Source organism: Saccopteryx bilineata, chromosome 6, assembly GCF_036850765.1.
Source record: "Saccopteryx bilineata isolate mSacBil1 chromosome 6, mSacBil1_pri_phased_curated, whole genome shotgun sequence".
Lineage (NCBI taxonomy): Eukaryota > Metazoa > Chordata > Mammalia > Chiroptera > Emballonuridae > Saccopteryx > Saccopteryx bilineata.
This window is the reverse complement of record NC_089495.1, coordinates 145,378,292-145,450,380: the sequence shown is the minus strand read 5'-3', so window position 1 is coordinate 145,450,380 and position 72,089 is coordinate 145,378,292. Positions and strand designations below refer to the sequence as shown.

The 72,089-nt window shown below is 41.0% G+C and overlaps 2 protein-coding genes across 2 annotated transcripts; both read left to right on the top strand.

Moving 5' to 3' along the window:
• The first annotated feature begins 25,085 nt into the window (after positions 1-25,085).
• Positions 25,086-44,786, top strand: NT5C1B (5'-nucleotidase, cytosolic IB). Its single transcript, XM_066237553.1, has 10 exons — positions 25,086-25,118; positions 27,316-27,405; positions 27,725-27,958; positions 28,494-28,631; positions 29,918-30,424; positions 30,707-30,874; positions 32,483-32,612; positions 35,565-35,687; positions 36,100-36,284; positions 44,454-44,786. Exons 1-10 carry the CDS (start codon positions 25,086-25,088, stop codon positions 44,784-44,786), a joined length of 1,941 nt encoding a protein of 646 aa, XP_066093650.1.
• A 2,989-nt stretch (positions 44,787-47,775) lies between these two features.
• On the top strand, positions 47,776-52,984 carry RDH14 (retinol dehydrogenase 14). The gene is made up of 2 exons (XM_066236437.1): positions 47,776-48,261; positions 51,947-52,984. The coding sequence occupies exons 1-2, from the start codon at positions 47,869-47,871 to the stop codon at positions 52,562-52,564; spliced, it is 1,011 nt and encodes a 336-aa protein (XP_066092534.1). The 5' UTR covers positions 47,776-47,868; the 3' UTR covers positions 52,565-52,984.
• The last annotated feature ends 19,105 nt before the right edge of the window (positions 52,985-72,089 follow it).

Sequence of the window (72,089 nt, the reverse complement as noted above, 5' to 3'; positions counted from 1 at the left end):
CCTCCTTAATGTCATATCCGTTTGGAACGCACCCTTTATTCTTATTTCACAGGAAAGGAAACCAGGTCTCTGAGAGGCAAGGGGTCTTTTCTGAAGTTAAGGTTATGTAGTTAGAAAGTGGTCCAGCAGGGACCCAGACCCAGACTCAGACCCCCTCTCAAATCACAGCCTGTCAGAGGTGGAGTGGTTTTGGAGGTAACATAGCCTAACGTTCTGTCTGAAATTAAGTTAATATTGGGCTGTTCCACACTGTCCAGTAATTTAGGATCCTTTTTACTAGATATAGTTTTGACATGCACAATAAGTGTCCCATGATTTGTATAAAAAGAGAGGAGAAGGGCATAAAATTCATTAAAAGAATAAAAGAATATCCAATAAAATAGAGGAAAATCCAAGTTGAATGCAGGAGTGAGGAGCTCAAGCCTTAGAAACAGAATGAATTGAGTTTAATCCTGACTCTGACACTTAATAGATATGTGACAAGACATTTATTCTAAAGTCAATAAACCTCAGCCTCCAAATCTGCAAAATGGAAATACAGACTCTATTTCATAGTGTTACTACGAAGATTAATTGGAATAATCCATGGTAAACTGTTTAGCAGATTACTGGGCACACACATAAAATAGAATATTATTCTTATTTCTCTATGAACTAAAGGGAAGAACAGGAAACCTCAGCCACAGCTCAGCCCTGAAATCAAGGCTCACAGCCTTCCTCCTTCATCCCCCACTGCCTTTGTAAAGAAATTATTTTTCACTGAAGACAAATTGTGTTCGTGGTTCAACAGTTGACCTAGATGCTTTAACCAGTCATTCCAGGTCTGAGTAGCAGCTACATTAACAGCAAAACTTTTAAGAAAAGACCAGCAAGTATACTAGTACAATCCCCCAGCACAGAATTCCAGTCTTTAACATAGATCTCAGCCCAACTGAGGATGGGATCACAGACCAGGTAGCAACCTTGGCAATCTCTACCCAAAAAGTATTTGGCAAGAACTGGAACTGTCAGAAAATGAGGAGGGAAGGGAGAGTGTGAGGTAAGAAGAGTGCTTGTGCCTCAAATATGAACAAGATGGATGGGGAGCGATAGGGCTAGGCCAGAAACTGGTAGCATGGAGGACTCCTCTGGGATGAGCTCGTCCAAAGCAATCATTCTTGTTTACGTGCAATTTTTGCAGCACTTTCCTTGGAAACACCAATGTTCTCAGTTCTTCCTCAAGTTCTTCCAAGGAGCAATTATAATATTTTTAGGGCAACAACAAGGTTGTCAAGGATGGAAATAATCAAGGAACAACAGAGACGGTGTGTAACCAAGGAAGAACTAGGGCAAGAAACAAGAACCTCGGGTGGGTGGGGGGCACAAAGGGGGAGGGGAATCATTCTAGTGCTGCTGGATCTTCCTCTCATCCCAAAAGGGCCCCAATATTCCACTCTCCCCTCCAGCCTTCTCTCTGTCACCTGTCCTTTCATACCTCAAAGAATGAGCATCTGAGGGATCACCTCTTTCATCCCTGTCTGTCAGAAAGCAGACTTCAGTAAACACTTCTTGAATGAATGATTGCAATCTGCAAACCTCTACAGCATAGAAGAAGTACCTAGATTTACAAATGTGCACTTGCTTGCTCCTCAAACTCCGTAATTATTATGTTCTACAAGTTACATGGCTAAGGAGTGTAAATAACCAAACAATGTGGTTATTAATCTTCTACTTGTGTAGGGTAGGAGGCTGTAGAACCAAGTTCTGTGCTCTAATGCAGTGGTCCCCAACCTGTTTTTGGGTCACGGACAGGTTTAATATTGGAAAATATTTTCACGGACCGGCCTTTAGGGTGGGACGGATAAATGAATCACGTGACCGAGACAAGCGTCAAGAGTGAGACTTAGACGGATGTAACAGAGAAAATCTGGTCGTTTTTTAAAAATAAAACATCATTCAGACTTAAATATAAATAAAACAGAAATAATGTAAGTTATTTATTCTTTCTCTGCGGACTTGTACCAAATGGCCTATGGACCGGTAGCGTTCCGCGGCCCAAGGTTTGGGGACCACTGCTAATGGTCCAAGTGTCCTTGGCCTCAATAATTAGTCCCTCTTAACATCACTACAAATTAACCTTATTAAAGTTTGAGAGGGAGTTCATAGTTTCATGCCTCTCTCTATTGAAAGATTCTGCTAAGCCCTTTGAAGTATTTGGTTGACTATTTTTTTTAATTATGAAGTTTTCATAAAACTATACATAAGTACTTTTTGGGATATAGGACAGCAGTCTAGCCTAGAATTTAAAACAAAAAGAACTGCTACAGGCAAGGTAGCATGGCATACCAAAAAGTCACTGAACAGGGTGTTAAGGCACCAGAATTCTGGTTATATCCCAGCTTTATCTTGTCATGTGATGTGGGACACACTATTCCCCTATTCCGGACCTTTCTCCCCATCTGTAGACTAAAAGGGATAGCATAGGATAACCTCAAAGGGTCTTCATAGCCCTAAAACTGAGAGTCTGGTAATAATTTAATATGGAACCAAATTTACACCATACACATATAAAATCCTCCTGAATATGAAAGCATTGAACATGTGCTACTTAAAATAAGCAACTAAAAAAAAATAAATAAATAAGGTGTAACTTCTATAGCTGGGCAAAGAGATGCCCGATGAAGTAATTTTACTAAAGAAGAAAATGAAAATGAATTTGGGTCAAAAGAAATAGATGAGTAAGGAAAAGATTTTGATGACTTTCCAAAGCTAAATTTAAGCCAGTTGCTCAGTAAAAATTTAGCAATATTTATTCAAGATAAAAACGACAGGATTGAACAAGTTGTTCTAATTTTAATATCAAATAAGTGCTTAGAATGGAATTAATGCACTTACTCCCACAAGATAAAGACATCAAAAATATAATTTTAAGCAAAATAGTGGTATAACAGAAGTATTTTAGTAATTTATGACTGAGAAACTGGTAAGCATAATATCTATATTAGAACTTTTTTCTGTAAAGTACTCTGTAAAGATAAAGTATGCTTGATTTACCAAAAACAAACCATATAAACATTTCTATGGTAATCTTAGTATAACAGACATTTTTAAATGTTCTTAAATTGTTTTGAAAATCTAATCAGCCTTCACATAACACTGAATCCATGGGAAAGTATTTTAGTTCGTAAAATTGTAAATAAAACAGAATTTAAAGTTAATTATCTGATTAGGGCACATTTTTTTTCTAGCTAGAAACATTTTATTTAAATGTGCCAAATAAAAACCCACATTTTCAAACCATAAGATTTTTTTTTAATTAATTTTAATGGGATGACATTGATAAATCAGGGTACATATGTTCAGAGAAAACATCTCTAGGTTATTTTGACATTTGATTATGCTGCGTTCCCATCACCCAAAGTCCAGTTGTCTTCTGTCACCTTCTAACTGGTTTTCTTTGTGCCTCTCCCCTCCCCTAACCCCCTCCATCTCCCCTCACCCCACCCCATAACCCCCATACTCTTGTCCATGTCTCTGAGTCTCATTAGGGCACATTTTTAAGTTGAGTGCTGTAAATATCAGAGAATATTATCCTATAAAGCCACAGAAGGGGTACACTTTGGACATAAAATCTTCCCAATCTTGTGTGATTCCTTAGGTTCACCTCCCACCCCTTCCCCCTGCCTATGGGCATACCAGGTACTGTAACACCAGAGAGCCCGTGCATTCCTTGAGCTGTTTATATCTGGACAACTCTGAGAATTCCTTCTTGAAGCTGCTTCCATACTGCCTTCTAACATCTGTCTACTAAACTTGCTGCCCACTTTTTAATTTTTTTTTTTATTTTTAGAGAGATAGAGACAGACAGGTACAGACAGACAGGAAGGGAGAGAGATGAGAATCATCAACTCATAGTTGTGGCTCCTTCATTGTTCATTAACTGCTTTCTCATACGTGCCTTGACCATAGGGCTCTAGCCAAGCCAGTGACTTCTTGCTCAAGCCAGCGACCTTGGCCTCAAGCCAGCAACCTTGGGCTTTAAGTCAGCAATCTTTGGGCTCAAGCCAGTGACCATGGGGTCATATCTATGATCCCATGCTCAAGCCAGCAACCCCACACTCAAGCCAGTGAGCCCACGCTCAAGCCAGCAACCTTGGGGCTTCAAAGCTGGGTCCCTTGGGTCCCAGGCCAAGGCTCTATCCACTGCATCACTGCCTGGTCAGGCACTTGCTGCCCATTTTCATCCTTACCTTACCTGCTGTACTAGTCACTTGCTACCACTTTCCTATCTTCAGACTTGGTTTCTCTCGATGACACTATCCTTTTTATGATTCCAATAGGCACTTTGCATGAACACCCTTGAGGAGGTCACTTGGCCCCGAGACCTCCTGCTCCACAAATGGGGCCACCATTAGCTCACCTAGACCATGAGAGAAAATAAGACCTACTTTTTAGTAATATACTAATAGGTAGGACTTATTAATTAGTCAAAAGCATGTAATGTTGAAAATGCCTCAGCACTACTTGGTTATTGTAAATATTGACTGAGCATATATTATAGAAATATGAGCAGGTTCATTTGGCAAGATTGTAAGGAATTGTTCACTTGTTTATAAATAATTATCAAGCACTCAAGCACTGGGCCAGGCACTGGGATCTGGTGATACATGAGACATGTTCCATGACCACAGATACCTTAAAATCCAGTGGGAATAAACAATTGACAAGTAATTATAAGTAAGAGAAAGGCTATAAAGCAGAGATGCCAATGCTATAGAAATTAATGAAAAAGAAGGGCTAGCTTGTTCCGGGATGTCAAAGAAATCTGGGCAAGGGAGGAAGTCAGAAAAAGGACACTATAAAGTATTCTGTGTAAACCCTCAACTTATGGATGAAGGTATTTGGAGCTGAGAAGAGGAAGTGACCAGCTTGCCCCATGAATTAAAGGCTAAATGGGTAGTGGATCAATATATCCACTACCTGTTCTCTAAATGATTTTCCAGGCTGCATCCTTTTTCTTCTTCTCACCAACCCATTTGCACGACTTATTTGTTATGGACTGAATTTTGTCCCCTCAAAATTCATTATGTTGAAGCCCTAATGCCCCTGTGACTATATTTGGAAGTGGAGGTCTTTAAAGAGGTAATTAAGATTAGAAGATGTCATAAGGATGAGGCCCTAATCTGATAAAATTGGTGTCCTTATAAGAAAAGGAAAATATACCAAAGCAAGTCTCTCTCTCTCTCCCCTCCCCCATGTGTACAGAATAAAGGCCATGTGAGGACAGAGAGAGAGGGTGACCATGTACCAGCTGAGAAAAGAAGCCTCACCAGAAATCAAGTCTACTGGAACCTTGACCTTGGACTATTTCTGTTGTTTAAGTCACTCATCTGGGATATTTTGTAACATGGCACAAGCTGACTAATAAACTATTTATCACTGTGTGCTTGGAGGAACCAGCTTCCCTCTTTCCAGACCATCTTGCACAAGTATGTACAATCAGCACAAATATTACATTCATTTTCTATTGCTGCATAATAATTGACCACAAACTTTGTGGCTTACAGCACCCATTTCTTATCTCACAGTTTTCATGGGTCAACAATCTAGGCAGAATTTGTTTCCTTGGAGCTGTAGAACTTACGGTGGCTCCTTCAAACCCAGCAGCGACTCTCTGAAGTTGCCAGTCTCTTTTAAAGTGTTAATCTGATTGGGTCAGGCCCACCTAGTATATTTCATTTGATTAATTCAAAGTGAACTAGTTAAGGTACTTAATTATATCAGTAAAGATCTTTATCATCTTTGTAATCCATTATACACAAAGGTCCTGCCCAAACTCAAGGGGAGGTGATTACATGCGGTGTGTATACCAGGGAATGAGAAACTTGGTGGGACATCTTAGATTTCTGCACAAAGCGTCAATTTGAAGTTTCTGCTGTAGTCAAACTTAAGCCTTTGAGTAGTGAGTTTTTGTTAACCCTTTGAGTTAGGACATACATAACATTTGTATACACAAAGGGTTAAAATGGAGTACATATGAAAAGATGGTAATGCAAAGCAGCAAGCACAAATACCACAGGAGTGGTGCAGATGGTCAATGTTACAGGAGTCCTGAAGAGCTCCCTGCAGCCAGACGATGGCTTCTCAGGACTCTAGAGCAGTGGTCCCAACCCCGGGCCACAGACGGGTACCGATCCGTGGGCCATTTGGTACTGGTCCGCAGAGAAAGAATAAATAACTTACATTATTTCCGTTTTATTTATATTTAAGTCTGAACGATGTTTTATTTTTTAAAAATGACGAGATTCCCTCTGTTACATCCATCTAAGACTCACTCTTGACATTTGTCTCAGTCACGTGATTCATTTATCCGTCCCACCCTAAAGGCCGGTCCATGAAAATATTTTCTGACATTAAACCAGTCCGTGGCCCAAAAAAGGTTGGGGTCTACTGCTCTAGAGCACAGAGCCCAAGGCAGAACCCCAGGTTGTCCAGAAGGTAGTACCTCTTTAAGTCACAACCATACAGAATTCAACAGACTGTGCTGTGATAGGGAAGAGTTGCAGGGAGAATGGAGGGCATTATTGGTAGATGGAAGTAAAGAACCAAAATGTTAAAAGGATAGCAAAGAAAATGGACAGGAAGTGAGTAATTCAAAAGTTTATTAGATGCAGAAGGTATACATTGTTCTTACTTCCAGAAGGGTCTTCCTTCTTATTTTCCTCCTATACTCTCTGCTTCCTAAAACCGATCTGTTATGGGTTGAACTGTGTCCCCCCCTTAAATTCAGAGGTTGAAGTTCTTTTTTTTTTATAATAAATTTTTATTAATGGTAATGGGATTACATTAATAAATCAGGGTACATATATTCAAAGAAAACATGTCTAGGTTATTTTGTCATCAAATTATGTTGCAAACCCCTCGCCCAAAGTCAGATTGTCCTCCGTCACCCTCCATCTAGTTCTCTGTGCCCCTCCCCCTCCCCCTAACTCTCTCCCTCCCTCCCTCCCATGTCCTCCCTCCCCCCCCCACCCTTGGTAACCACCACACTCTTGTCCATGTCTCTTAGTCTCGTTTTTATGTTCCCCAATGTATGGAATCATGTAGTTCTTGTTTTTTTCTGATTTACTTATTTCACTCTGTATAATGTTATCAAGATCCCACCATTTTGCTGTAAATGATCTGATGTCATCATTTCTTATGGCTGAGTAGTATTCCATAGTGTATATGTGCCACATCTTCTTTATCCAGTCTTCTATTGAAGGGCTTTTTGGTTGTTTCCATGTCTTGGCCACTGTGAACAGTGCTGCAATGAACATGGGGCTACATGTGTCTTCACGTATCAATGTTTCTGAGGTTTTGGGGTATATACCCAGTAGAGGGATTGCTGGGTCATAAGGTAGTTCTATTTGCAGTTTTTTGAGGAACCACCATACTTTCCTCCATAATGGTTGTACTACTTTACAGTCCCACCAACAGTGAATGAGGGTTCCTTTTTCTCCACAGCCTCTCCAACATTTGCTATTACCCGTCTTGTTGATAATAGCTAATCTAACAGGAGTGAGGTGGTATCTCATTGTAGTTTTGATTTGCATTTCTCTAATAACTAATGAAGCTGAGCATCTTTTCATATATCTGTTGGCCATTTGTATCTCTTCCTGGGAGAAGTGTCTGTTCACGTCCAGAGGTTGAAGTTCTAACCCTTTGTACCTCAGGCTGTGACTATATTTGGAATTAGGGTCATTGTAGATGTAATTTGTTAAGATGATGTCACAAGGGCATTAAGGTGAGCCCCTTACTCCTTTATAAAAAGGGTAATTTGGACACAAACATGCACAGAGAGAATACCACACAGAGATAAAAGGAGGGATCAGAAAGGTAAGTCCACAAGCCAAAAAAATGCCATGGACGCCAGCGAACCACAAGGAGCTGGACAAGAGATGCAGAACAGAGTCTACCTCATGGCCTTCAGAGGGAACCGACCCTGCTGAGACCCCAGGCGCTGGGCATATGAGATAATTTTCTGTTGCCTAAGCCACTAAGTGTGCAGTACTTTGTTATGGCGGCCCTGCCCACTCAGCCATCTCAATGTCACCTTCACCCAGAAGCCTTTCTCTTGTGGACCCTTCCAAACCTATTACCTTCTCACCCTTCGACCCTCCGATGCTATGTTGCCACTCCTCTTAGAATAGCAAGTATCTCTGAGTGAGACCTGCTCCTCTTAGAATAGCAAGTATCTCTGAGTGAGACCTGCTGGCGCTTATCCTCTCTCTGATAGATGACAAGCTCCTGAAAGCTCTACCTCAGCTGAATGAATTGGACTTATCATTTTCTTCTTGGAGCTTAACACAGCACCTGGTGCATGGTAAGTACTCAGCACGTGTTTGTTGATTAGAAGTGACCTAAAGTGAAAGCCTACAGGGAGCAAAGCCTACAAGAATATGTTCTCGGTCAAGCTAGGTAAAAATCCCTCTTCCTTTCAGATGAGCTTTCTGGAGGCTGGATTTTTCAGCACCTCCTCTCTAACAGGTGTGTGGTAGCCCCTAGTGATGCGAAGATGAATTAGACACAGTCCATGAGCTGAAGGAACTGACTAGTAACAAACATTTACAATGTAGTGTGTTAAGTGACAGGTTAGAGTGAAGCCCAGGGTTAACTCTGTGGACTTCCAAAGAGGCTGTACCTAACCGCCCAGGGATTGGGAGGAGGTGGGGTGGGGAGGGGGGCATGTTGTGGATGGACAGGCATAGTATCAGTGCAGCTGTGACCAAAAGACTGGGCCTCCCCACTCTCCTTTGAGGGTGACTGCTCACACACAGGCCTAAACTGTTGATCTTAGCTCTCCCAGCAAAGTTTATTTAAACAATTCGGCATTTCGCTGAGTAGCAGGTGATTAAGCATGAATTTACAGAGAAGAGATCAGTAGGTGGCACAGTCAGAGACGAGCCACCGCCTGTAGTCAGTGGTTACCCCTGCCAGGAATGAGTTCGGAAAAGGCGGCAGGGGGGACGGCTGTGATGAGTTTGTAACACATTGGAATGCAAGTCAAGAAAGTGCACATAGGAGGACAAGGGGCTGCCAGTGGGGACCTCTCAGTGGGACCTGACCCAGTTCTCCGGAAAGGGCTCCTCGGGCCACAGCATGCTGCAGGCTCCTGCCATGCAGGATGACCAATTTCCCCTCGTGCTTGCAAGCTTGGAAGCTGTCGGCGGTAGTGAGCAATCATTCTGTACAGCCAGGGCCCTCCTTCTGCCGCCCTCCCACTAGGTTAGTTCTCCATGGCGGCTGTAAGGAACACCCCCAGCAAGGCGGCTCAAATACCAGAAATGCATGGTTGCACCGTTCTGAGGGCTGGTGCTTGGAGATCAGTCTTGGTGGTGGCGGTTCCTTCAAAGCCTGCCTCCTTGGCTTGTACATGGTCCCCTTCTCCCCGTACCTCACACCATCTTCCCTGTGTATGTGTCCTAATTTCCTCTTCTCGTAAGGACACTAGCTATACTGGGTCAGGGCCCACCCATGTGACCTCATCTTACATTAGCTACCTCTCCAAAGGACCTATTTGGAAATACAGGCCCTGTCTCACAGGCTGAGGGGCTGAGGGGGTCAGAATTTCAACATATGAATGGAACGCGGCCCATTCAGCCTGTAGCACCCAGGCTCTGGTTAGACTGTTGTTCTGTTCATGAGGAATCTCAGAATTCTGAATGTGGGGAGTCATGCCCCTGAGGTGCGTCACCGCCCTTTGGAAGAGGTGAACAGTGGGTCTGGAAGGGCAGGCCTGAGGTGGCAGAGAGAGACAGATCGGAGTTTAACAAAGCTTATGCATCCCAGCCTGCCGTTAGGCTTTGAGAGCCACAGAATGTTCAGGCAGGAGTAGAAAGACAAGACCACAAGCAGGGAGAACTTCTACAAAAGTATTTCCAAGAAATTGACAAAGAGACTTTAAAAAAAAGGAAAAGAAAAAGACATTGTCATCTCTAAGCCTCCAGTAATTGTGATTTTTGTTTCATGTTCTTAATATTTACTTTCCTACCTAATATTCTATTCATAATTTTGTATTCTTTCTCTTAAGCTTCAGACTCCCCCCCTCCAAAAAAAACCCAAACAGATCAGCCCCATGAAAAAAGAGAAAACAGATGAAATTCTCCCTCACAACTTTGACACTGAAACGTCTAGAAATTGAGGATGGAACTCCAGAGCTCGGGGTTAAATAAGGAGAGGTAAAAGAGGGTTGGGAAGTCAAAAATTCAGACAAAACATGTTTTGCCTCTGGAATTCCACAAGATAGAGACAGAGCTGACGGACCTGCCTCTACGGCTGCCTTCTCCCCGTGCAACTTATCTATCTTTGAAGGATTCCATCACAGCCTGCTATCCACGCTAAGAAATTCCACTGTAGAGAGAGACAAAAAAAGCTTTCATTGGCAAATAGTGAAAAGCCTATTTGCTGATTCCAAAATTATTTTTAATGGGACCTAAGAGACTCCTTTTCCCAGGAACCTAATTCCCATCTCACCCAAACCATACCTTCGCAAATCAGATCAAGGTGCCACACTGAGGACCACACAAGTCATGTTTACCGGAGCCTTCATGGCCCAAACCAGTGAATAATCCCAGCCGCACAGCTGCAGTGTGCACCATGCCAGCTGACAAGCTTAAAGGCCAAAACTACAAGGTTTATGCACAGAAAGCTATGTTGCCTTAGGCCACTGCTGGTGGTACTCAAAATCTTATGCTGCTCATGTTATTTTGAGCTCTAAATGTCAGGCCTTCTAACTATGGCTCGATTATTCCTGGCCAATGATCTTACATTTGGGGTTATAATTTGTGACAATCTAACCTCTCTCTCCAATTTGAGTTTGGAACTTGTTGAGAATTAGACATGGCCACCAGGGAGATAAAGACTAAATATCAGATATAGTTCTTAAAATCAGTAGGAAGGAAGATATGAATTAGATGAATAGCCACAGTGGACTTTCTAATATTCCCTCTATTTCTAATATTTATGGCAACTTCAATTTGCCATAAATAGAGTAGACAACTATAGGCTTGCTGGGCCGGCCAGTCTGCCCTGGTAATCTGACCAAATGGCAAAGGAAAAACCCAGAGCTGCCCTCCATGTGGGCAGCCACCTTTGCAAGAAACAGGACCTAGAAAGAACTGAACCAAACTGCCTGCTTCTTGACTCATCATCAGCTAAATCACATGTATCCCCATGGGAGACGATGAGTGTAGGTAGACAGAGAAGTGTCCAGGAGGTTCCCCTGGCTAGAATGCTGATACGTACATAGGCAGTGTAGGCGTCCTTCTAACAGCACTAGCAACAACTACTCGTGTCCCTTTAGATCAAGTCACTGCATTTGCTGAAGTATTTCCAAAGACAATCATCGATGATGCAAACCAACAGTTATGTATCAATAACTTCGTTTTAACATGAGAGCAGGAAAAAATTAAAAAGAAAAAGCAGTATGTTTCAATTAAAGTATTTTATAAATGCTTTTAATGATGTGATGCGACATTCTTAATGTAATGGTAAATTTTAGAAAGACAACAAAATTGTATTACAGCATAAAAAGTGTAGCCACAAATATATAAAATAGATAAGTAACATTACAGGAATGTTTGTTCCTATATTATTAAATATTTTTCAAATGTTTCACAAGAAGCCTATATTATTAATATAATCAGGTAATATTTTTTTTCAGTTTTTCCAGTGTATCCAATCCATGCTGTTTACTAGATGTACTAATCCCATAAAATAAAAACAACTTCATATTAGGTATTACTCTTCAATCATGAGTTAAACAGTACAAACTCTAAATTACCACATAGATAAAAAATGAATATTCACATCTTATGGATGTCCCCATTATTTCCATAATAGAAAATAGAAAATAGATATTTTATCTTATTAATGTAATTTACCTAAATAAATGGGGACATGTATCTAATATATCTATTAATTCTAGTGAACTTAATCAATGATCAAATAAATTATTTTCTATGGAAAACAGCAATATCACCTATAGCATGGCTAGAGTTGCCAAATAAAATACAATGTGTTCAATTAATTTTTTTTATTATAGGTATGTCCCTTGCAGTACTTGAAAGGGTTCATGCATTATTTGGAACATACACTGAGAAATTATTCATTGTTTATCTGATATACCAATCTAATTAGCCATCCTGAGTTTTTATTTGCTCAATCTGGCAACCTTATTCATGTCATTTCAGAAAACCATAGTCTCTACTGTGAATCTCTGTTATTCTAGTTCCAGCAGGGGATAGAACAATTGAATTAACCAGGAACCAGCTCATCAAGCTACAACTAGAGCTTTCTAATTCATAGGAAAAAACTCCCAGAGAGGATACGTCCAGAAATGCCAAGCTTGTAAAACTTGCTGCTTGTAAAACTTGCACTATAATCTGCCTTTGCAGACCTCTCTCTGTCCCAATAAAACAAGAGCAATAGGGACTCCAATTACCCTCACTTCCAAACTAATCCTGAGAGAAATACGTGGGCAGCAATCCTTCCCCACACCGAGAGTTGCCCTCGCTGCGCCTCTGCCCCATGCAGCAGCTCCGGGGCGGGGGGGGGGGGGGGGGGGGGGAGGACTGCCCTTGCACTGGTTCCAGTTCTGCCCTAGAGCACAGGAAGCAGGAGAGCACGGACCACCATGGTCATTCCTGCTGCCCGTGGCAGGCAAGGAAGAGTAGCCTGGCTTCCTTCTTCTCATCCTAAGCATGGTTATCACATACAGAGATCACAGTTAAATAGAGGCTGGGCAAAGTCAAAGAGGGCACTTGGACAACGATGTATAATTATTAACCTACGGCTGTTACTCTGTTGATGTATGAACAATAAATAAAGATACGGAGCAAGAGATGCAGTTGTTCAAACCCTCTGCCTCACATATATGTAGATGAGGACTCAATGTCCAAAAAGACTTTTATAGCCACGTGGTTCTTGGAACCTTTATAAAGTCCTGATCCCAAACTTCAAAAGCTGTCTACTCATTGTTTTGTACCTTACATTCAGGAGATGTGTTTTAAAGGAAGATCAGCAACAATATTGGACTCAGAGAGCCAATCAGCAGCAGCCAGAAAGAATCTAGCAAAGTGCTTCAAGAGAGGACATGTCCACCCTCTGACCTTTTAACCATTACCCACCACGCCAACAGGGACTCACAAGGGCAAGTCCGGGTTCTTCCCTGGATAGCCTCTCCTCCTCTCAATTATCCAAGGCATGCTTCCCATTAGGAAGGTTTTACAGCCCAGTGGAGACAGGGACAAGCAGACAGCAGCATCATTAACTTCTGATGTCCAATCACAAAAAGGACCTAAGGCTCAAACTGATAAATTATTTATTTATTACCCTTTGATGGTACACTTATTCACTATGGAACTGCCCTGTCCACCTGCAATTGTACTAACACACACCAAATAAAAATAAGCACTACCGTCCAACAGTTTGAAATCTACAGTGTTAGCCTCATGCTAATTAGATGCTAACTGAAAAATAGAAATCACACTTTCTGTATTCTAATTTTTGCAACTTAAGTAACATTTGCTTTCAAAACTATTTGCATACATTTTCTGCATTTTGTCCAAAAGCCAATGTTATCTTGGTGTGTGTTTAACTTTTTCTTCTTTATCCCCATCCTCTGCCATACTATATATTCTAGTCATACATCACTTGCTTTAAGAGCCTGTGGACACCTTGTTTCCAGTTCTCTCCACCTCTTCTGGCTGCTCAGTTGAAATCTTTTAGGTATCTAGGCTGATGGTCTCCAGACACCCTGTGGCTGGACGCTACCACTCAGCCAGCCCTGCCGTGTACCCAAAGCAGCAGAGACACATGGAAGAAGTGATTCCTACCCATTAGGAATAAGTTCATTTCCCACCTTTGTAATCTTTTTTTTTTTTTTTTTACTAATACTGGCAAAGAAAGACATTTTCCCCTCATAGAAGATAAGCACCAGTTGGCTTTGAAAGTCTTCAAGAAATGAAAATGTACAGTACTGTTTTCATCAACAGAATACTTCTGATTACAGTTTACAAATCGAGCTTGCTGTCAGAGACCCTGAGATTCTGGGCTCTCCACGGACACAGTTGTCCACTGGTGTGCTCTTCCTCAGTGAATGCATGGAGGGGTGTGAGGGAAGACACATTTCTCAGATCATCAGGGCTACCACTCCGCCTGGTGAGAGTGCCACCCAAGCTGAGGTGACTCTATCCGGCTCCTTTCTCTCCACAGAAATGGGAACTGGGCTGACCTACTGAGTACCTTCACCAGGACAGTAGGCTATTGCTGTGCATCACAGAAGACCCGGCACCTCCCTCCTTTTGCTCAAGGTGGGGGCGGGGAGTGGGCAAGGGCAGAAACTCTGGGTGAGGCCCAGGGCTTCTACCCACTAGAAGTACTGTCAGGAACACTGCACTGGGCTTCGCAAGAGTGCTGGCCCCCTCATATAGACTGCCGTGGGCTTAATGTAGGAAATGGATAAGATAATATGAGTGAAAATATTCTACAAACTGTAATGACCTCAATAAAAGTAAGTTCATGGCAAGTGAGCCCTCACTGCAGAGGAAAGTTGGTCTCTAGGGATTCCTTTAACTAAGTGTTTTAAACAATGTCTCTCTGCACCAAACAGATAAGTTACTCTACAGAAAAAAAATAAAAAAAATTACAGGCTGCTATTTTCAGTCTGTTTATTTTATATACAGTTCCTCTCTCCATAAAAGCCTTTTCTGATCAATAATGTGTTTAACCTCAATGCTGGGGAGGTATTTAAATTAGCACACAATTCTCAAATTCCTTTTTCCCAGAGAAGTTCCACAGAGTAACTTTCTAAATATTGCTTTTGCCTGGGCCAGACCAGCGCAGGGTGCCAGGAACACATCACTGTGAGGCGGCACTAGAAGACAGTGCCATCACAACCGAGCGTGAGGACCAGGGCGGCTTTTATTAATAACAGCAGAACCTCATTTCAGGGGTTTTAATTTACCACTTTTACATTTTACTATGATATTATCCAGATATAAACTGTTATGATGAGAAGCTATTCACTAGGGATGAAAAAAGTTATAACTATGCCTTAAAAAAAACTGCATATATCAGTGAAGGACACACTAATAAAGATTGGTCTGGAACATTTCTCTTTATGACGATTGACTTATCAGCAATAGTTACTGCAGCAGGGTTGGAAATTACATAATTGCCAGAAACTGTAGATATTTGACTTGGCAAGAACCCTAGGTTTATCTGATTTATTTTTGTAAGAATTGGGCCCTGTGAATATTTAGAAATGTTTAATGAAAGAACAGTAGAATATAAATGAAACAACCAAAAATCCTCTCTTCAAAGGCTGCATTTAACTCCATCGTCACTGTTGTGATAACACAAATAAACCAAAGACAAACCTTTGGTGATGGCGTTGGGCAAAAGCACCACTCTAAATTAAAACATTGTGAGCTACTAACATCTGGACATTTTCTCCCCCTTCATAATCATTCTTGTCCATTCTCTGCCTACTATGTATCAGTGGGCACTGCGTAATGTGACATTGAACCTTGGGACATGTGCACCATAATAAGGAGAGCAAAACGCGCAGGGCCACATTTACGTGCAGCCGCGTTCTGACCTCCGTCTGCACTCTGTGAGAAGCCATCCATTGGAGAGACAGACAGATGGAGATACAGAGAGACAGAGAAAGACAGAAGTGTTTTGCTAACCCCGGACTCTCCTCTTGCCGTTGGCTCTCCAGGGCTTAGTATAATGCTTTATTACAAAGCTGATACCCAGGAAGTATTTTGTTGTTGAATTGAAGCAACTAGGAATGATGCACTGAGCTAAGTGAAAATGGAATAAAAAACAGCAGCGAGGTTTAGTAAGAAGAGGTAGAATCAACCACCTGGTAGCTCATCCTGGTTATAGCATCAACTTGCTGTGTGACTTTAGGTCCTTTGTTCTTTCCAGACCTTTGTTTCCTCAACTATAAAATTAGTTCATTTTTTCTTGACGGAATCTGAAATATGATCTACTCTATTAATGCATATTTTTTAAAAGCCTATTGTCCCACCAGAATTGTCATATTTCCTTCCCAATATGACAACAGTTTGTAGTCATCACTTTATGTACTTGATTAGTCCACTTATTTGGGGGATGACCCGCGACAGAATTTTACCCGCAATAGAATTTCACCTGTCAGTTAACTTACCTTTTCTGTTTCACCTTGATTTTTCTACCTGGCACAGTTCTGTCATCATCCCAACCACGGCGGCCAGAGTCACATAACCAAAAGGGTTCAAGTTTTGAAGTCTGACCAAGCAGAGTTTGGAATTTGGTTTCTTCTTTTCCTCAGGAAGTTCCTTAGTTCCCATGAAACTTGCATCTTCAAAGTGAGATTCCTATTGCCTTCACCCCTGAATTGTTGTTAAGCTAAAATAAGCAATGCATAAAGCACTCATCTGGTATCTAGAAGTTACTCGATACATGTTTTTGCTTAGGCTCTATCTACTGCCTTGCAGATCCTATTTCGAAAATGGGTATGCCCTTTGTTTTTCTTTTTTTAATTTTTATTGATTGATTTAAGTGAGAAAGGAAGGGAGAAAAGAGAGAGACAGGTACATCAATCTGTTCTTGTATGTGACCTGACCAAGATCGAACCGGCAACCTCTGTGCGTCAGGACGATGCTCTAACTGAGCCATCTGGCCTGGGTGCCCCTTCTTTTCTATACCACAGTTCCACATCATGAGATCAGGTCTGGAAGTGAATGGGCTGAGCATGTCCTAGATCAGTGGTCCCCAACCTTTTTTGGGCCATGGATGGGCTTAATGTCAGAAAATATTTTCACGGACCGGCCTTTAGGGTGGGATGGATAAATGTACCACGTGACCAAGACAAGCGTCAAGAGTGAGTCTTATACGAATGTAACAGAGGGACTCTGGTCACTTTTTAAAAATAAAACCTCGTTCAGACTTAAATATAAATAAAATGAAAATAATGTAAGTTATTTATTCTTTCTCTGCGGACCAGTACCAAAGGCCCACGGACCGGTACCGGTCTGCGGCACAGGGGTTGGGGATCACTGCTCTAGATGAAGGAAAAGCTGCTCATTTCAGAAGTCAGCCCCCCTCCTTCATTCCTTCACAAACATTCACTGAAGTTTCTGAGGAATCAGAGTACAAAATACAAGCAAGGTGTTGCACGCAAGACAAACATAATAAATGACCAAGTGCCACGTAGTGTGCTTGGTAAGAGCAGGATGCACAAGATGATATAGGAGCACCAAGGTGCATCCGATTCTGGTAAAAGCTGTCACTAGTTCGGCAGCTTCAAAACCCATTTGTCTGCGATCGTAAGAGAAACTAACTCAGTGCTGGGGGAAATAGCAAGACTTTCCCACTGAGGCTATTTTTAAAAGCAGGTGCAATGGGAGGATGTGGGTGGTTTTGAAGGATATTAAGAAACTCAAGCAAAAGACACTGATGAGTGACAGGATGTGATAGGAGGTTGCAGCAATCTAGGAAAAACCCAGTACCTAACCTGGGCCACCAGGACGGTGGTAGTGCCAGTCACTGAAACAGGATCACAGGAGTAGATACAAACTTTGGTATTTTATTGGAGAAGAGGAAGTGGGCAGAGACAAGAGGACTAACCAGAAAAGAAAGGAAAGCCAATCAGTCTTGAAGCCAAACTTCAAAAAACTGAAAAAGCCCAAGTTTATCCATATGTATCACTGAAAGTACAGAATCCAAGCTGGACTAGACTGGGACAGCACTTTGAGCTGTGCTGCCCTGAGGGACATCCATCCCCCACACACCTTTTGTAACAACATCAGGGGAGGGGCACGTCTAGAAAAAAAGAGCCGCTTGCTCCTCAAACAACAAACACACATATTTTCTCACCACCCACAGGGGCTGTTGTCAGGAAATCACCCCGACCCCAAACACAAAACAGGCCAAAAGAAAACAGAGACAAGCCTCCTGGTCTCCTGTTCACGAGGCACTGAAGTTCAGAGCAAGGCCTCCCTAGGTGGTCACGAGGTCCAGATAAAATCTTCCCCAGAGACCCTGCAATTTGTTTATGCAGGTGAATCGGGAGGCAAGGGACCTGGGAAGAGGACGAGTCCTGAGTGCCTGTTCTGTGCCAGGCTCTGTGCTTCAACCCTCACAATCCTTGTTTCCTTTCTCTCCACGAGATCGGCATTATTGTCATTCCTGTTGTAACACATTAGGAAATGGGCTGGGAGGTGACTGCGTGCAGGGACCCCCGGGCAGTGGCAGCACTAAGCCTGCAGACCGCAGAGCTGTTTCTACCAACATGTTGCCCTTCCCAAGAACATGATCCCGCTGCCTGGCAGTTCCTGGAGTCTGACACCTCCACGCAGGAATAACGGGGTGACCATGCAGGAGTGGAGTGACGGACGTGTATGTATGTAGACCCTCTCTTTCGTTTCTAGTTTTCTTTTTTAAGGCTACCTAATAGAGAAAATCCTTGGTTCCCTTCATCCCTCTCAGATCATGGATTCTCTGAGCTAGCAGATAAATGGTGAGCTGAATGTCCCAGGCCAAGAGGCATTGCCTGGGACATCTCACAGAACCGGACTGCCGAGGGACCGCCTCCGTGAAACCCAGGACAAGTTCTCCCCCACACACCACAGGTCCAGGTGCAGCAGTGGATATCCCATGAAACAAGGAGGCACACACTGAAGTCCTACTCAGAACTGCTCATCTGGCCGGCATGCACCAGGAAACTGGATGATTTTTCCCCCTTTGGATGAGATACAGCCAGCTGATTAATGATGTGAGGGAGAGTGGGCTAAGGAGGGAGTTCTACAAATGTTTCTTTTAGGAGAGCCACAGCAGGCATGGGGAAAGAAAGGTGTGCATTGTACGGGGGTGGCAGGCAGGTTTTGGCTAATTAGGGTTTGGTTAATGCTGGTGAGTGTCGAACATTCTTGCTAATGGCTGTTACTAATGGGAGAAATGGGATCATTTGTTAACTTTACTTAGCAAAGTGAGTGTTGAAGGCAGGATGAAGAAAAAAAGGTGAACATGGACCATTTTGGCTAAACTGAATGAACAGTGGAAAATACTCTTCAAGATTTTCCTAAAAAGAGCAAGACCTCGGTCTCACGCCGGCTGGCACCAAGCTCCCTGGCCTTTCTGAGAAAGTGGTCACCGCTTCGATGCAGCCTGACTAATTTGCAAGCCCTCTGGGCAGTTTCCAACTAACATTTACCCTCATTCAACACAGACATTTTTTTTTAATGGAAATTGTCTCGGAGGTGTGGGATATTAAGAACTTATTGTCAAAGGACTAAAGCTCAGAGCCCTAATCTACACAGAAATTGACACTTTTATTTTTCAAGGACATATTTATAGGCCATTGTTGCCTTTAAGGCTCACCCCAGGAAATGCTTTACAAATTATTTCCTTTCCTAAGCCATCAGACATGTTCCACCCCAGTGACCCACACACATAGTTCTCTGGCCCCGAGTCATGTGGATCATCACGATGGACTGAGTCAAGAAATACCAACTTCCAAAACAACTTCTTCACTGGTGAGTTCTGAGTGGCATATTCTCTTCTCTGGATAACCTTCCCAGACTTATACTTGGCCACCTTGACCTATGTAAGCAGAATGCTGACATAACCTCCAACTGGGCAGTGCCTGGTAGATGCACATTGGCCTCCAATCAATATTTTGGAATTTCCACTTTTCAGCTTTTGGCAAGAGTATTTGCATGTGCACCATGAACAGGGTTTATATATATGAGCAGCTTCTCCTTAATCATGTTCTGAGAGTTGTAGAGACATAGTCTCAATAGATAGGGATCATACTTAGAAGCTATGAAGACTTGTCGAACGCAATTCTTCGGACTATTTAGTTAACTTTGTAAAATTACAGATTGACCTATTGTAAGCAAGGTATAGAAAAATGGACCACTGGAGAAGCTCCCTAAAGAGAGAGTGTGATTAAACGGACAAAAAGTTATTGTAAGCTTTAGAGGAAGGTGGAGTTTTGTTAGAATCTCGAGTCTGCTAATCATCAATTTTGTGTCTTGGAACAAGGTGCTTCAGTCTATACTATAAAGGTAATTCAAAAGTAGTAAATAGTAAAAAATATGTAAAGTGTCTGCCTGACCAAGGCAGTGGCATAGTGGATAGAGCGTCGGACTGGGATGCAGAGGACCCAGGTTCAAGACCCCGAGGTCTCCAGCTTGAGCACGGGCTCATCTGGTTTGAGCAAAGCTCACCAGCTTGGACCCAAGGTCACTGGTTCGAGCAAGGGGTTACTCGGTCTGCTGAAGGCCCATGGTCAAGGCACATATGAGAAAGCAATCAATGAACAACTAAGATGTCACAATGTGCAATAAAAAACTAATGATTAATGCTTCTCATCTCTCTGTTCCTGTCTGTCTGTCCCTGTCTATCCCTCTCTCTGACTCTCTCTCTCTCTGTCTCTGTAAAAAAAAAAAAGAAAAGAAAAAGAAAAAAGTAAAGTGTCTGTTATATGTTCAAAAACATTGGTTCTCATTGTCCATAATTTTTATCTATGAGGAGACTCTTGCTTAGCTCACTGGAAAGATGAAGACTTGACCTAAAGCTAATAGAAGAAATCCTAGTGCTTGAGAAATATTATTAAGAGAAAAGAGATGCAACTCTGCAAGAACTTGAACTAAGGGAGAGGGAGGAGTTAAAGAGGCTGGGGCTTCCTGTGTGGGGGTCCAGATTCATAAGGATGCTGCTGCCTGACCCTCTGTACAGTCTGGGGAATGGGACCCAAGGCAGTTGGGGTGGAGGTGTGGGGAACTGGATACCTTAGAAAGTATACATAGAGCCCTCTAGCCAAACACAAATAATACTGATATGTGGGTTCTACACACAGAAATTCTCATTAAACCTGCCTGTGAGTGTGGTCTGGGTAGTTGGAGTTTTAAAGGCTCTGGGGTCACCAAAGATACGAACCTCTGGCTTGGACAGTTCCTTTCCAGCTGAGGCAGTCAGAAGAGGACAGAGCTGTTGCTTGCCAACATTTTGTCACCCAACCACCAGATTTGGTCCTGCTGAACAAAGGTGAGACTGCTTCCTGAGCAACTGGGGTCTGATGTATCCACCCAAGTACATGTTTGAATGTAACAATCTTTGTGAGAGAAAAGATTTTGTACTAAGGAACTTTTACATTAGATAAAGAAAGAAGATACTCAGGAAAATATTATTATCACTATTATTATTTTCTTTGAAAGAGACAGAGAGAGGGACAGACAGACAGGAAGGGAGAGAGACAAGAAGCATCAATTCTTTGTTGTGGCACCTTAGTTGTTCATTGATTGCTTTTTCATATGTGCCTTGATGGTGGGGAGGGGCTTCAGCAGAGAAAGCGAACCTTTGCTCAAGCCAATGACCTTGGGCTTTAAGCCAGTGACGTTTGGGCTTAAGCTAGCAACCATGGGGTCATGTCTATGATCCCATGCTCAAACCTGCCACCTTGGGGTTTCGAACGTGGGTCCTTTATGTCCCAGTGCAATGCTCTATCCACTGCACCACTGTCTGGTCAGGTAAGAAAATATTATTTATAATAACAAAAATTCAGAGATATGCCAAATATTCAATAGTAGAAAAATCCTTATTCAAATTGTATTGTACTCACTGTAGAACATTATGGATTCATTAAATTTGTGATTACTCAAACCAAGTAATAGCACAAAAAAATGTATTTAATACTATATAGGAAAAATTATAGACTATATAATTCTAGAGATATTTTACAAAGTTATACAAAGTATTTTGCAAAATAGAAAGCATTTTACAAAATATTTTACAGAGTTATAATTCTATAAACTTTAAATAGATCAATGTTTACTTTTTAAAGATTATAATTCTTTATGACTCTCTTAAGATAGTGAGTTCTCAAATGCCTTCTTTTTTCAAATTCTCCAATTTTCACTAAATTTTACCTTTGAACCTATTTATCTACCTGTTCACTTCAAAATATTTTAAAAATGTTGATCATGTTTTGACATGTTAGTGACTTTTGCATCTTTACATTCAGAGAAGGAAAGCTATGAAGGCAATAGAGTCACTTCACACAATATTTATTTCTACAGATCGGGGCAGGAGAGCAGGGTGGCCATAGGGAAGGAAAAGGTACTTTGGAGTCTCCCTCAGTTGCAACACTCAGTCTATGTTCTGCATCACAAAAACCTCCTAGACAAAGAGGAGTTTGCTAGTATCCCCAGAAATTCTGAATAGTATCACAACTGCCCCCAAAATATAAATAGTAGGAGGATGGCCAGGTGGGAACCATGTCCCACGAATCACTCCACAATATCCTCTTAGTGTTGCCAAGATAATAAATATATTCCTTTCAGTAACCATGGCAAGGATCAAAAAGATTTGCCACAAGTGGATGGAGAATCCTCTCTTAGCCGTGTTCATGTATGTAGTATTCCAAAATGCCTTTTAAGTCCTTTTATGGAGCTCTTTAAAACAAAAAATATATCCACAACTAGAACTGACAATGATAATTCCATTATCAAAACTAAGTTTTGGTGATCTGGGAAGGCTGCAATAAAATGTCATAATATCATTGCATCTTGGCTTTATTACCAAGGTTGAACTCACATGGAGAAGAACCCAAGCCAAACAAAAGACATACAGCTGTGATGGTTAATTTTATATGTCAACTGGATTTGACTAAGGAAAACCCAGATAGCTGGTAAAAGATTATTTCTGTGTGTCTCTGGGAGCATGCTTCTAGAAGAGATTAGCATTTGAATCAGTAGACTGAGTAAAGAAGTTCACTCTCACCAATGTGGGGGCAAGCATTAACTAATCCACTGAGGGTACAAATAGAACAAAAATGTTGAAGAGAGAGGAAATGAGGAAATTCTGTCTGCTTGAACTGAGACATCCATTCTCCTACTGCCCATAAATATCAGAGATCCTGGAACTGGGCCTTCAGACCCCAGGACTTAAACCAATGATCTCTCAGGTTCTCAGTCCTTTGACCTTGGACTGGGACTTATGCCATCATCTCCCCTGGATTTCTGGATTTCCAACTCAGACTGAATTATAGCATTATAGTATATTGTGAGACTTCTCAGCCTTCGTAATGACATAAACCAATTCCCAAATTAAATCTCCTCTTATATATCTATAGATCTACATATCAATATACATCTCAGGATAGATGATAGATAGATAGATAGATAGATAGATAGATAGATAGATAGATAGATAGATAGATAGATAATAGGTAGATATAGATATAGATAGATTATAGATAGGTAGGTAGATAAAGATAGATATCCTATTGATTGTTTCTCTAGAGAATCCTGACTAATAAAGCTGTTGACAAGTATGTGTAATTTTCCATACCCAATAACAAAGTTAAAAATTAAAAAATAATAAAGTAAAACAAATTAGAAAATCTGAATAAAAAACAAAAATAATTCTTTAATTTTACCCTCATCAATCAGAACAAAAGAATTAGTTATATATTTATATCTGAATACACAAAATAATTCAAAACATTCATTACACTGATGTTCTATCCTAGGCTGTGTGCGATGGGAGAAGACCAGTAATCAAGGAATTTATTGAATATATAAATGCTGAATTACATGGAAGGGACCAAAAGCAAAAGCTGATGGTGGGTGTAGGCTGGTAGGACCAATCAGAAACCACTATCTCAAGTTCTCATCTCTGTAAAAGCTTCCTATTCTGCTTTGTGGAACTCCAGTCTCATACCTCTCCAGTTTTGTTCCTAATTGCTACTCTCAGGCCTGCCTCCTTGTTCTGTCACTAGTACTTTGGGAAGAGTCACCAAACTGACACTTGATTGGTTATAGTAGTATAAGAACAATAAGTAATTTTTAGATGCTGTTCCTAGATTACCATAGGGATTAAGTTAAAGATTTTTCAAATTGAACTCTGTAGTATAGCTGTAGCAAAATTATGAATTGATTAATGTTATAAATGCCAGTCACTGTCTTAAGCATTTCATACTATTTCAACTATCATCACTATCAATAGATGTTGATACCACTATTATCTCCATCTTATAAATGAGGAATGAGATTTACAAAAATTAAACAACCCGCCAAGGATCACAGTAAGATTTGAGACATGAAAGGGTTAAATCCCAGGCAGTCTAACTTAGAACCTGTATGTTTTCCTATTGAGAAGACCCCTTGGAGGATTCTTAAGCTTCCCCAAACCTTTCCTGATATTCAAACTAAGTTATCAACTCCAATGAAGAGAGGCCAGAAATCTGTCTCAATACATGATGGTTTGACTGACACAGGTTGACATGGAATTTGGGTAAAGATAAAATCAGAACTGTGAAATGTAGAACATTATTGTAGCCTATAAACCCAAGCCGGGGCTGGATGTTACACATTCACCTCTGTGTGTATACTAGAGGGACATGTGCATGTTTAAATGTTTAAAAACAAAGCAAACACCAGGAAAGAGTGAAAGTATCATTCTACTACACTCTGTCTAGTCATCAGGAACATGCTTTGACCTTGTGAAATGGAAATGGTCTTGCCGTGAAAGAAACACCAAACACCAGAACTAAACTCAAGTCTAAACTTTGAATCTAGGACAAAATCTCAACTGTCAAAAACACTCTTCAGATTTGCAGAAATTTCCCCAAAATCTATCAAGATGAACAATCCTAAATGACTGGGTCCACAAATAGGTTTGCCATTAATTTTGGCAGTACCAGAAAATGTATAGCCACAAATGGGATTCACATGCCGAGTGACACAGTAATGCCAAAATAGATTTTAAAAGAAGGAAGCAATAATATTAATATTTCTACCTATTGATATTCAAACATTTGTTTAGACATTGATTCCTAAAGATCCAGACAATGATTATGAGTGGATGTGCTCAAATAGGATTAAATAGTATTGCTATTTTTTATAGTCATGTATTCACAGAGTCAGTTTGTTACTATGGAATCACATATGATGTCATAAATTTGACATTCCACGTGCAAGTCTAGACTGAACAACAGAAGCAACAGGAAATGGAGCTGGGGAGGCGGAAACCTGCATAACAGCAAAAGAACATCCATAGTTAAAGAAATGAGTCAAACATCTCTGAAACAGAAAAAGAAGGTGAGTGAATGAAACATCCTAGAATCTTGCCAAAGATCTAAGGAAAAGTAGATAGCAGCCCATCATTTACCTCTGGGACTTCTCTGAAATAATCCAATGATTTCAGATGATGGCTGTATATAAAGATAATAGAGGGAGAAGTAAAGGAAATGAAGAGAGTAGAGGAAAAGGAGATTAAAGCATATAATAGAAGTCCGTCCAATATGTCAGCGTTTATTGAGTATGTGCTCATATGTTAGTTGTAAGAGGTGAAAACACAGTTGCTATCTGTGAAGAATGCACACCTAGTAGGAAAGAGAACCCATAAAGTACAATGCAGTGCTCAGCAAAAGCATGTACAAAAGACACAGGCAACACAGAGGAATGTTTAACTCTGGAAACCTCTCCCCGGTCACACTGAGCTTGGTTTGAAGAATATTAAAGGGAAGAGGAGGTTACTATTAAACAGGGTAGTATACGGGCAAAAACAAGTCATTTGGCAAGACAGAACATTCGAGATCAAGTGTAGAGTGGAGGGCATGCAAGTGGAGGTGGACAGGATATATGAGGAGGCTTCTGGTCTATTCAAGTGAATGAAGAGTATATTCACAAATGAAGCATAACTATATTTAAGTTTCATAATATCACTCTAAATAAATGGGGTGGATGGATCTAGAAGTTGGGGAGATTTGAGGCTATGAAACCTTATCAAGAGGCTATATTCTAAGAATGTAGCCCCATGATGGCCTGAGGCCTGGAACAAGGCAATGATAATAGGAATGAAGAAGAGGGATTGGATTGAAATATCTTTTGGAGTTACAAGTGCCAGGACTTTATGGTGATATGTGGGGAAAATGTAGGATTAGTTCCAGGATTTCACAGCTGTGCCATTCTCTGCTGTCACTGAGTCAAGTGATCAACAAACACTGACCAGATTTTTCCTGAGCATCAGGCACGGAGCATAAAGAGATGGACAGACTGCCCCCACCCACCTGCGTCTATGCTAGAAGTTGAGCTCATTAAAGATAAATAACACTAAGCTTGATCACATTATAGCTACCGAATTATCATGAAACAAAACAAATTGTGATCCAACACAATAGTATTTCTCTCAATTGAAAATGAAAATAGTGGCCCTGGCCGTTTGGCTCAGTGGTAGAGTGTCGGCCTGGCGTGTGGGGGACCCGGGTTCGAGTCCCGGCCAGGGCACATAGGGGAAGCGCCCATTTGCTTCTCCACCCCCACCCCCTCCTTCCTCTCTGTCTCTCTCTTCCCCTCCCGCAGCCAAGGCTCCATTGGAGCAAGGATGGCCCGGGCGCTGGGGATGGCTCCTTGGCCTCTGCCCCAGGTGCTAGAGTGGCTCTGGTCGCGACAGAGCAACGCCCCGGAGGGGCAGAGCATCGCCCCCTGGTGGGCAGAGCGTCACCCCTGGTGGGCGTGCTGGGTGGATCCCAGTCGGGCGCATGCGGGAGTCTGTCTGACTGTCTCTCCCCGTTTCCAGCATCAGAAAAAAAAAAAAAAAAAAAAAAAGAAAGAAAATGAAAATAGTAATTTCAATAGGTGTCCCTGAAGCGAGCTATTTTCTTATACTCTCCTCCACGGTCTCCCTGTTACTTTGTTAGTAAGAAACCTCTTTCCGCTCCAGACGCTATGAGTAATTCAATAATATGAACAGAAGGCATGCCTCTCAATAGATCCACACAGGCTCTGCACAGGATTGGGAACCTTGATTTTAAAAATCAGATGATTTTTAATGGTGCGAATCCACAGAAAAATGGACCTATGGTTTATTAGGAAAATAAAAGAAATTTCAATATTGCATGGCAAAAGTAAAAGTTCCATGAGTGGCAACCTTCAGAGTCACGGGACAAAAAAAAAGGTATTTGTGAGCAACCTCACAAATCCAAGTCCTGCTGACCCCTGGAAAACTTTCCTAAAGCATTTTTTATGTTATAATTTTTAAAATGATAAATGCTTCATGCCTGAAACCTATAAACCACCAAATTTCTACCTTAAAAATATTTATATAGTTATTTGATATGTTAATTTTATTCATGCTTAATAGAACAGGGCAAAAAATAATGTCAAACTTTATATATTTTTTTGATATCAGCAAAAAGACAAATATTGATTTTAATTTAGCCTTTTACTCCCAAGCCCCAGGTTTCTAATGCCCCTGAGATTAAAATTAATAAACATTCTTTGTTTCTATATCAAGAATGAGTCTGGAACGAAAAACTCCAGAGATAGTCTAGAATCAGAGAAAAGACGGGAGTCTGAAAAATCCGGAGTTCGTCTGAGCACTCAGGTGAGCTGACCTCTTTACAGCTGGTGAGAGACTTCAAAACCAGAAAGCATAACAGAAATCATTAGGGAGCAGGGAGTTCTGGGAGACCCAGTGACTGAGGCTTGTGCTAAGGGATACCTAACATCCTTCATGGAGAGGTTAAGGAAAAGCTAGGAGAAGCCAGTCCCTGCCTTCCCTACAGTACACATCTCCATGTTCACATAGCAAACCTGAGCCACTACCTCTGCTCAGCCTATGGGAGAACACTGGTCTTTGTTCAGAACAGGGAGGGAAGGGGAGTCCGGCCATCACATTGACCATTTTCTGCACCATCTTTCAGATGAGGCGTGCAGTCAATCCGAATCACTTGCTGAGATGTTGCCTCATGTGTGGTCACCCGCCGTGTAGACACTGCCCTAGTGCAGCTGAGGGAACAGTCCTTCCTGGCCCCTGCCACACAATACGTATTTATATTCACATGTGCCTGTTGTGGGAGCAGGGCCAGCAGATCACCATGATCAGGGTGAGCAGAGATCATACTACTGATTTTGTCGGGGAGCCTCAGTCCATCTGGGTGAGGGGGAGGATGTGGGGCATAGAAACGCTTCCATTTGTCTCTTCATGTTCCTCCCAGAGGAATGGTAGAGGCTCGGTTCCCGCTTAGGCAGCTGCCTTGGAGTGGCGCTGCAGCCTTGTTTAGGGACCAGCTGCCCTTATTTTTGTAGTCTGATCAAAAATGGTGGATATGTCTTTTTAGCCTCTATTGAATATGCTTATCCTTGAGGGAAGGAGTGGGAAAAGGGAGAAAAAAAGGTCAACTCTACTAAATACCATATAAAATGACAGGTGAAAAAGTATGAGATACCAGATTTGTTTCTTGGTTTGGAATGCTCATCCAGGTGGCCCCCACTTTGCTACTCCTTGGTGAAGTGAGGACTGGGCCGGAGCTAGACTAGTACACAAGGGCCAAGACTGATTGAAGGGTTACAGTGACCAGGGATCTTCTCAATGAGAGCTGCTATGTTTAGCCTGATGTGGGTATTCTGTAGGCTCAAACATGGGAGGCGCAGTAGGGTATTACATCCCTGGGTCTCTTCTCTCCTTAAAAGGGGTCCCAGGAACTATCGTTGCCGAAGACAGATTCTCGGGGGTACCTCGTGAGAAGTCAGTGGTCTGGAACCTCACGAAGCCCATCCAGCAAAGCCCCATCTTTAGACGAGCCCAGAAGCAAGACCACCAGTCTTAAGGTAGAGATAGAGGTGGAAGGATGGAAAACATTATAGCCTAATAATAATGGTAATACTAACACTGACGATGATGACGGTTAACATGCATTGTTGCTTTCTATGTGCCGGCCCCTGTTTTATGTACTTTACATGTTTTAGCTACTTCAGCCCTCCCAACCCCCTGCAAGCCTTATTTTACAGTTGGAAAAAAAAAAACTTGATTAAGATTTCACAGTAATGTTGCTAATAGATCTAGATTAAAACCCAGGATCACTAAATCTATAAACCATACATACACTTTAATGATTAAAGCCTAAAGTTTCTCATTTCTTCCTTCCTTCATTCAACAACTGTGGAGTATTCAAGGCTAAGAAAATGGGGTGGGTGGAGAGGTCAACAAAGAAGAAAAAATGTTTAAAAGTGTTCTAAGCTTGGCCATATAAGAAGAAAATGTTAGTTTTGAGATTAAGTTTTTTGTTGTAGAGAGCGTGACATAGATCCAGTCACTGGGAAAACATGTATACTTACCAATTCATCTATTTCTGTGAGGGCTGGCTCAATAATCTAACTTTAAAAATGCCTTTCAAAACATGCGCAACAATCAGAAAAAACTAAAATAACATATTGATGCTTAATAATTCATTGCACAGCTTAGCAAAGCAGTCCTTGCCCTGCAAGGGTTCTTTTTCTGGAAGATTCGTCTCCCCCAGTGGGCATCACAGACACACAGAGCCCCGTAGGCGAAGGGAAGACACTGAGTTCTCCAGCCTAGCACCCTTCCCGCACCCATTGCCTTAATCACAGTGCAAATGTGGGGAGAGGTGTCTGCTAGCGCTCTGTAGAGTCTTCTGGTGGAAACACCTGGTCCAGTTGCTCATGGGGTTAATTGGAGGTCACAGATGGAGGCAGTGGCAAGCAAGGTCCCATACTCGAGTTTGCCTGGAGGTCTGTGGCTGGGCAGGTATACATACAGAAGTCAAATGACAGAACTTTGTAAGCTATGTCATCGCCTAAGGGCAAGAAGGAGGGCCTGTGCCCTAGCTACTCCCCCACCCCAGCAAAAATGTGAGGTGCTGAGGAGGGAGCAAAGGGGGTGGGAATGAAAGCAGTCTGTGTCCACGCAACAAAAGTAGTTACTATCTGAAGCCTTGAAATGTGTAAGCCCCACTTAAAAGAGCTGATATGAACCAGGACCCAATTAAGGGCTAGGAATGGAACAGAGGAAAGGGGAAATCTTGACTCCAGCTGGAGACGGGACAGGGACCCCACGGGAGCGTGGAACTCCGAAGTGCATTTTCTTGCTCCAGGTCCCCACAAGCTCCTCAACCTCCCATACTTCATCTGCCCAGAGCCAGCAAGAGTCCCAGCAGGAGCTGTCCGTGCAGGCCTCCCCGCCCACGCCGCTCTGGCCGCCCGTGTCGCACACGCCACCAGTGCCTATAGACTCGAGTCCTCCCACGCCCCCGGATCCCCAGTTACAGTCCCAGTCCGCGTCCCGGCGCAGCACCAAGATGCATGAGAACCCCGAAGCCTGGGCGCATGGCATCGTGAGGGATATCCGGGAGTTGCGGGATTCCCGGGACATGCGGGACACGCGGGACATGCGGGACACGCAGCAGCGGGAGTACCCGCGCACGCCCCCTTCAGAATGGAAGTCCTATTCCCAGCGCAAGAGCAACTACTCCTCCCAGCTGGACCGCGACTGCATACCTGACTCATCTGGGAGGCAGGAGGAAGAGGACAACGAGGAAGCCTACTGGTCATCCGTGAGGTCCTTGTACGATAAGAACCCAGGCTGCTCACGCCCCCGGCCGGTGAGCAGGGCCCGCTGACCTCGGTCTCCTGGGCGCCCCTCTGCACAGCCCAGAGCCCAAGCCTCTCCCAGCATCCCTTCACACTGTCGGGAAATCCGTCCCAAACCTCCCTTCTGCAGCCTGGGGGTGGGGGGGGGGATGCCAGGACTTGGCTGTCTCCAGCACCCTAGGGATCCAAGCAAGGGTCCAGCTATCTTCTTCCCTCCCTGCCCTGAGATGACCCCATTCCTCCTCTCTTCCAACCTGTGTGACTGTCTCTTCCGTTGGCACCTCTGTCTGCAGCCCAAACCCAAGCATGCCATCACCATCGCTGTATCATCCCAGGCTCTCTTCAATATGGCAGACGGCAGGAAAGTCTATGAGGAAGAGGGTCTAGAGAAGTACATGGAGTACCAGGTCACCAACGAGCACGTCACCCTGACCCCAGGGCCCGCCTTCCGCTTCGTCAAGGTACTTTGCACACCTGCTTTGTCCCTGCGCCCAAGAAGGTGTGGGCAGGGCCCAGGCAGACCCTTGGCATCTAATCCAGGCTCCCTAACCCACATTCGTCCCTCTCGCTCTTTTAGTTGACCCCAGGTCAGTTTATGCTTTCACAGAGGCTACCAGACTGTCGAGGACAGGGCTGGGGCCCTAGATTTGTCATGTGGAGCTTGCTTAACTGGAGTGCTAATCGTGAGAGATGTACAGAAACTTGTGTTCGCTCCCTAGAACCGGCAGTAGCCAGAAGCATTAATGAGTGTACAATTCCGAGCACTAGTGGAAATAAAATGCCTCCTTAAAATGAGATGAAATTCAGTTTTGTTGCTTTTGTCCCAAACACAGCATATTAAAAAAAAAAATCAAGATGTTCTTAGCTGGTTGGGGCATGGTTTTAATATAGTAAGGTTCTCTAAATTTATAGAGAAATGTATAGCACTTATATCAGTGATGTCTTATTTAACTTAATAAATACTAACAGTAGCATCACAACCAGGCAGAAACAAATGACACCTCCACAAGTTATTAACTAGAAAGTATTATGGGACATGGGAGGAGCATGAGAGGAAACCATTCTAAAGACTCCTGTTTAAAAATAGACAGAAGGCTGGCTTTGGAACAACACAGACCATTGGCATGGCCCCTATAAAAGGTTAACATACAAATTCATGAAGTAGTCTATATTTTTCATAATGAAAAATAACTATCAACCCACTTGGGTCAATAGACAATTAGAATAAAAAAGATGTGATACATACATACAATGTAATATTACTCTGCTATAAAAAAGAATGAAATCTTACCCTTTTGCAATGTCAATGGACCTAAAGGGCATTACGGTAAGTGAAATAAGTCAGACAGAGGAAGACAAATTCTATGTGATTTCACTTATATGTGGAATCTAAAGAACAAAATAAACCAAAACACACACAAAAAAAACCCAGACTCTTAGATACAGAGAATAAACTGACAGTTGCCTGAGGGAGGGGGTTGGGGGAAGTAGAAGGGGTTAAGAAGTAGGAATTGGCAGGTACAAAATAGACATGGGATATAAAGTACAGCACAGGGATATAGTAAATAATATTGTAATAAATATTTATTGTGCTAGGTAGGTACTAGAATTACCAGGCCATTGCTTCATAAATTATATAATTGTCTGACCACTGTGATATACAGATGAAATGAATATAAAATAATATTGTATGTCAACTATAATTGAAAAATAAAAAAAATCATCAGATCAAGAAAAGCACATTTTACAAAACAAACAAAATAGCATAAAAGAGCTAGCCTGATCCCGCTCTCTTCCTACCCAAAAGAGATAAGGCTAGTACAACCAAATGTTTTAACAATTCTCAACAAATAGTACCTATATATCCACTAACCATTCACTGAAGTGCTGTGTGTGAGAGAGATAAGACACAGAAATGAATGACATATCCCTGCCTTAAAGAAGCCATAATCTCTCAAAGAAGACTCTTCAAAGCTTGAATTTGACACTGATGAGATCCCTTCTCTCCAGACTCCCAATGCCCACCTTGCCTGGCCCTCTTTACACACGCTTGTGTTTGTAACCTACAGGCCCTGCAGCATGTCAATGCTAGACTCCGTGATCTGTATCCTGATGAACAGGACTTATTTGATATTGTACTGATGACTAATAACCATGCCCAAGTGGGAGTGCGGCTTATAAACAGCGTCAATCACTACGGTAAGTAAAATAAATACCATGTGGAAGAACAGCTCGCTGCCTTGGAAGAGAGAAGCCATGTTATTTTGCTAACTGTGGCCTAACTAATGCAGTGTCTTTGATACTGACACCCCCTTCTGCGTGAGGAATGTTTATTTGCCTATGTCAGAACAAGAGAGGCCATGTTCATTTCTAACTTCAGTACAGACCTGGGCCCAAAGCTCTGGACTTAACTTGTCAAGTGTGAATTTCAAAGTCTTAATCCCAGGTCCTGCAATATATTTCTGTTTTATGTTTTTCACTTCTGAACTTGACTTCAAGGAGCCGTCGACACAGAGGCATTTGCCGCGTGATCAAACTTCTTGCTCACCGCAGATACATGTGAAAGGTTTAAAGGTTTTCACCTCTCCTTTCCACTCTTAAAATCTGATTCTTTCTGGCTGCTCTCAACACACAGCAAATCCACCCTCATGCAAGCGAAGTTGTCTTTATTCCTTTACATGGAAAACTGGACAAACTCTACTCTCTTCATAGCATTTCCATTCATGTGTAAGAGAAGGTCCCCTTTTTCCTGTTATGGAATTACCTAGCTTCTTATTTAGTGTAAGGACTTTTAGCCTATTTTCTGAACAACATCCAGTTTTAGCAGTATGTCAAGCCAAAATAAGGTGTAAATTGGGCATATTGAAATTTTGATTGAAATTGGGCATATTTATAAATAATCAAGATATAAGTTGTGAGTTTTATATTAGATTAACTGTAAGGCTGACATCTTGCTGCAACATACTTTAAAAATGTTTGCTTTTTAAAAATGTTGGCTTCACCTGACCAAGAGGTGGCGCGGTGGATAGAGCATTGGTCTGGGATGCCGAGGACCCAGGTTCGAGACCCAGAGGTCGCCAGCTTGAGCGCGGGCTCATCTGGCTTAAGCAAAAAGCTCACCAGCTTAGACCCAGGGTCACTGGCTCGAGCAAGGGGTAACTCGGTCCACTGAAGGCCCGCGGTCAAGGCACATATGAGAAAGCAATCAATGAACAACTAAGGTGTTGCAACAAAAAACTGGTGATTAATGCTTCTCATCTCTTTCCATTCCTGTCTGTCCCTATGTATCCCTCTCTCTGACTCTCTCTCTGTCCCTGAAAGAAAAAAAAAGAATAAAAATGTTGGCTTCATATTGTTATAACATGAGAAGAACACATATAAAAAGTTTAGCATGAACAACTGGCACAGATTAGTTACTCAATAAACTGCAGCTATTATTTGATTTAGTAGGCAATTTAGATCTATCTACCCCTCACCACACTGAGCCTAGTAAGGGTAGTAGCATAAATAAATAATTGCTATTTACCTATTAAATCTGATAATTAACTGATTAAGCCCAATCTTCTCATGCCGTTTTGTTCATAGAAGAAAACCTTTCTATTTGGAAGAAGAGTTAGTCACTTGCCCTCTCTGGGTGCTGAAGGCAAGCTGTATATCTCTCTGCTATTGTCTTTGCTATATTATAATTATCTGTTTATAAGCCTACCTCCTTAACCCTTTGAGTAGTACAAACGTTCGTGTACATCCTCATGCCTCCTGACCATCCAGACAAAAATTTTTATTTTAAAAATGTGTAAGGCAACATTAGAAAAAGGCAAATATATGTTCTTCTTGTATCCATAAATTTGTTATCAAACAAACATGATTTTAAGTTAATAAAACTGTAATTGGAATTAATTTCATTAAAAAAAAAAACTCACTCCTGGGTGTCGGTGAGCATAAAAATACTCACTACTCAAAGGGTTAATGAACTGTTACCTCTTTGAGAAGAGGGACAATGTTTTAGTCATTTCTAAAGCCCCAGTGCCACCATATGATTCTGATCATGAAAGTAATATAATTAAGGATTTATAGACACTTCTGCCCAACAGGGTTGGTTTAAGTGAAAAAGTGAGACTATTTTTTAATAGCACAACAAACACGTGCACCTCCTGTGTTGATGAACTCTGTCTACTCTCTTGGTCCATACAAGTGATAGACTCAAAATTCTGTTTTATATTATATGGACCTACCCAGTTTATCACTTACCTAAAAACACTTTGAATGGGTACCTATGTTATACTTTAATTATTTACCCATTGTTGAATAATGTTTTGCTTCTATGAATAATCCTGCCCTGAGATATTTCTACATAAATTTTTATCAGTGTTTCAGATTATTCCCTTAGAATAAATGCCAAAAGAAAGTAATCCTAGATCAAAATGTGTAAACCTGTTAAAAGCTCTTGATATGTTCTGTCAAATTACTTTCTGCATAGTTTATACCAATTTATACTTTCATCCATAAGGTATTTGGTGCTTATTTTACAAACCCCTCACCAACCTTTAGTGTTTCTTTTAATTGTTGTTGATTTGAAAGGCATTTGATGGTATATTAGTGTTTAGTCTGCTGATAATTCCATTTAAAATGTCAAGTCAGAAAATAGAGAAAATTTCAGACCTTTCATAGTTGTTTTTAGAAAATTGTTTAATTCCTAGCACAATTATTTTAGCACAGCTGTATTGTTACTGAAGAAATACAGAAATGGTACTCAAAATGGAGCCATACTTTAACCAGCCCTTGCAATAAGTGAGGAGACCATAGTTGATGGACAAGAGTCAACATGAACCAGTGGGCTAGACAAGTTTGTAGGTCTCAGTTTCCTTCTCTGTAATGATGATAACAATACCTGCCACACAGTTGTTGTGAGACTAAATTGGTAAGGTCAGTGTGGATAGACTTCATAAAGTATTATGCACAGAACACATCTACTATTATATAAACTATTACTGCTAAGTAAGTAATTTTCATTTTCCAATATTGGTGCTACGAAGGTAATTCTAAAACCTCAGTAGGCACTCAGTTATTCCCAAGGTAACTCTCATTTGCATTTACAGAAACTATATTGTCTTTAGTCTCTGACATAACAAAATGTTTCTTGCCCAATAACAGGCTTATTAATTGACCGCTTCTGTCTGACTGGTGGGAAAAGCCCCATTGGCTATTTGAAGGCATATCTTACCAACTTGTATCTTTCTTCAGATTCTGAAAAAGTACAAGAAGCAATACGAGAAGGTATTGGTTTGGTTTTATCCCAATAGTTAATAGAGAGGTTTGCATTAGTGGTTACTTCCACTGGGCTTCCCATGTGACTATGTAACTTATGCCCCTGATGGATTTTCTATTAAGGTGTTTCCACAAGTGGCATCCCTTAAGCTTGTCTTTTAGAGCTTTGACCTTTTTGGAGGTAGATGTCCTCAGTGATCATCTGACAATCCATTTTACACTTTCCCTCCCTTATAAAAATGGAGGCAGTATATAGACCACTGTTCTGAGACGTGCAGCTGTGAGGCGGAGTTGAGTCATCAAGGAATAGCTAGACAGGAAATGCAAGGTCTGGGAGGGCTTTTATTTATTTTTTTCAATGGTAGAAACTAAATCGCCTGAACTAGAAACAAGGATTAATCAGTCCCCATGGTCTGATCAGGGATCGCCTCGGCAACAATATATGATGGAACCAAAGACACGGCTTACTGTGATACACAGCTCCGTGTGGCTTTTGATGGGGACTCGGTCCTCTTCTCTGACGAGTGTGAACATATGACCAAGGAGTATGGGATGGAAAAATTCTTTCAACATGACCCACTATTTGAGAATAAGCCTCCTGCTCAGGTAGGTTCAAGGAACTCTAATTAATTTTGATCTGCTTATTTCCCAACAGATACCAGTATTTGCTCATTGGAATGGCTTTGATATTATTTTAGGCAGGCACTCTTTATTTCTTTTGTGAACTCTTCATAATTTTTTTAGATAAAAAGACAAAAACAAAAACTTATGGACAACAGTGTGGTGATTGCCAGGTGCGAGTGAACTCTTCACTGTAAAGTATCTGCTGCTGACCTTTTTTAATTTTAGCATTTTTTATCTAACCTTTTGGAAATATTTCTATGATCTTATGATAATTACTTCACCCCCTCCAAATTATGAGTAACAAAGTTATTATGACTTACCAATAAGCGATTTCAACATAACAGGTTCTCAAAATAGTAAGGTTTTTTCAAAGAGGTCAGTGAACATTTGTTGAACTTCTCTGTCCGTGACCTCAAACTCAATAGAGGCATTGCTTAATTGAGAAAGTTGGTAAACCTGACAGCTTGAGTTGACTCATTCAGTTTCAAACAAGTGCAAACTAAGAAAACCTACTCAAACTGAAATGAATATGTAGGGTTTTTGGAATTAATCCATGAACTTGAAGCTGAGGTGTTAAAATCATGGTTTGAAATGAACAAAACCTACAACTTCTGAACCAAAGGAAATTTGAAAAATCGAAATCTTCTCTAAACTGTGAATCAATGGATTATTCAGTTTTCATATATGAATCTTTCCAAGAAATTTAATTGGCCTTTTTTTTCTCAGCACTTCTTGAACTTCAGATAAACTTAAATATTCTTATTTTATTGCATTTATAAAAGGCTGAGTCCAGTGGTTGGCAAACTCATGGTCAACAGAGCCAAATATCAACAGTACAACAATTGAAATTTCTTTTGAGAGCCCAACTTTTTAAACTTAAACTATATAGGTAGGTACACTGTTATTATAACCTCCATGCCAGCACGTGGTATTTTGTGGAAGAGCTACACTAAAGGAGCCAAAGAGCCTCATGCGGCTCAGGAGCCCTGGTTTGCCAACCACTGAAATACACTAACTGAAAGCTGTAAAGTTTTGCATTACAGCAAATGATATTTCAACTGTGTGTATCTATGTGTTTAACTTGCTAGTCCCTTCCTAAATAGCTCTTTTAAAAGACTTGCTCTCATGTTATAAAGTTGTTCAGTGTTAACAAAGTTACTATTGAGAGGAAAATTATTTGTTACATTTTTGTATTTCTGTTTTGCTGAATTCAGAGCCCATTGTATATTAGCTTTTAACTATTATTGAAATGTGGAAGATCTCCAAAAAAGTACACACACACACAAAATTAAAAAGAAGGTAATTACTTCAAGACAATATTAAAATACCATTTTTTCATCCCAAGTAAGTAATTCAAATTTCTTTTAGATTTTGCATTTATTAGTTATACCTTGGCATGTTTTAAATGATTTTTCTCATTAAATAACTGAAATTGAGAAACCCAACACTAGTTATTGCAAGAATACTCAACACATTTCTTTTACTCATCCTTGCTCTCATTATGCAGTAGGTAAAATTACTATTGATACATGGAAAGGATAGCTTTTCAATAAGACCAGGCTTTGCCAGATGTGTTCAGTGATGAGAAAGTGATGAGGTATGATTCCTACCAATGCTTTCTAGTATGTTGGTCATGCAGCTTGGTCATGGCAGTGTCCCAGTTGTCTCGGATGAAGGAGACCTGAGAGTCATCAGCAAATGGGACAGTTGAGGAGGATTAATTTGGCCACTCTCAGTGTAGCTTACAAGCCTCCAACGTGGAACCATAACTAGTAAATGGATGCCTCCTGATTTGATCTCTACCTGTCTCACCATTCAGATAGTCACCTCCAGGTGTGTGTGTATGTGCATGTGTGTGTGTGTGTGCGCGCGCACGCGTGCGCATGTGTGTGTGTTTTAAGCAGGTTTTGAGATATAATTTACAGTAAAAATTCATCAGTTTTAGTGGGTGGTTTTGAGAATTTTTATAAATGCATCCAGTTGTGAAGCCACAATCAAACTCAAAACACTAACTTCCCTTGTGCCTTTTTGTAGTCATCCTTAGTCTTTATCTCCAACCACTAATCTGAATTCTGTCCCCATAGTGTTGCTTTTTCTGAGTGTTATATATATGGAGCCACACAGGATGCACTCTGTTAAATCTGACTCATCTAGCATAATGCATTTCAGATTCATCACTGTCACTCTATGTATCAGTAGTTTGTGCCTTTTTACTGCTGAGAAATGTTCTATTCTGTGGATGTGCCACCTTATCCATTTACCTGTTGGAGGATATTTAGGTGTTTGGGGCATTCATAAATAAAGCCACTTTAAGTATTTACATACAGGGTTCTGTGTAAACATAGGTCTCATTTCTCTTGGGTAAATACCTAGGAGTAGGATTAGTAGGGCACAAGATAAACATATATTAAACTTTATAAGATAATGCAAACCCTTTTCCAAAGTGCCCATACCGCTTTGCATTACCAACAGCATGGTCAGAGATTGTTGCTCTGCATTCTTGCCAGTATTTGGTATTATCGGTGGTTTTTATTTGCTTGATTGGTTGTGTCAAGCTATTCTAGTGGTTATATAATAGTATCTCATTGTGGTTTTAATTTGCATATCCCTAATGCCTAATAATATTGAACATCTTATCAGGTGTTTATTAGCCATTATATGTATTCTTCGGCAAAAATGTTCAAATCTCTTGCTCATTATTTTGGGGTGTTCAGGGGTTTCATTAATATTATTGAGGTTTGAGAGTTCTTTATATATTCTGGATACGAGACCCTTAATAGGTATGTGTTTTGCAAATATTTTCTCTTAGCCTGTACTTGTCTTTTCATTCTCTTAATACTTTTGAATTAACAGAAACTTATCATTTTGATGAAGATCAATTTATCAATTGGTTCTTTTATGAAGCATGCTTTTATTGTTATATCTAAGAAATCTTTGCCTAACCCAAGGCAAATTGAAAATTTCCTCCTATGTTTCTATATGTTTTATAGTTCAGACTTCTTTTTAAATCTGACCCATTTTGAATTAACTTATATATTTGTGCAAAATATTGGATAAGATTCATTTTTACTGCTTATAGGTATTCTAATTGTTCCAACACTATTTGTAGCACATTCTATTAACTGTGATCTGGCTTTCTGTTCCTTCAATATAGGTACCTATCTTTTACCAATATTACAGTGTCTTGATTATCAGAGTTTAATAGTAAGTCTTGAGATCAGATGGTGTGAGTCCTCCAAATGTGTTATTTTCCAAATGGCTTTTGGACATTCTAATTCTTTTGCATTTTTATACAAATTTAAGAATTAGGCCTGACTAGGTGGTGATGCAGTGGATAGAGCATCAGACTGGGACACAGAGGACACGGGTTCAAAACTTTGAGGTTGCTGGCTTATGCGAGGGCTCATCTGGCTTGAGTGTGAGCTCACCAGCTTGAGCATGGAGCCATTGGCTTGAGTGTGGGATCATAGACATGACCTCATGGTCACTGGCTTGAGCCAAAGGTCACTGGCCTGAAGCCCAAGGTTGCTGGCTTGAGCCCAAGGTCACTGACTTGAACAAGGGGTCACTCACTCTGCTGTAGCTCCCCGGTCAAGGCACATATGAGAAGGCAATCAATGAACAACTAAGGTGCGACAGCGAAGAATTTCTGCTTCTGATCTCTCTCCCTTCCTGTCTGTCTGTCCCTATCTGTCCCTCTCTCTCTATCTCTCTCTGTGTGTCTCTCGCAAAAAAAAAAAATATATATATATATATATAGCATATTCATTTTTTTGTGACTGTGTTGACTTTATACATTAATCTTGAGAAAATAGTGATCTTAACAACATCAAGTCTTGCTGCAGCCCATTGACATGGTATGTCTCTCCATTGACTTAGGTCATCTTTGATTTCTTTGATCAGTTTTTCAGCATACAAATATTATATATATATATATATATATATATATATATATATATATATATATATATATATATTCTGTTAGATTTATTCCTAAATATTTCAAAGCTTCTGGTGCTAATCTAAATGATAATTTAAACTATTTAATTTCCAAGTTCATTATTGCAAATATAAAATATGCAGTTGGGCCTTACCAGGCAGTGGTGCAGTGGATAGAGCATTGGACTGGGATGTGGAGGACCCAGGTTCAAATCTCCAAGGTTGCTGGCTTGAGCTTTGCCTCATCTGGTTTGAGCGAGGCTCACCAGCTTGAGCCCAAGGTCACTGGCTTGAGCAAGGGGTCACTCACTCTGTTGTAGCCCCCCAGTCAAGGCACATATGAGAAAGCAATCAATGAACAACTAAGGTGCCGCAACGAATAATTGATGCTTCTCATCTCTCTCCCTTCCTGTCTCTCTGTCCCTGTTTGTCCCTCTCTCTATCTCTCTCTCTGTCTCTGTCACACACATAAAAAAAATTCACTTGGTATTTGTATATTGACCTTGTATAATGCAACTTGGTTGAAATCATTTCTTGGTAAAATTTTTGTAGATTTGAGATTTTCTATGTAGACAATAGTCTTTCCAACCATCTAGAACCTAGACAGACTCTAAATGTTCTAAACCATACAGATCCTCAAAAAGCTAGTGTATTTCTATAATTTTAGTTTATTTCTATATTTTTATTGATAAATTATATACTTAAACTACTGTTCAAATATGTTATAAAACAAAATAAAAGTAAGAAACAATGATATAGATACCTGGTTTTAACATGGTGACATAAAGTGACCAGTTTCTAATTATTCCCTTTGGAAAGTACTCAGAATCAGAAAGGATTTTGTTACTTTGGGTTTCCAAGTCAATCTGTGAGCAAACTGGCTCCTGCCAATAGCCACTATCCCTTTTTACTGCAGATGCCCACCACCATCCCCCCAAATTACGGTTCTTTCACCTATGTGTATGCCTTTCATCTTTAGGAATTAAATCTTTCCCTTTTTTTTCTGCTGTATGTAGCCTCAGAAAAAAAAAGAAAAGAAAAACTGATCATACTGATAATCCATGTTTGGAGAAAACAATTTGTGTCCATGACAAGAGAGAAGAAGGGAACTTTTGAATTGTGAAAACAAGTCAGTCTTAAAATACAACCCTCGACCTTCCCCTGAAACCTTCTAAGTGTTCCTTTGTAAACCAATCTACTTCAGTGATGAGCAATGAAAAGAGGGCCAGCACAGAACATATGCAAAGGCACTATAAGAAAGGGGCAGATAAAGAAAAGGAAAATCTAATAACAGAGGCTGCAGATTGGTGCAGCCACAATGGAAAATGGGATAGAGGTTCCTCAAATATTTAAAAATAGAACTGCCTTATGACTTAGTAATTCTACTTCTGGGTGCATATCTGAAGAAACCCAAAACACTAATTCAAACATAATGAATATGTACACCCCTATATTCATTGTAGCATTATTTAAAATAGCCAAGATTTGGAAGCAATGAAAGTGTCCATCAACAGACAAGTGAATAAAGAGGCCATGCTATTTGTATATATATACAATGGAATATTAAATATTATTTGGCCATTAAAAAGAAATTTATCATTTGTGATAGTATAGATGGACCTCTATAGGCTATTAGGCTAAATGAAATAAGTCAGTTAGATAAAGTCAAATATTATATGATTTCACTTACATGTGGAATATAAAGAACAAAATAAACAAACAAAATTGAAACAAAATAAACAAACAAAATAAACAAACAAAATTGAAACAAACAAAATACAACAAACAGTTGTATCATAGATACAACAAACAGACTGTTAGTTACCAGAGGGGAATGGGGTTGAGAGACTGGGTAACCAAAAAGGTGCAGAAATTAAGAACAAATTGGTAGTTACAAAATAGTCATGGGGATGTAAAGTACAGCACAGGAAATATGGCCAGTAATATTGTACTAACTACACTGTTCACAAAACTGAGGGGATCAGGGAACGTGAAGATACTCCAGTACTTTCAGCCTTTTGTATAGTGCATTTTCACCAATGAAATAAAAGTTGGTTTTGCATCTCATTTGCATGATTAAACAGCTTTCTTTGACTTTTCATTTGCTTTTTTGATGTTCTTGTTTAATAAAAAAAATCAAATGCTTCTTTTTTTTATTGCTTCATATTCATTTTAAAATATCCCCTAATTTTTGTAAGTAGTGTATATATGGTGTCAGGTGGGTACCAGAAATATCAGGGTAAACACTTTGTAAAGTATACAGTTGTCTAACCACTATGCTGTATACCTGAAATAATATAAAAAAATATTGAATGTAAACCATAATTTAAAAATAAAGTTTAAAAAAAGATTTAAAGAAAAGGTAGTGGAGCACTATTTATAAGATCATATAGAAAGAATATATAAATCACAGATTCTATACCCAGCCAAAAGTTTATCCAGATGAAAAGAAAATAGGTCAACAGTTGAGAACACACAGTTTTCTCAGGGATTTTTATTTCCATAAGATTCCTTGACAAAATGAGTAGTAGAGGACACATTTTGGTTAATATGTAGATAACTAGAAACACAGAGGCACTAATGGGTCTGGAATATATGTATTTAATCATAGAATCAAAACTAAAACAATTGTAGGCATGAGGGAGCAGATAAGAAAGTATAATGTGCCCTTATATAGAAATTATATAACTAAGGAAAATTGGAAAAACATGGAGCAAAAGTGTCTAGGGAAGAATAAGTATGATGATATCTTCATTTACAGTAGCTGATCATAGGATAAAATGTAAAGCTAATAAATAGAAATATGAGAATCTTTAATGCAAATGTAAACAAGTAAAACTGGATGTAAAAAAGAACACATAGATAGGAGAGAGGTAAAGAGAAATACCTTAATTTCATTATTTCTCATTGTAAAAACTAATAGATCCTGAATTTTTGAAAAATAGAGTACTGAGGGTATTTATAAAAAGTTATAATTATAAAGGTAACCAATAGAATAAAATAATATATGAAGCTTCCTAAATCTTTGAAGAAACACATATGTGCAAAGAGAAAAGCTGCTTGCTAGTGAACATCTTTGAAATTTTTAAACATGAAAAATACAATTAAAATCATGACAGAACCATTATCATGTATATTTGTAATACCATTAAATATAAATTTCCTAAAACTCAACTGTTGTTTTAAAAATTAAGACTTTTAGATTGGATCACATAGCAAAATGTATTCTATGCTTTATACCAGGCATTCCCAAACTACGGCCCCCTGAGGCCATTTATCCGGCCCCTGCCACACTTCCAGAAGGGGAACCTCTTTCATTGGTGGTCAGTGAGAGGAGCACTGTATGTGGCGGCCCTCTAACGGTCTGAGGGACAATGAACTGGCCCCCTGTGTAAAAAGTTTGGGGGCCCTGGCCGGTTGGCTCAGTGGTAGAGCGTTGGCCTGGCGTGCAGGAGTCCCGGGTTTGATTACCGGCCAGGGCACACAGGAGAAGTGCCCATCTGCTTCTCCACCCTCCCCCCCTCCTTCCTCTCTGACTCTCTCTTCCCCTCCCGCAGCCAGGGCTCCATTGGAGCAAAGTTGGCCCGGGCACTGGGGGTGGCTCTATGGCCTCTGCCTCAGGCGCTAGAATGGCTCTGGTTTACAACAGAGCAATGCCCCAGATGGGCAGAGCATCGCACTTTATATCATAGAGCCACAGCTAAAACTAAGTGTTTAGAAAGGTTGAAGGTAAAAGTGTGACGATATGCAAACTATTTGTAAATATAAGACAAGGCTGGATTCAAGCCAACAAGGCATGAAACAAGATAAAGGAGTATACTTTATAAGGTTCAAATGTGCCATTCATAAAAAGGAAATTAAGAATAGCGCTTTGGTAATTAAGTGAATTTAATTTATAGAGTATCCCACTTTGCCATCAATAACTCATGTCTGTTGCCTTGGTTTAACTTCTTAATAGAAACTTCTTTCACTCTTAAAAATACGTGTGTTTTAACAATAAATTATATGGTCATCATTTATTTGATGAATGCAAGGATGGTTTCATATAAGGAAATATATTTACATAAACACAAGGAGTTTCAGCATTGTGCCATAAGCTTTATAATACTGCCTGTGTTATATCTTCTATAAACTCTTATAAGCCTCTGCTTTTTCAGCATTCACTTAATTTGTTTCACTGGATCACAACTGTGACATATGTTCCTTTTACAGGGTCCCCTGAAAAGCTTTCTGGAAGATTTAGGCAGACTGCAAAAGAAGTTTTATGCCAAAGACCAACGGTTATGCTGCCCTATCAGGACCTACCTGGTGACAGCCAGGAGTGCAGCCAGTTCAGGCGCCCGCGTGCTGAAAACCCTTCGCCGCTGGGGTCTGGAGATAGATGAAGCCCTTTTTCTTGCTGGAGTATCCAAAGGCCCCATCCTGGTGAAAATACGGCCCCACATTTTCTTTGATGACAGTATGTTCCGCATTGAAGAGGCACAGAAATATGGCACAGTAACAGCACGTGTACCTTACGGCATTAATCCAAAATTGAACAATTAGAGATGGGGAGGAGAAATAAAGCAGTGAGTCTGGTATTAACAGAAGCCACTTCTTGTGGATGTCTAGGGTACTCAGGTAGGTGTTTCAGAAGATTGGACCTCAGAACTTAGTTCACTTGGAAAGCTTTTCTCTTGATTCTTTGGAAAACATTTTGTACCTTCAAGTTACCTTCAAGCTACTTCCCTTTGAGATGTCAGTGCTGTTGAATACCACTGCAGCTACCTTTGTGTGTAAGTCATAATGATAACCTGTTAGGATGAGTTTAGAACTTGAATGCTTGAATGCTTAAAGGGCTATGTCAGAAGCCTACTTGATCTTACGAAGCATTGCTTATTTTGGATGTTGGTAAATAGAATAAATTGTTACAAATCATCATCATAGAAGAGTGGTCTTCAAAGACGAAAAGAGTAGGGTTAAGTACACTCTTGGAAATTAGAGTTTTTTTAGTCTATCTCTGTGACCAGCCCTGAAATCAATGAAAATGAAAATGTCACACTACCTGCATATCTATACCAATTTTGACACTAGTTATTCAGAAATAAATCAGCTGGTTATTCATACAGGGCACTTTCCCTCTAAAGTGAGCTCCAGACAGAACATCCAGGAAGGGTTCTTTAAAACTTACTTGGTGGGTTTATTGCTTGTGAACAACATTAGTGAAGCCTCTGCCTTCAGGTCTGGCAGGTAGGCCCAATGTTTGTATGGCAAAATAAGCTTTGGCTATGGCTTCAAAATGTGGCATGAAGCATAACATCCTGGACTCCTATTGTTATTATTTTTGTGATTTTTGTTTTGTTTTCAAAAACAATGATTGATTATTAACCATGATCTACAACATAATAAGGCATGGTAAGCTGGGTATTTTCAGGTTACCTCATTTTCTCATCAAACCAAACATTTGTGATAAGATATTGTTACACTTATTTTTAATCAATGAAGAATCTAAAGTAAAAAAGATTGAGTAGCTTGTCCATGAATGGAAGCTAATAAATAGTAGGACTAAAATTCAAATTCAGGTCTTATTTAGTTCAAAAGTTTTATATATATATATATAAAACTATATATATATATATTTTTTTCCCCCTCTGTTATACAGCCATCCAAACCAACTTGTTCTTATTGAGTCCATGACCATAGGACCCATCCAGAACAGATTAGCCATTCCATTAAAGTCTATGCTTAAACTACACAGGAGTTACACAGGTCTGGGGCTTCCTCTCCTCTCTTGTCCACACCCTCTCTTGTTCTTTCTACTCCTACCTCCATCTTACCCCATCCACATATGCAATTTCCACCCTGGCTCTGACTGCTGCTGACATAATCTTTGATCTGCTTCCTAATTTGATGTAAACCAGTCCAAAATATAACAGTCATGACACCTAATGAGTACCTAGTGTTTTCTATGCATTCCCCAATGTGAAGACCACAAGAGAGACCCAAACATAATCCCATCCTTGAGGAAATTTAAAACCTCCACAATACCATAGGGGAAGTCAAATGTGCAAACTCAAATAGCCAACACTAGAGGGCTGCTTGTTCTCAGTGCCAAGTAAAGGTCACACAGGAGGTTGAAGCAAACATCTACATGGGCTGGAAGTGGTCAGGAAATGAAAAGAACTGAGGTGGGCTTTGAACGACAGAAAATGGATAAAACTGAAGAGAGAGAGAGAAAACAGATGTGTTTCAGGTCTGGGGATTTTGACAGGGAGCTTCAAATTATAGAAGGAGGAATAAAGGCCCACCACCTCTCATGATTTCTGTTCCAGGTGTCCTGTCTAATCCTCAGTGATTCTTTTTCTCACCATTGTGGTTCATTCTTAGCACTTCTAACAAAACTTCTGGCATCCTACCCCCTTTCTCTTTAAATTGTGACTATCCTTGCATGTTATGTCCTTCACAAATGTAAAGGAGTAGAAGAGAGTTTATCAAAATCTTATAGGGATTGATTCCAAACTATACATGTTGTGTGTGTCTTCTTTTGACCTGAAGATTCTAGAATGAGGCTGGGACAGTGGAATTTTCTTCACCAGACAGTAAGCACCCTATTTCTTTGTGACTCTCATAGGGCACAGTGGATGGCACATATTAGATAGGTGGGTAGATAAAAGAATGACCGACCGCTCTAGGTCTAAAGCCACAAAGTCAGCAGCTTGATTATGGGTTCCTGTGCAATAACCCCTGGCATTTCTTAACTATAGCGCACTTTCTCTTCCATTTTTACATTTAATAATCTTATGGAGGGCGTGGGAGGTACTTATGAAGTGGCCTGCTCAGAAGTCTCTGTTTACAGTAAGTGCAAAATTCTCCTACTGTATTTCTGCCAGTGTGAAGCAGGACCATTTGAGGATGGCTTTTTTAATAGAGACCATTGCTATAATGGTCTTCAGTTCTCAAACTGTGGCACAGATCAGAATCACCTGGGAACTTGTTAGAAATGCAAATTATCAGCACCTATCTTGGACCAACTGAATATGTATCACTGGTACTGGGGCCCTGAAATTTCTGTTTTTGTTTCCTCAAGCCCTTCAGGGGATTGTGATGCGACACTAAAGTTTGGCAACCTTTGGCCCATTCTTTCTCCAACTAATTTATGTTGCTAAGCTTTTGGCCTCGTTTATGGCAAGAAAAAGAGCCGTTCCTCAGGCTTGGGTGGGCAGGAACAATTCTCAGAGGGTGAAAACAAGTTGGACAGAGCGTTAATAAGTCCCAGGAACCCAGAACATTCTAAACCAGCCTATTAGATTTGTGTATTCAATAGGCATTCAAATGGAAAGGCCACCACCACGTTAGGATTTCCAGGGGGATGAACCCAGCTGCCTGAAAACCCGGTGCCTGTGCTCCACTCTCAAGCTGGGAGCCCGCTCCACGGACTCACCTCTACCCACAGCGCGCTCCTCTAATAACAGATCAAGTGCCCTCGGAAGGGGAACTACAAGTCCCAGCATGCCCCACGCCGCCCCGTCAAGGACAACAGACCGCCCCCAAGAGTTCTTCGCGTACACAGGTGGCAGCGTCGGCCCGCGCAGCGCGGTGACTCCGGAAGTCCTGAGCGGGGGGCGATGGGCCCTTGGCCCGAGTGGCTATGGCAGTGGCTGTAGTGGCAGCGCTGCTGGCCGCACTGGGTGGGGCCCTGTGGCTGGCCGCTCGGCGGTTCGAGGGGACTAGCGTCCAGCGGCAGCACGGAGGCGGCCACGCCGGCCTTATGCACGGGAAGACCGTGCTGATCACCGGGGCCAACAGCGGCCTGGGCCGCGCCACGGCCGCTGAGCTGCTGCGCATGGGGGCGCGCGTGATCATGGGCTGCCGGGACCGCGCGCGCGCCGAGGCGGCGGCCGGCGAGCTGCGCCGCGACCTCCGCGAGGCCGGGGGCCCCGATTCCGGCTCCGACTCCGGCGGGGTGGGCGAGCTGGTCGTCAAGGAGCTGGACCTCGCCTCGCTGCGCTCTGTGCGCGCCTTCTGCCAGGAGCTGCTCCAGGTGTGGGCTCGGGGAGCCGGCTGGCCGCGCGCTGGGCCCCGCGCTGGGACGGGGGCCGGGCCGAGCCCCGAGGGTCCGCCCGGAGTCCGGGGGTTGTGCGTGACCTTGGGAACGACTGAGGCTGCTTGTAGAAACAATCGCAGCATTTCGAGGCGCTTGGGAGTTGCAAGCTGGGGAAAGGGTTCGGGCAGTGTTTTCTCTTCCAAGGATGCAGAGAAAATAATCGGCCCAAGAGGAAACTTAGCCAGTGTCTGAACATTGCCTTTAGTTATGTCAGGACGGCCCAGGACGTCAGCTAGGTCTCAACGGCCTTGCACCCAGCCATCTCCTTTCTGAGAGCCCAGGAGCAGTTGGGGGAAGTTGCTAGCCAAGGACGTTGGAACGATCAACACCCCCCAACATCCCCCCCCGTGCTGGGGTAGGAAGTTTAGCTCGCCACCACCTGGGGACTCATTAGCACCATCCTTAACCACACTCTGGCCTGATTTCCAAATAAACTGAAGCTTGAAATCCCAGTGGTCATATGCTCTAAACAGGGACATAAATAACTAACTATATATAATGCTTAGTATTTATTGAAGGTGTCCTAGGTGCTAGGAGCTGAGCTGTTCCAAACATTTCAGATAGTTGAAAAAAATTTTTTTTCTGAAAGTGCCCTTGGCAATTACTGTCATCGAATCCCCTTATGAGGCAGGCATTGCTCTCCCCACTTTACACGGTTGCCCAGGATCTGTCTCCGAAGCCCTGGCTTTTAACTGCTCTATTCCTCCTACATGCCAGCTGAGTGGAGGGTTTCTTTGTTTGGGCGGTAAATAGTCCACTGAGGTGGACATCCTCCGTTGAAATTGAGATAGACATGTTTTCTGCAGCGGGCATTCAAGAGAGTTTTAAAGTTAGCTGGAGTAGGAAACGTGCCTGTATCAAGTGGAGTGCCTTTGAGTCTACCGCAGAGGTTCCCAAACTTCCTAATTTATTGCTCATGGTGCCCTGAGGGACGAATGAAATATCTATCAGTTTATTTATATTAAGTAATTAGGTTCAAATACCCTAATATGTATTGATGTCCTAAGAACTCAGCAGCTGTTTGAAAAAAATAGTGAAGATAATGAAATAAAAAAATATATATATTTTATTCTTCAATAACCATATTACAGGAAATGTAGGTTGAACATTGCCACCCTCATTTCTTGTTCTACATTGATTTTTAACATTGTACTTCATTACAGCAACTGCTAAAAACAGCTTTGCAGAGATGTGGCGTCATCAAAGAGAATATAACAGTATAATGTAGCTGTGAACCACTTGCAATGGGTAGTTTTTGAGATGTTGAGCGAAGTATCCCTTTGTTTCCCTTGAAAATGTAAAGTATCCCACAGTACCCTGGAAGCTCCTTGTGACTGTAAGGCACCTTGCTGCTGCACAATCTGGGGGCTGCTACAGATCTAGAGAGGGTTTCTTTTGGGGGGGTTGTTTTCATGTCTACTTCATTATCACGTAAACAGGTTAAAAATAAATAAGATGTTAGAAGTGTTAAAAGTGGGTCTTGTTCTTTTTCATTAAAATGTAGATGTGGCTGGAGATACTTCTCATTCCTAATACATGTGTTATTTAACTACTTTGGTCACTTGGGACAAAACCAATGAAAGTTAGGATATAAAGAGATAACTAAGTTGTCCTTGCTTCTAAGTACACTGCTCACGAAAATTAGGGGATATTTTATAGCTTCATATTCATTTTGAAATATCCCCTACTCTTTGTGAGTAGTATATTAAGTTCCTTCCTGGCTCTGAAGTTTAGGGACCATAACCAGAATTTGAGGAAAAAGAAGGGGGAAATGTAAATTTCCCACAGGTTGGTATTCTTGGTATTTATGTCATTTATCTCCTGGAATTTAAAAAAAAATAGTAGATGATAAAGTCTTAAAATAACACAAGCCCAGCACAGAATGATGGCTCAAAAATGATTAATACAGGAAACTCTTCCAAAGGATTACTGAAAAAGAACACTCCTTTCTTTCCCCCACGGGTGAACTTTTGCCTTCTTTTTGAAGCTGACTATTGGAAAAGCTAAAGATGCTTAAGACAGAATGAGAAATAGTTAATCCTCTGACGGTTAGGCTTTGATACAGTTGTGAAATTTAGCACATTTTTCTTTTCACTTACACTTGGCAAAGGGGCCAGTGAAATTTGAAATTTGACCTCAATTTAATCGTGGGTCATCACTCTGTCTTTACACCTGGAACATGCTGTACATTTATTTTTCTCTGCCCATCAAAAGAGCTAGAGGAGCCAGGAAAGGGCTGGGGAGAACCAACTTATGTGAATTACAGAATGAAATGACTTCTCTTTAAGAACAGTCTAAATTTTAGGACTTGAATCCAGAAAGGTACGACAGGATCTGGTCAAAATACAAAATTCTGACTCAAGATTTCCTAAGTTGGGACCCCTTGAAGCCTGAAAGAGGTAGATTTCTTATAGGGAAGGACTGTGACTTCTAGTCATAGTCGAGTTGAAGGTGTTTTTGGTCCTCTCCTCTGTTGATCTCCTTTGCTGTTATTGTGAGGCTTATTATTTAGACTGATTTTGTTTCTGATAATTTTGTATTACTCGCATAATTTTTAAAAATATTTCTTTGATATATTCATGATCCCTAGCCTAAATTTGCCTCCCTGACCCATTCTATTGCTTGTCCCAGTTGTAAGGACAGAAATCGAAGTTGCTCTACCCGTAGTTCCCGTTTATGCTTGGAAAACTATAAGGCAGAGAAATCCTAACTTGCCCCTCGTGTTGGTTTTAGTGGCTCTGGGAATAAATACTGCTGACCTGTCTGCTGTGTTTCCACTTTCCAGCTCCCATCGACTCTCTAGCTATGATGTGAAAATCCCAATTAGAAAAGCAAGCTGGTTTATTAAGAGCCCAGGTGTCTGATTTATCTTCAGATTTTTGTTTGCCATTGTTGGGCAGACAAGTTTGTAATAAGTGTTTGCTTGTTTGTGTTGGGGCAGCGCCCTGTCTGTGTAGTCTATGGAAGGCTGCAGGTGCTTGCTCTCAGGCTGCAGATTTCAAATTGCAGATTGCCTTCTTGTCTGGGAGGGGCCGTTGTTTGCTATTTGCTGGAAAAGGGGGTTTCCCCCCAATCAGTTTTGGCTGGAGAGTGCAGAAGGAGAGGTGGGGGATGCTAAGGCTGATGGGGGCCTGTGAGTACTGGAGAGTCCAGGTAAGGAGTTGGGGCTTGGGAGCCCTGAGTGAGAGGGAAGTGGTCTTCCCTGCCTGTTTGCTCATCTGCCGTTAGACGACTTTCATAACCAGAATGGCCCACCATTTTCTGCATCCACAGTTCCTTTATATCTGCCGAATCCAATGAAACCCTGTATGGCCACGGCTGCGGCCCCTGGCTTTACAGACATTTAGGAGCCTTGTGATACTGGACAGATCGTTGAACTTAAGTAATTCTGTCTGATTATAAGTTGTGCAGAATGATGAGTGAACACTTGAACAGCACAAGGCCAGGCCCCTATTAGGCATACAAGTCTTTTAGATCTTTTCTTTCTCCATCAGTTGTTGAAAACTCAGAAACATTTTACAGAATTTTAGTAGTTTGTAAGAATTTTAAATTTTTTTTATTTTACATACATTAAGGCCCGTGTTCATAATTCTGCTGTTCTCTCTTTGCCATTTATTTAAAGGAAGAGCCAAGACTGGACGTCTTGATCAATAATGCAGGGGTCTTCCAGTGCCCTTATATGAAGACCGAAGATGGGTTTGAGATGCAATTTGGGGTGAACCATCTGGGTCACTTTCTACTCACCAGTCTTCTCCTTGGACTACTGAAAAGTTCAGCTCCCAGCAGGATAGTGGTTGTTTCTTCCAAACTTTATAAATATGGAGACATCAACTTTGAAGATCTGAACAGTGAACAAAGCTATAATAAAAGCTTTTGTTATAGTCGGAGCAAACTGGCAAACATCCTTTTCAGCAGAGAGCTAGCCCGCCGCTTAGAAGGCACAAACGTGACAGTCAATGCTTTGCACCCTGGTATCGTGCGGACCAATCTGGGGAGGCACATACACATCCCGCTGCTGGCCAGACCACTTTTCAATTTGGTGTCTTGGGCTTTTTTCAAAAGTCCACTAGAAGGTGCCCAGACTTCGATTTATTTAGCCTCTTCTCCTGAGGTAGAGCGTGTGTCAGGAAAGTACTTTGGGGATTGTAAAGAGGAAGAACTATTGCCTAAAGCCATGGATGACTGTGTTGCAAGAAAACTCTGGGATATCAGCGAAGTGATGGTGGGCATATTAAAGTAGCAACAAGAAGTGTAAGCCATTTAAAAAAGTGGGTGTCACCTGTATCTGTGATCAGGAAGGGTGTGGCTTGAGCACTTGAAAACAATTTGGGTTTACTAGTACTACTGAGGAGCATATGGATATTTTGAAGTTATAAAAAATGATATTTTAGAGAAAATTTAGAAAAGATGTTATATAATTAAATGAATAAGATAATTATAGTGTATTTTAAAAATTGTAATTTAACAAGCATGGATTATAAATATTAACTCAAATACCTTGAGAAGTTTTTGAGTTTCTGTCCAGAGTTTTAATTTTTTTTATTATAATGCTGGTTTTTGTTTAAAAAAATATGCCTGGTGTGTGTGCATAATTCTTATTTGAAATAAATTTACTGATGCAAAATTGCATCGTTATTAAAATGCAATTTTTAATTGTCAATTTCTTTAGAAGTTTCACTGAAATTAGTCCTTTATCATCTCATTAGCTTGTAATGACTTTAGCACACCAAGTGTCTTCTATCTTGTTTCCTGCTTCAAGAAGTAATATTTCTAAAACCTAAATCTGTTTCATGATGTCATTTCCCTGCTTAAAATCCTGTGGTGGTTTCCTGTTACTCTTAACAGTGAGTTTCCAGGTTTTGTATATTTTTGTTTTTGTTTTTTTTAAGCCACAGGATTCTTAAAAAAAAAAAAAATCTTACTTAAATGCAGAAGCCAGATAGGTAAAACAGGTCATAGCAACGCGGCTGGAGTGTAGTCCCCCAGGCTATGCACTCTGTAGAATATAGTAGTTTATAAACCATTTCACCTTAAAGTTTAAACTCTTTAATATACATATTAGATTCTCCATGAACTTACCCAGGCTCACTTTGTACTCTTACACTCACTGCTGTCCAGTAGAACTTGACAATGATGGAAATAATTCTCTGCCCTGTCCGAACTCAACTTACGTGGTTCTTGAGTACTTCAAATATGACTGTGAACTGAATTTCTCATCTTAATTTAAATTTATGTATGGCCCTGGCCAGTGGCTCAATGGCTAGAGTGTCAGCCTGGCATATGAACATACCGGGTTCAATTCCTGGTCAGGGCACACAGGAGAAGCAACCATCTGCTTCTCCACCCTTCCCCCTCTCCCCTTTCTCTTCCTCTTCCCCTCCTGCAGCCAGTGGCTTGATTGATTTGGTTTGAGCATTAGTCCTGGTTGTTGAGGATAGCTCAATTGGTCCAAGCAGTAGCCTTTGGTACTAATAATAGCTCAGTGCTTGAGCATTGGCCCAGATGAGGGTTGCTGATGTATTCGGGAGGGAGTCTGTCTATATCCCCTCCTCTCACTTAAAAAAACAAAAATTTAACTGGACACATGTGCCCAGTGACTAATGTCTTAGTTTGTCCCTAGTCATTCTATTGTATAATCTAGTCCTCAATGCAGACTGGTCACTTACTTGCCTCTTGGCCTTTCCTTTACTGAATGTTCTTTCAATCTAGAATACCCTCTCTTTTTCCCTGGGAATACCAGTTACCCTTTAACACTCCTTCAGATGTGTTCCTATCTCCAGTCCCTGTTAGCTGAACCAGTTCTCTTTCTACTTTTTATTGATCTGGGCAGCTTTTGTAGGAATTTAGTTCTAAACTAATTATTTGTTCACAAATTAGACAATTGGAATAGAAGTTTTCCAAGAATAGATTTTATTCTTTTGTTACATTCTTAGTTTTCCTTCCTCAAGAATCAAGTATAATACCTGATGCACAGTAAAAATCTGATAAAGAAGTTTAAATGAATAAGAAATCAATAGTGTACATAAAAATAAAGTCTACATGAGAATATTGTAGGCTTCTGTTATAGAATCAAAAATAATTATTTTATTTGTCTTAACTATCTCTTAATATTGTAAAAGGAATTATGACAGTAAAGGATAAACTGAACTACACTGAATTTAATGACCACTTTGGCCAGGGGTAATCTTTGATTAGTTAGTGTTCTTTAAGACTTTTTGTAATGTCTGGTTACCAGTATCAGTTCTTTTTGAGAATGATGGGCTCTTGGCAGATCGTACAGAGGTCTGTTTCCTGTTAGAGCTTGTGTTGTGAATATGAAGAACACTTTGTATCATCACAGGTGTGTCTTTGCAGGTGTAGCGGGTATAGCCACATTATGTTCTTTGAAATGTATTTGTTAAAAACAATCCTACAAAGGGATCTGCAGAAGTTAGAAATATGGGCAGGAAATACACCAGAATGCAACTTGGAAAAATGGAAGCTAATAAATCTGTCCTACACCTCGACTTCATTAAAAAGAGCCTTTTTTTTTTTCTTTTCTTTCTTTTAATATCATCTTTTCTGGCTGCATTTTGATACCTGATGCTTTTCGGGAGATTTGGGCCTTTTGTAGGAGTTGTGCCTTTCAGAGTTCTTGTTTGTGGCACCATCATAAAATAGGATATATTAATGTATCATGATGGAAAACTAGAAACTCATCTAGAAACACCAACTATTAAGGTAAAATGAGCAGCCATTTGGAAGATGTCCTTCCCACCCGGTGTGTGATGGAATGAGGGACTAATAGCTATGGTATGACTATTTCTCTTTTGAAGATTACTTAAACCTTTTTTGCGGCTCTCTGCTTTCTCCCATCTGCTAACTGACTTCTAACCATTTCACTGGGCACAGAAATAAGTAAAAGACAGTTCTGTTACTCTGATACTTCCTTTGACCTCAGCAAACTAATGTCAGAGAGAAATGTGTCATGTGCCAGGTCATGGAATAACTGAGTTGGAAATCCACGTCCGTGTTGATTACTGGCTTCATCTTTTGAAATGTTGATTTTTATTTCAAACAACTTGTTCTGCAAAGGGGTGAGGTTGCTAGGGTTTTTTGTTTGTTTTGTTTTATTTGTGTGTGTGTGAGAGAGAGAGTGAGAGAGAAAGGAAGGAAGAGAGATGAGAAGCATCTCTCTTCTCCAAGCATCAGTTATGTGACACTTTAATTGTTCACTGATTGCTGTTCATACATGCCTTGTTGGGGGGGGGCTTCCACTGAGCCAGTGACCCCTTGCTCAAGCCAGCAGCCTTGGGCTTCAAGTCAGCACCTTTGGACTGAAGCGAGCGACCATGGGATCATGTCCATGAGCCCACACTCAAGCTGGCGATCTCGGGGTTTTGAACCTGAGACCTCAGCGTCCCAGGTCAGCACTCTATCCACTGTGTCACCACCAGCCAGGCAGAACTTGCTGGGTCTTCTGCCTCAACTTTACTCAGAGTAACTATTTTATATAGTGAGGTTCTAAATAGCACTTAATTGGAAAAGCAGTTTCTCTGCTTAAATATTCCACCAGGTTGGGTCTGATTAACAGCTCCACTATTTACTTCCCCTGGTGGCTTTGGCAAGTTCCTTAACCACTCTGATCTTGTTTCATACTCTACCACTAAGATAACGAATGCCCACTTCAGAGCACTACTCAGTGAAGTTTGTAATGCATTTAGACATTTGCCTGGCACATGTGGGCCCTCATCAATTTCCCCTTCCCCAGTGCACAGTCATCATCACTATTAATAGAAAGAATGGTTATTAATAGTAATCTTTATATGGTACATATGATGAAAACAAAACTAAACCAAGAATCAGCAAATTGTACAAAAGGCCAGAGTGTAAATATTTAAAGTTATTAGGCCATATACATACAATCTGTAACCTATTTTTTTTATAATCCTTTACAATTGTGAAAGCCATTCTTAGCTCACACAGGCCATACTGTTGTACTTACACAGCAGCCCAAGGTATTCACTTAACTTTGTCTTTAAGACACTGTATGGAGCTGTTCTCATGCATAGTGCAACTCCTATTTCTTAAAAAGGCTCCTGCTGTTTCTGCTTCTTATTTCTGATCTTGTCAAGACTATTTGCTTGCAGACCCAAAAATCTAGAGTGGGAATTTTTCCAAATCTCCAGCTCTAGATTTTGGTGTGAGGAGTAGCAGTTATCTGCCTTGAACTCCCTCCACTTGCAAACTGCTGGGCCTGGCTCGAGATCTGAGGGAACCTATATTTGAATATTTAATTGATTCCAAATGTCCTAAGCAACGCTGAAGACAGAATATGTTACTAATCCCCCTTCAGGAGGTTGGCCCCACAGACAGCTTCAGATGTTTCACAAACCTCTGGACAATGGGGAGTTAAATTAGTTACAGGTTAGCATGGAGGAAGGTAGTTGATTCCTAGAGGAAAGTTGGATGGAGAGCTCAGATTACGCAGACCGTCAGGAAGAGTTTTTACTAAGTTAGATATTTAATTAAAGCCCAGTAGAAGCACTCTTAACCAACCATCATGTAACAGACTTGCTGGGATAACTGATTCTCCATTTGTTTTGGAAAACATACTGACCGAAACCCATAGCATAAGAATGCTCTGGCTGACAGCTTCCCCTCTGTACCCATCACTCTGCTCCTGCGTGTTCTGTTATATACATAAAAACTGAGTTATATACCATTCATTTGTCATTTCACAAATACAGAGTGGGGCAAATGTAGGTCTATAGTACACATACACACACACACACACACACACACACAACAACCCCAGTTTATTCTTGTATTATGATTGATTAATTAGTGTATCATTTTCCATATGAACAACTGTAAGTCTTCTTGCCCCAGCCTAGGCTCTGGGGACATTTGAGGCAACAGAGAAAACCCAATCAATCCTGTGTGTGTGTTAGCTGTGTTTGTTATAATTTATAATAGAAGTTATTAGTCATAATGCAAACCAGTAAAATAAAACACTAAAAAAGGAAGGCAAATCACTAGCAATTTACTGTTGAATATAGCTTCAAAACAACTGTCACATCCTAAAAATAGCTATTATAAACATCTAAAAGGGTCTGTAATTAGTACTTTGCATGTGACTTTAAACTTGAAATCTATGTTAATGACACAAAAGATGGAATTCCATGTGAACTCACACTATAAAAAACAACAGATAAGCCCTTAACCTTATATTAGAAGGCTGACAGATGAATTAACATGTCATATGTTTTAAGTTCAATTGCTAATTTTGAGGTGCATGTCATTAATCTTTATGAAGTCCTTCTTTAATCAGTTTTTTCATGTAACCAACTGATCCCAGTCAAGGGAGCTTCTATAGTGTAAAGTAGAGCTGTCGCTGGCGTACCATAACGTTTCCGGTTGGAGGAATTGGCAGTCACTGTTCTGCGTGGTGGCTCACTCTTTCCCAAAGACTTCCAATCTAAATTTGGGGTGTTTTACTTTTTAAAATGTCCCAGAATACTTAACTGAGTATTATATATATATATATATATATATATATATATATATATATATAAATTGTAGCTGCAATTACTTCCTTCAAAATGTTGAGATGCTTGAATATTTCAAAAATTTCATATATATATGTTTCTGAGTGTCTTTGCAGCCTAAAATTTCTTTTCATCATCAACCCTGTGTTTGCTTCTCTCCCTCATTTAAAGTGTCTACTTATTGTGTTAAATAGGTAAGTTCCTGAATACTTAATAGAATTACTTTTCAAGGTACTTCATTTTACCTTTAAAAGTTGCCAAATTACATATGATGTTTTATAGCCTGGTCTGTCTTAAGTTACAGGGCTTAAAGTCTACTAAAAACAACAACAAAATGTTCTTAATTTCCTTTATACTAATGGTACCTTTCTTGCTACTGTGAGAACAGTAAAGTGAGCAGCAGGGTAAACAAGTAAACAGAAGTTTAAGTTGCAAATATATTTGAAGGGGTTTCTATCTGTGCAGACTTACAATCAGCACTGGCATGTTAGGTTTACCGTAAAGTCGTGCACAAATGTTTGAGGAAAGGCTGAGCATGGAGAAACATATAATCATTAGTAGTTTGTGCAAAATGCAAAGCTAGCTTCTGCCACCAACCCATGAAAGCACAGGAAATGGCTTCATGTAGTAGGTGTTCAGGTCTAAGCATTCTGTTGACAGAAGCGGGTTCTACCCAGGGGTTTTGTGTTAATGTAATCAAACACTTCAGACTGCGGCCCAGCAAGCCCAAGTCCACCCACCTCAGAGTTTATCTTTAGCTCATCTGGAAGAGTTTATTTTAAACATTGAACATTGTTTGCTGCTGTTGAAATGAAAGTGAGAGAGTTACAAGCTTTCTTCCACTGCCATCTGGCAGATTTACTGATGGATCGGGTTCTTTAATCCATGTAGCCCCGTGTGTGGGAGCTATTGTCTTTGTGTTGACCATGCAGCTGGCTTGGCTGAACTTTAAAAAGCTCACACAAAGCTATCAAGAGTCATCCTATAGATAAATGAAGTTGGGGGTGTTGCGAAAGTCACCGGAGTCTCTTGGAGGAGGGTGGAGAAGGCACCAAAATATATTTTTCATTTTTCTCCAAATGCACATTTTTATGCTATAGTTTTCTGTGAACTAAAAAAGAGGTTAACTCTATTTGAAATTTTTGAAATATTCAAGCATCTCAACATTTTGAAGGAAGTAATTGCAGCTACAAAAGACTGATGAAACTCAAATTAGAAAATTCTTAGCAGTGCAGAAAGGCAACAGATGTGGGGGGGTCTATACCTTATTAAATTAAACATGAATACAAGAAGTTAAAGGCGTGTACACTTCTTTTTAGAGGGGATTTGTCTTGCTATTTCCTCACACTGTGTGTGATGTGGGGCTGTTCCATAACCTGCACATTCCACACTCAATCGTAGTGTAGCCTCCTTGGGTATGGGGCTATCCAGGATCTCACACAGTGCATTACACTGAGTACAGCTAGCGTACAGCTCTAGTGCACCATTTCGATCCTATCCACATATACATACATATGCACTAAAAGATTACATGTTAACAGTAGGCTATGTGCAAGGTAAGATAACTTCAATATGACTTATATGGAGCTTATAGGAACATAAAACAAATAGAACCTGAATGATATGGTTGACTAGCATTCAGGCTATTTTCCTACCTATTGGTGAAAGAGAGGCAGCCAACGTGGCATTCCTTCTGTGAGATCACAAGAGTACAACGTGAGGCCTTCGCTTAGCAACCTCAGATGTTTGAATTTGTCAAAATATCAGTTGCCAATGAGAAACCACCAAACTGGGAACCTTTTTCCTTTAGGGAGCACATTGTATCCCAGTGGGGAAATCAGGACCCCTTCCACCTCTGTGGAAGAAATAGCAAGTGTGAAGAAATAGCAAGACAATGAGAATCAGGACCCTGATTAGTTATTATAGACTTGGTGGAGAGGAAGCTAATTCTGAGTTTGAATGTTTGGTGACATTAGCAGTGACACCCACATTAGCTGAATCCAGAACCAGGAGATTTACCCTCTAGATGGACATATGATCCTTGTAAACATGCATTCTGTGGTTGCCAACTATTCCGCCTTCTTAAGAACATTTTCTTTTCCATTCTAATTTTTTGAAATATATGTTTAGCATTTAAATATTGCTAGTCTGGCTCAGGAAACACTCCAACGTACCACACAGAGAGGTGGAAGGGGCCAAGTGAATTAGCCTCACTCAAAGACACAGGTTGGGGTGGAAGAATATACTATTCATAGTTGGAAAGACTGACAGTTGAGAGACTATCTGAGAATCGTTCCTAATAGGAGATTTCTGGTGAACATTAATTTATCACAGCTGTTTTCCATTTAGAAAAATGTAATAAATACTAGGCTTCCTTCAGCAGGCAATTTGATTAAGATTGTAGAATGACTTGTGATGGATAATCCTGTATAAGTGCTTTGGGTGGTGTGAATGGATTAGAAAGACATTTATAACTGAAACCCTGGCTACCCTAGGAATATTTATTTCTATTTATCTGCTGCAAATATAATCAGAGAAGTAAAAGTAAGAGGGGTTCAATGGCTGGATATGAGTGCTCCAGACCAGGCTGTAGTGTGTGGAGGGCGGGGACAGGGATTTGAACATTCTCTGCCTCCTGCTAACATCTGGCAAAGGGCTGTAATCTATCAATTACTCACAAGATATGAGGTTGATTATTTAATTAGTTAATTAATGACCTAAAAACTAATGTGTCTATCACACTACTGATGGCCAGGGTAGAGGGGGATCATTTAACTAGTTTCTTCCTACACTCTAGAAAATGTGTTCACCCTTTACAGGGAGAAGATGGCCCCTCTGGCTTGTGAAAGTAATGCTGAATTTCCCTACACACTGTTATTCAAAAAATGCAATGATAAGTGTGAAAGCCTTGGATAAGTCTGTCATCATTTTTGACAACTATAGTCAGTGGTAATTTGGAGTTAGTATGAAGGAAGCTAGGAAGAAAACTCACAGACTAAAATATTTGAATCTGGCCACAGATTCCCCTGGAAGCTTCTATACTGTTCAAATTATCGACTACTGCTCTTCAGTACTTTTTTTCTGCAGATTTCTGTGTATTTTAGTAAGCAGTCTGCCTTCAATTGATTAGATATGGTTTGCTAAAGCTAACACATTAATTCTGCTGTAATCTGTATGCATTTACTTTGTCCCTTACTTAATTTTCAAATAAGTATATATGCAAAAGATTAAAAGGGCTTATTTTCTTTTTAAAGTAATGCCATATTATTGCAAATCCCTAAGCCCACAGATCATCAATCAATAGGACAAATTAGGAGATTTGATTAAATTACCACAAAAATTCTTTCTAGAAATATAACTACTATTAACATGAGCTATTTAACCTATATGATCTCTAATCCTCATAACAACATTTCAAGGTATTCTTATTCCTAATTTACAGGTAAGGGAAGTGAGCTTTAGAAAGTCTAGATGATGTGCTTAATGAGATCAGGATCTGAACCAAAATTTTTCAGATTTGAGGGTCTCTGGATCAGTGGACACTTCTTTTAATAAACTAAAATAATGTACATAGAAAAAGTTAAAATTTTCTCCAAAAGAAAAAGAGTAGATAGTATTTTAAGTAAGAATTTTTTCTGCCCAATAGGTCAAGAATGTGCTACAAATTTTTTTTTCGTTGACTTCTCTATTTAGTTTCTCTGTCAACACAGGTTAATTGAAAAGGTTTCTGCATAATATCCCCAAGTGTAAATTATTTAGCAGGTTGGTTAAATAACCCAGTGCCCAATCCAGAATGTTGGTTTCATGCCAGAGGGATATATATCACCTTTCATGGGTTTGGAGAAATTGCACAAACAATAAAGATGTCTGAGTTAAATCATAATACAATGATCAAAAGAACCATATTACTGTACTTTATAGTAAATGCAGCCATTCCTTTTTAAATATAACAGTTTTAACTCTTTGACATATGCTAAGAATTACACATATCTTATTAGTGAAAAACCACTAATTAAAGATTTCAAATACTTAGAATAGTTTTCTTACCATGTAAATGATAACACACTTGACATCAATATTATTTCATGTAAAATTTTATGAATAAAGTGAGTAGTGACAGGTAAAAGATTTTTTATGTTTCTTTTTCAAAAGAATTATTTCAGGGACTTTGACTTCTGGAAATGCAGGCTAGATTACGTGTATCAATCCTTATTTAAGAACAACTCACAATATTGATGAAAATAGAAAAAAAACATATTTTCTTAAAAAGCAGCAGAGTGCTGACAAAATGGTGAGAAATTCTTCAATCAAAATCAAGTAAACACAAAGATAAGAATCTTAAAAGTTAAGGAAAAAGACAAAATGACTTTTTCCCAGGAGACATTTGCCACCCTTGAACAAACAACGATGAATGTGAAGTTTTGTTTTGACTACCTAGAACCTAAAGGAAGATAGAGATGGAAGCCTGCACAAAATCTGAGGTCTGGTAGACACCAAAATTCACAGGAAGTTGCAATTCTATGTGATTGCATATTCAAGGTAAGGGTGAGCAAGGGTTAACGGTATATTATACCCCCAACTTTCCCATGAAATAGGGGAATTGCCTCAACACTGAGCAGAAGAAGGAAGAGAGAAGAGGAGGAAACCTGTCCCTGGAAGGCTATAAACTAAGCCCTGGCCCCATGTAGTACTGCCAACTGATGTCACCAGAACAAGCCAATAAATCTCAAGCCATCAATCTGGTCTAAAACCATTGCAGACTAGTGATATCCTTGATGACCAGCAGCAAAAAATAACAAATAATAATAATAATAATAATAATAAAAAAACACCAGCCAAATCCTCTTCAGAGGAAGGTCCTTTCATAAAAGGGGTTGAACAGCCTCTGTAAATCATTTTATCAAGGTCAATGATAAGCAGTGAGATGCAAGCACAGATAGAACACATGAGAACCCGCAGCACTGATCCAAAATATTCAGATACAGGAATCATCAGACAAAGATGATAGAATAACTATGCTTACTATGTTTAAAGAAATAAAAGTGAGCTTAAAAATTGCAACAGAGAGAAAAGATCTGTAAAAGTGACAACTTTTAGAACAATATGTAACTTCTGGAAATTAGAGTTACTTTAACAAATGAAAAACTCAGAGGGTAGATTTGGATGCAGCTTGAACACAACAGAAAAGAGAGGAAATGAACTCAAGTGACTGATCAGAAAAAAAGTGATCCAGAACACTGCAAAGAGAGACGTAAAGATAGAAATTTTAAGACTGAGATTAAGAATTGTGATAGCGGCCCTGGCTGCTTGGCTCAGTGGTAGAGCAACCTGCCAACCCAGAAGTCCCAGGTTCAATTTCCAGCCAGGGCACACAGGTGAAGTGCCCATCTGCTTTTCCACCCTTCCCCCTCTCCTTCCTCTCTGTCTCTCTCTTCCCCTCCTGTAGCCAAGGCTCCATTGGAGCAAAGTTGGCCCGGGCGCTGAGGATGGCTCCATGGCCTCCTCCTCAGGCACTAGAATGGCTCCAGTTGCAATGGAGCAACAGCCTAGATGGGCAGAGCATCACCCCCTGGTGGGCTTGCCGGGTAGATCCTGGTAGATCCTAGTAGGCCCATGCAGGAGTCTGTCTTTCTGCCTCCCTGCTTCTCACTTCAGAAAAATACAAAAAAAAAAAAAAAAAAGGGAATTGTAGTAGCTAGAATAAAAATATGTAATACCTTCTAATTGGAGTTATATAAAGAAAACAAAAAAAGAATAGGGAGAGAAGCAATATTTGGAGAGATAATGAAAGACAGTTTTTTAGAACTAATGGAAAATAATAATCCATTAAATTATTTTGGATTAAATGCCACAGCTGATCACATCTAGGGCATTTTAAATTAGGCAGCTGCAACAAGCCTAATTATAAACAGGAATATAAAAAAGGTATACATTGTAAACTTAAGTCCATGCAAAACTGCACACAGATGTTTATAGCAGGCCTATTTGTAAGTGCCGAAACTTCCAAGCAACCAATATGCATTTCAGTATATAAATGAATAAGTAAATTGTGGTATATCCAAACAATGAAATACTATTCAGGGCTCAAAAGAAATGAGCTTTGAAGCCATCAGAAGACATGGAGGAACCTTAAATCCATATTGCAAAGTGAAAAAATCCCATCTGAAAGGCTATGTATGCAATATATACATGTGTGAAAAACAGTGATGGACTGAATGAAATTAATGGCCAACCTAGAATTCTATACTCAATCAAAATAGGTATCCAGACTGGATGTAAGATAAAAGTGTTCACAAACATACCTGAATGAAGAGAACTGGCCACAGCTGATCACATCTAGGGCATTTTAAATTTACTTCAGCGTAAGGAAAGTAACTTCAGGTGGAAGTGCTAAGATACAGAAAATAATTAAAATCAAATAAATTGCTGTTGAGTCAGTATAAGACTGATGATCATATCATAAAATAAAAATTATATAAACATTGTATAAAACTAATAATATATGTAAAATAATATTCTAAGATAATAATACTCTAATTTAATACACTGATAATATTTAGATAGAAATCAGGAAGGGATACCTTCAGTTAAATTGTTATAAGTGTTTTTCACTATCCAGGAAAAAGATAAAAGTAAAGATTAGTATTCAAATTTGTTAAGTGAGGGTGCATGATGTAATACAGAGTGACCACTAAAATAATTTTTAAAGTGTATTACCTCCAAACTAATAAAAAGAAAAACAGGTTGGCATTCGAACATAAGTTTTCATATAAGTTTCCCCATTACTAGCCCCAAAATTCTGATTTAATGATTCTTGGGTGATGGCCAAACATTGGCATTTTTTTTTTAAAGAACCAAAAGTGTTTTGGATATGTATCCCGGATTAAGAATGTGGCATCCTAGAATTCTGCAGTGTAGAGTGAGACAGAGAAGAATGGCTCTTACGAAGGAAGCAGGCCATCTCTTACCCTGCCTCTGAGCCTGCTCTCCAGAGAAGCATGGCTGTGGTGTGCGGGGTAGGACTCCGCTTCCCTCTGAGCCTGCTCTCCGGAGAAGCATGGCTGTGGTGTGCGGGGCAGGACTCCGCTTCCCTCTGAGCCTGCTCTCCGGAGAAGCATGGCTGTGGTGTGCGGCGCAGGGCTCCCCTTCCCTCTGAGCCTGCTCCCCGGAGAAGCATGGCTGTGGTGTGCGGGGCAGGACTCCGCTTCCCTCTGAGCCTGCTCTCCAGAGAAGCATGGCTGTGGTGTGGGGGCAGGACTCCGCTTCCCTCTGAGCCTGCTCTCCGGAGAAGCATGGCTGTGGTGTGCGGGGCAGGACTCCGCTTCCCTCTGAGCCTGCTCTCCGGAGAAGCATGACTGTGGTGTGCGGGGCAGGACTCCGCTTCCCTCTGAGCCTGCTCTCCGGAGAAGCATGGCTGTGGTGTGGGGGCAGGACTCCGCTTCCCCCTGAGCCTGCTCTCCAGAGAAGCATGGCTGTGGTGTGGGGGCAGGACTCCGCTTCCCCCTGAGCCTGCTCTCCAGAGAAGCATGGCTGTGGTGTGGGGGCAGGACTCCGCTTCCCCCTGAGCCTGCTCTCCAGAGAAGCATGGCTGTGGTGTGCGGGGCAGGACTCCGCTTCCCCCTGAGCCTGCTCTCCAGAGAAGCATGGCTGTGGTGTGCGGGGCAGGGCTCCCCTTCCCTCTGAGCCTGCTCTCCAGAAAACCATGGCTGTGGTGTGGGGGCAGGACTCCGCTTCCCTCTGAGCCTGCTCTCCAGAGAAGCATGGCTGTGGTGTGCGGGGCAGGACTCCGCTTCCCTCTGAGCCTGCTCTCCGGAGAAGCATGGCTGTGGTGTGCGGGGCAGGACTCCGCTTCCCTCTGAGCCTGCTCTCCGGAGAAGCATGGCTGTGGTGTGCGGGGCAGGACTCCGCTTCCCTCTGAGCCTGCTCTCCAGAGAAGCATGGCTGTGGTGTGAGGGGCAGGGCTCCCCTTCCCTCTGAGCCTGCTCTCCAGAGAAGCATGGCTGTGGTGTGCGGGGCAGGACTCCGCTTCCCTCTTGGCTTTTGTTTTTGCTTCTCTGAACTGCCATCACCTTCTGGTGTCCAATCCTAATATTCCCTTAGATTTGGATGGTGCCTTAACCAAAATACTTTTTTGTCTTTACAATCTATATTTTACACCAAGACCCTTAAAACACATTGATGCTGATTTTAGACATTCACCGTCACTGAGGAAAAGACATTGGAACCATCCCTAGTGTATTGCTGCTGGCTGAGAGTGTAATGTACTGCTCACAAAAATTAGGAGATATTTCAAAATGAATATGAAGTTATAGAATAGCCCCTGATTTTTGTGAGCAGTATAGTTCTGTTCAGCAGTGGTGGTGTCCGTGTTCTGCGGTGTTTGAAAACTTATTTGAAGACTGCATTTTATCAATATTTTTTAAAAGTGGGTTGAAATTTTAAAAAAAGGAAAGCAATAAGAAAAAAATAAAAGGAAAGTGATAAATTGACATACGTCTCATAATCCTAACATATCTGAGACTAATATGCCAAGTAATGGATACTAATTTGTTTGTTTCTGTTAAATGAATGAATGAAATAAGTGTACGGAGAGTAAATAATCTCTAACTTCAATCATATGTTCATTGGGCCTAAGTTCATTATCTTTTTTTTTTAAAGTGTATATATATATATATATATATATATATATATATATATAAACATAAAGTTCTAAAATATTTCTAAGACTTTTTTCAAAACAATAAGGTCTAATTAGGAATTTTGTAGTTTATGATAATATGGGATGAAACTTTTCTTATACTATTTCTAATATTATTTGTCCAACTGTAATATATCTGACTTGCACATACATCTAAGAAGCATATCATGTATGGGAATAGGCATGTCTGAATTTGCCTTTTGATCTTCACAATCTTGTGTGAGGTAGCTCTTGTTGGCCCCTTTCAGAGATGAGAAAATGGAGGTGCCGGGATGGGAGAGCTGCTGAGCAGTATGGTAGGCAGCCAGTCTCAGGCCTCAGTAACTTCGATTCCTTCCACCTCCCAGGGTGTAGGCCTTTCCCTCAGCAGACTGTCCTGAATCTCTGTCAGCGTGATCCAATAAATCCTTAGGTGTGATTCACCTTCATCTCAGTTGTTTTAATTTTTTTAAAAAGCTCTTGAAGACCCAATTGAATGATTATCTACCGGTAGAACTTCAAAAACTATAAATCAAACTAGAAGAGTGGGTGGCTCCTCCTAAATCCATCTTTCTATACATTAATCCCAATTATCAGGGAAAAAAAGTCTTGTTTGGGAGAAAAAGGCACCAGCCTTTTTTGAATAGTGGGAAACCTTTTCCAACTAACTGTTCCCCATCATCTTAAAGGGCTCCCAAAACTGCATAATACCCCCCGAATTAAATAAATGACACGTGTGGTTATGAGAAATTTAAGCACTTATTTATCCACATCATTAGTCATCGGAATTCTTGTAGGGAGTAACAGCCCAGCCCCGCAGGTCAGCCACTTCATGTTTCCTTAACACTTCCACTGTTTTTTAAACACTCGCTTCTTGATTTATGACTGTACTGTGGCCTCAGCCTGGGCCTAATAATGCAGCACGTACCACCCCCGATCAGAGTGACACACACATTCCCTCGCAGCAATCTAAGTCATCCCATATGTGGACTCTCGCCTTTCATTCTGCTATCTGGAAGTTCACGGAAACAGGTGACCCACATTGCAAGCCAAGGACGTTGACTTCAACGTGAAGACTTTCAGCAAATGATACTTCTCTGTGAACCTCAGCCTTCAATGCCCTTTTCTTTTTCCCTTTCTTTTCTTTTTTTCTTTTTTCTATACCTTCTTTTCCTTTAATTGGGCCACTTACTTACCTCCCCCTGGGAATGCTCCTTCCCTTGTTTTTGCCCTGCCTGGGCAAGGAATGGTGTTTCACTTCCTCCATAAAATCACTGCATGTATGATGAGCCCAGGCCCAGCTCACAGCCCGCTCCAGTCAAGCCGTTAGCACACCTCTGTACATCATGTCTGTCTCTAGGTCGGCAACATGTGTGTCTCTAAGCCTAACACATACTGGGCATCAGGAACATTCTGCTAACTATTTTTGAGTATCTATTATAGTCTAGGTACTATGCTGGGTATTGGCAATACATTGATGAAAAAGACCAATTTTTTTCCATCAAGGTACTCCCAATCTAGCAGCTGTCGATAAACATGCATGCAAAATAGTTATAACACAAAATGACTGAGTCTATGAACAAAAGCTCACAGGACAATGAATGGTGGTGGGTAGGAGAGCTCTGGCGAAGTGTGTGGTTTTGAGTTGGCCTGGGGAGCATGGGTTCCTTGAGGAAGAAGGGAGAGAGGGTGTCACAGTGGGAGAAGCCCAGGCTGAGGCACAGGGACTTGGCCCTAGTGTAGCAAAAGAGGCAAAAGCAGGAAGACCCTGGAGAGATGAATGAGGCAAGAGTCATGAGTGGTGTGAAGGTCACATGAGGGATGTAGCGGTAACCCTAGGTTTTCAGACAGCGGGACGTCACTGGAGTTTTTTTCACAGATGAAAGGCATAGTTAGCTCTGTGTTTTAAATGGATTGCAATCAGTCCTGGCCGGTTGGCTCAGTGGTAGAGTGTGGGCCTGGTGTGCAGGAGTCCCGGGTTCAATTCCCGGCCAGGGCACACAGGAGAAGCACCCATCTGCTTCTCCACCCCCCCCCCCTCCTTCCTCTCTGTCTCTCTCTTCCCCTCCCGCAGCCAAGGCTCCATTGGAGCAAAGTTGGCCCTGGCGCTGAGAATGACTCTGTGGCCTCTGCCTCAGGTGCTAGAATGGCTCTGGTTGCAACAGAGCAATGCCCCAAATGGGCAGAGCATCGCCCCCTGGTGGGCATGCCAGGTGGATCCCGGTCGGGCACATGCAGGAGTCTGTCTGACTGCCTCCCTGTTTCCAACTTCAGAAAAATACAATAAATAAATAAATAAATAAATAAATAAATAAATAAATAAATAAATAAAATAGATTGCGATCGCAAGGACAAGGGTAACATTAAAGTGGAAACAGTGGTGGCAGACAAGCCAGTTAGGAGGTTGGTGCTCTAGTTTAAGAAGGAGCTAGCCAGAAGCGATGGCTAGGTCCCTGTCTTAATGGCCCTGGCCTCCCGCATCCCCCAATCAGGGTATTTTTTTAACCAGTAGTTCATCCCTGAGAAATGTTTACAAAGGTTTCGCCCAGCCCAGTCTGGCACAGCCCAGCCCAATCAACAAGAGAATGAATGGGTTTTATAGACTCCTCTAAGCACCACATTTGCTCTTTTATTAATGACATTTTCTTTAGTTTCCTTAACACCAAAATGATGTTTTACAATTTATCTCATTTGAAAGTGTATTACTGTGGAGCTCACCTAGATAAATCAAACATCGGGAGTTCTGCAGCAAGCTCCTGAATGACAGTTCTGTGTCCAAGCTGGCATAATTATTGTTGTCATAAGTTCCCCCTCCTTTTCCTCAGGCACAGGTCTCCACCCACAGGGACCAGCCCCTACAGAGAGCCTGGATCGGCAGCAGGAGAGGTGGCGGGTTCGGAGGGGACCGCTAATGGGGACGTCACTCTCTCTTGAATACTGGCCCTAAGAGGCACCTCAGGCTGTCTAGGTGTCCTGCTTTCTGTTGCCTTGAGCTGCACAGTATGTGGGTAAAAGCAGTGGCCCCTGGGTTTTAGTGTCAGCTCTTCTGTCACTAGCATGTGCCTTGGCCAAGTCACGTTGTCTCTTCAAACTTATCTCATTGGCACGCAAAATGATTATAAATGGAGTAACGTGAGTTAAAATATTCCAAGTAGTAGTTTTACTCATGTGGCACACAGTAAGAACTTTGAATATGAACAGTATCAATAAGTGCTTAGATTCAAAAGCCCTGAGTTCAAGGCCAGCCCTGTCCCTTCTCGGCTTTATGAAGCTGGCGAAGTTATTCTCCTCTCTGACTCACCTATGGCATGGGGTGAATGATCTCCGACTGTCTTCAAGAATTATTTTGGAGACTGTGTGACATCACAGATGTGCAAATACTTTGCACACTGTAAAGTGCTATATAATATATGGGGTTCCTACAGTTACGAAGCAAATGATCTCATGGAAGCTTTGCACTTTCAGAAGCTGCTGTTCTGGTAAACTGATGAAGGGAAAATATGCTTCACACACTTGGCACAGTTAGAGCAGCAGCCAAGAGCAAGGCTATTTATAGCGTGGAGCCCCTAGGATTTCATGGGCAGGCAGAATGCCATGGGACTCCTCATCTCGGTTTTATCATTCAATGGTTCCACGTGTTACCTGAGTTCTGCGCACCACCTTCCTTCAAGCATGCTCCCTGTGTGTGCTACTGCACTGCCCAAATCTTAGGACACACTCACCACCATGCAGTCCAGGGGTGACGGTGCAGGAAACAAAGCAGTAATGAACAGAGAGTGAATGTCGCTATGTAAGAGGCTTTCATGGGGGTCAAGGCCAATCTAGCATGCATGGAATCCCTGTCATTAACCTGGTGTTGCACAGGGTGGAGAGAAATACAAAACCATACATAATTATTATGGAAATGGCTAATTTTTTTGAGTGAATATAATGTCAGGTATTCTGCTAAGGTGAAAAGGCATTCATCTTCACAATATTTCTATAAGGTTGGCATTGCTCTCTTTACAGATGAACAGACAGATGAAGAGAGGTTATGCGGCTTAAGATTACACATTAGTAAAGGTAGAGTTCACATGTCTGAGGTATCTACTTCTAAGCTCTGTGACACTCTACTACCCTGGCCTCAGGGGCTTTCAGTTCATCTGGGGGACATGAGAAGACAGGGCACAGTTCTAGACTGTCCCGTGGGCAGCAGACACTGAAAATAGTGAGTGGAGACTTTCAGAGGAAGGGGGGCTTCTTGTGGGTGAGGTCTGTGTGAAAAGCCTTCCTGGAGCAGGTCAGAAATGAGCTTGGCTGCAGTGTCAGGAGAACAGACTGGGAGAGCATAAGAAGTGACTGAAACTTGAAGTCATCACCCCCTTTCCTTGCTTAGGATGGAGGGATGAGGGCACGCTCAGCTTTCCCACACAGCCTATGTGAAGAAGTCGCCTTTGAGATTCATAACCGCAAGCACTGCCGGCCTGTCACTTCTGTGGTGGCCTGAAAACAGAACAGAAGAGTGGACCGGAGAGGTCATGAGCACTTCTAGAAGAGGAATCCCTAAATGAAATGAACTTGAGAACCCACGGGGACCAGTGGTGGCACAGGGAATAAAGTGTCAACCTGGAATGCTGAGGTCCAGGTTGACACTTGGACCTCAAACCAGGGGTCGCCAATTCACAACCCCTGGTTTTCCCGGTCAACACACACATGAAAAGCAACCACTATGAGAATCCACTAACAATCAAAATAAGGAGATAGAAATCCATTTTTATTTGATGAGCAAAACATACACGGTCTCACAATCAATCATTACCAAAGCTCATGGTAAACACAAAAACTCAGACGTGGCTGGGAAAAAGAGCATAGAGGAGTCCATCTACGTTGTAAAGCATATTAGTAAAAAAGCAATGAAATTGACAATGAGCATTTTCTCTGGCTCTGCGATTCCGCTGTCAGCTGTCTATCCTAGAGGGCTTCTCAAACACGCGCACAAGACAACGCGTGCAGGAACGCTCATTGCAGCATCGTTTTCAGCAGTGAAACTTGGAAAACACCCAAACATCATCTATAAATAAATACAAGGCACTATATATGTAAATTTTATTCATTTGTTAAAAAGAATGACCCAGATCTCTATATACAAATCTCAGAAGCATGTGTTGACTTCCACTTCTGGTGTTGAGGCAGTAGCTGTAGCAGACCACTGTTTCAGCTGAGGAGAATAAAAAACCCCAAAAACAGATAACGTAAAATGCCGCAGAGAGCTCCTGAGGCAGCCAAGGCTTATAGGGCTAGAGTGTGTGCACAGTTTTGTTTTTTATAACATAGCTCCTATGGTGCATTCATCAATTCTTGGTGCAGGGAGGGTGGCTGAGAAGCCTAGCAGAGGGTGGTTGCTAAAAGATCATCTTAAGGGGCTGGAAAGATACTCAGTGGAGTTTGGAACTGCCAGAGCAATAAGGATTCACGAGCACAGTTTCAGAGAAGTAGAGACTTGAGGAAATGACACAAATACTCAATGTCACTTGAACATAAAGAGTTGGGTGCCCTGGTATTGCCAGGAGAACTGAGTA

What these genes read in the sequence shown, in the direction of transcription:
- NT5C1B (XM_066237553.1), top strand. Translation starts at nt 25,086, where the DNA reads ATGAGTCAAACATCTCTGAAACAGAAAAAGAAG. An exon ending in GCAAGACCACCAGTCTTAAG is followed by an intron (nt 28,632 to 29,917) that starts GTAGAGATAGAG and finishes TTCTTGCTCCAG; the next exon opens with GTCCCCACAAGCTCCTCAAC. An exon ending in AGAATAAGCCTCCTGCTCAG is followed by an intron (nt 36,285 to 44,453) that starts GTAGGTTCAAGG and finishes TTCCTTTTACAG; the next exon opens with GGTCCCCTGAAAAGCTTTCT.
- RDH14 (XM_066236437.1), top strand. Translation starts at nt 47,869, where the DNA reads ATGGCAGTGGCTGTAGTGGCAGCGCTGCTGGCCGCACTGGGTGGGGCC. An exon ending in TCTGCCAGGAGCTGCTCCAG is followed by an intron (nt 48,262 to 51,946) that starts GTGTGGGCTCGG and finishes ATTTATTTAAAG; the next exon opens with GAAGAGCCAAGACTGGACGT.